At 38.5% G+C, this 72,089-nt stretch overlaps 2 protein-coding genes and 1 pseudogene across 9 annotated transcripts; 2 read left to right on the forward strand and 1 right to left on the reverse strand.

Annotated features, from left to right (window-relative positions):
• Positions 1-2,235: 2,235 nt before the first annotated feature.
• On the reverse strand, positions 2,236-46,580 carry LOC135227991 (tigger transposable element-derived protein 1-like; annotated as a pseudogene).
• Positions 26,433-42,293, forward strand: TRIM13 (tripartite motif containing 13). Of its 8 annotated transcripts, none has more exons than XM_064270167.1 (3): positions 26,433-26,541; positions 27,062-27,162; positions 39,451-42,291. In XM_064270167.1, the coding sequence occupies exon 3, from the start codon at positions 39,457-39,459 to the stop codon at positions 40,681-40,683; it is 1,227 nt and encodes a 408-aa protein (XP_064126237.1). In that variant the 5' UTR covers positions 26,433-26,541; positions 27,062-27,162; positions 39,451-39,456; the 3' UTR covers positions 40,684-42,291. The 8 variants fall into 8 exon arrangements, with proteins under 8 accessions (XP_064126237.1, XP_064126238.1, XP_064126235.1 ...); XM_064270168.1 differs by having other exon boundaries at positions 26,440-26,541; positions 27,065-27,162; XM_064270165.1 differs by having other exon boundaries at positions 26,513-26,615.
• On the forward strand, positions 42,158-50,595 carry KCNRG (potassium channel regulator). The gene is given in 3 exon segments (XM_064270172.1): positions 42,158-42,173; positions 42,176-42,734; positions 46,513-50,595. Coding segments are annotated over 3 exon segments (879 nt in total). The 3' UTR covers positions 46,817-50,595.
• The last annotated feature ends 21,494 nt before the right edge of the window (positions 50,596-72,089 follow it).

Raw genomic sequence — 72,089 nt, forward strand, 5'->3', positions numbered from 1 at the left:
CCTGGTAATCTACTTCTGAAAAATCAGCCATTGTAATCCCTATAGAGCAGTCCTACTCTGACACACATGAGGTTGCCGTGGGTTGGAGTCAACTCCACAGCAGCTGGTTTGGGTTTGGCTGGAGTGGGGGTGGGGGACCACTATAGGATGGCCAGGAAGTCCATCCCAAGAAGCTGACATTTGAGCAGAAAGTTGAAGGAGAAAATTTTCAGGCAGAGGGAACAACAAATGCAGAGGCCCTGAGGAAGAGGTGTGCTTGGTCTGTTCGAGGACCAGCAAGGAGGCTGGTGTGTCTGGGAGAGGCCAGAGGGGTCTTGGGGGTGGCGCTGGGGAGAGGGCAGTCTATGGAGTGCTGTGTGGGCTCCGCAGGGACCTGGACTTTGAGTAGGTAGGACACTGGGGGAGGAATATCAGCGGGAATGATGGGATCATGAAGAGGGCAAGAGTGGCTGCATGGAAACCAGTCAGGAGGTTTTTTGCCAAAATCAAGAGCAGGAACAATAGCGGTGGCCTGGCCAAGAAAGGTGTCAGGGGCAGTAGGGAGAAGTGCTCAAATGTTGCTTACAGGCCTGGCAAGATGAGGATAGAGATTAACCATTGATTATAGCAAGATGAAGGATTTAAGCCACGGAGGCAGCTTCGTGGAATGGTTGCACAAAGCCTGACCACAGTGGGTTCGGGAGAGGAAGTGAAGATGGTGAGAAGTGGTTGTGCTGTAAAGGAGATCAGGAAAATGGGACAGTGGCTAGAGGCAGAAGTGGGGTCAAGAGAAGGCATTTTTTAAGATGGAAGAAATTACCTATGGTAGTTTCTTATGTTGGTGGGAATGACAAAGGGGGAACAAGGGTAATTGCTGGAGAAGCTGAGAGGGAATGTAGTTTTGCCATGGGAGGAAGGCCTTCAGCCACGGTGGTGAGAGAGAAAGTGGAGATGGGGGCACCGGAGCAGCTGGGCTGCAGGATGTGGTGGTGGGAACGCGTGACAGTCTTCTTGCTTGCTTCTATTTTCTCAGTGAATTAGAAAATTCTTCAGTGAGGAGTTAGGATTGGGGAGAAAATATTGGAAGTTTGATGAAACAGAAAATAGTATGAAGCTAAAAGGAGCTGAGTGTTTTCAGGGAAGTGATTTTAATAACGGACCTTGGATCTCTGGTGATTAAGGACATGAGGGAGGTGAAGAACAATAAAAATACAGTAGAAAAATGAACTATATGATCCAATGGCGTTGGGGAGAATTGCTCAAGTTGGGGTACTAGAGGGAGTGACCCAGAAAGATAGAAGGTGCTGTTGGAAAGTGGGACGCTTCTTGCTGGCTTTCTTGCTGCTCCTCCCACACTTGGGCCACAGAGCCTTCACATGTGCTGTTCCTCCCACACTGGGGCCACAGGGCCTTCGAACGTGCTGTTCTCTTTACATCATTGCATAGCTTGCTCCCTCGCTATATTCAGCTCTCTGCTCTAATGTCCCATCCTCAGAGAGGTTTTCCCTGATCACCCAGATAAAAGGGCCACCCTTTCTCAAGGCAGTCTCTGTTCCTTGACCCTGTCTCATTTTTATTCATGGCGTATTACTATCACCTGAAATTATGCTGTATTCACTCTTATTTACTTATGTCCTGTCTCTCCCACTAGAATGAAAGTTCCATAAGGGTAAGAATATTGTCTTATACACCATTATATCCCTGGCACTTAATGGACACTCAAACATCAGCTGAATGAAAAGTAAATGAATGGACTTGCCCCAGGTCACTCAGCTAAGGAGTGAAGAGGCGGAGATTCACACCTACCAGTCTGACTCCAGGGCCCTTGTTCTCAACCAGCAGTAGGGTGAAAGAACTAGGAGGTAGGGGCTGCCACAGCCTGCTTGGCCTTCAATCCCTGAGTTTTCAGCAGCTTCCCTGTGATAGGGTTTGTGGGGGAGGAAGGAAAATAATCCTGTATTAGAAACTTTATTAAGGCAGAAGGTAGAAAAATAATTTCCTATGCAGAAAAACAGCTGCAAGAACACAAAACAAACCAGTAACAGTGTACAGGTCTGAGGTTGGGGTATCGGTCCAAGGCCACTTAAGGTTATGTGTAATTTCTCTTTTTTTCAAAGCATTCATATTAATGGAGTACTTTCTGGAAGTAAAAATAAAAATGAAAAAAAATACCTATTTTTTCTTTAAAGAAAACACTATAAAACTATGGACAAACTGGTCATGAAAGCAAAAGCTATGACTTTAAACCTCCTTTTCTAGAAGACCAACTGGTTTAGAACATTAAACTACGCAAACCCAGAGCGAAGACTTGTGCGCCATCCATTTTCTGGGTTCCGCTGAAACCCTTAGCTTCATTAGCAACGACGTGGAGCTGCTGCGCCTTGGAACTGCTGCTCCAGTCCGCGGTGTTGTTTTCCATTTGCTCATCGGTTGGATCCATCTGAGTCCAACTGTGCCTTTGTAGACTTGGTTGCTTCTTTTGGAAGTGTTTCTTCCTTCAAACTAGGTTACAGAAACAAGAGCCGAATTAGACTCACAACTGCAGGAGATTTCTACTTTCAAACTTAGGATGAAAAACATAAATAGCGAGAGTGCTCCTTTGGTGTTGAAATCCTTCAATTTCCTTGGAAAAGTTTTATTTCTTCACACAGAAATTGACGGGTGGGGCATCCCCAGGCCCCAAGGAGGTAGGGAGAGGACACTGAAAAAGCAGGATTTGGGGTCAAGCAGAGGGAAGCTTGTATACAGCTATGTATCTCTCATAGTTGGGACCCTGGACAAGTCACTTAACCCTGTTACTTTCCTCATCTGCAAAATTCATGTCACCAGAACTCACTCGTGGGATTGCTGTCAGGATGAACTGAAACGATGTGCATAATAAATGGTAGCCATTATGTAAATCTCTGGAGCTGTGTTTTTGTTTTAGGTCTGTTGTTCACAGACAAGGTGATGCTATAATTTATCATCTGAGCTGGGACAATTTCGAGAATGAAGAGAGGCACTCAGAGAGAGAGGACCGTGACAAGAGCACGTCAGGGCCCTCTCCGGGTAAACCTGGGCATATAGTTGCCCTACCCTGGGTGTTGCAGGAGACCCTGGGTCGTGCAAACGGTTAACACACTTGACTGCTGACCAAAAGGTTGGAGGTTCGAGTCCACCCAGAAGCACCTTGGAAGAAAGGCCTGGTGATCTACTTCAGAAAGATCAATCGCTGAACACCCTGTGAAGAATAGTTCTACTCTGCCATACATGGGGTCGCCATGAGTCAGGGCCGACTTGATGGTAACTGGTTTTTTACTGAGGGCTAAACCCTGGTGACACCAGGAGACCTGTCGGGGAGAGCTGCCATCATGCGTGACACCTCCTGCCAAAGGACGACGAGGAAGCATTGGACAGTGGGCAAGGCCTAATTTTGTCTGTGTTGTAGATGTCATCCAGGGCATGCTAGTTAAGAGCCGATAACCCAGTCTTAAAAAAATATTAAGAACAGAGAAGGGACATGGGGTTTGAACCAATGTCACAAAACAATTTGTGCATTAACTGTTTAATGAGAAACTAATTTGCTCTGCAAATTTTCATCTAAATCACAATTAAAAAAAAAAACGTACACTAAAGACTGCATATTATAAAAAAAAATGAAGGAGGGAGTTTTTGCTTAGAATGCATTGAACGTCTGTTAATGGTGGTGGGATAATTTGGAAAATACAGCAAGAATGGTTGCACGACTTGAAAAATGTCATCAATGTCACTGAAGTGTACATGTAGAAATTGATGAAATACTGAATTTTTATTGTATGTATGTAACTATAATAAAACAAAAAAGAATGGAAGAAGCCTTCTGCCTCTTCTCCCCTCTTCCCCTACCACTGAGCCATTTGGCAAAGGGCCTCTGTCTCTTGGGCCCAGTTTTTCTCTCAGAGATTAAAATAATCAGCATGTGCCAAGATAGCATCAAACCCCAGGGGCAGGGTGAGGACCCAGCACGGGGTTGTAGGGAAGCCTTTTCAGACTAGGTGGAGTTATGCTACTGTGTTTATTTCTCTGAGCTACTTCCAGCACAGTGATACCCCTACCCCCCAGGAATCTATGGATAGCACATTACTAAAAACACCCATCCAGAGGCCAGAGCTCTGACTGTGGCCTGCAGAGTCCGCATCTCCTGGGCTCCTGTGTATTTAAACTAGTGTCCCAGGCAATTTCTATGACTTGCCAGGTTGGGAAACACTGCCTGCAACTTTATGGGATGTGAAGAAGTGCCTTTTGGCATCTCACAATTGGGCCTAAGATATGAGAGAAAGACAGGATCTGAGGAAGCTTTGATGGAGCAAAGATAATCAGGGAGGAATTCCTGGAAGAAAGACAGATCTCCAGGGACAGGAGTCTGGCAGCCTCTCTGCTTCTGGCCTCTGCAGTTACCATGGGGCCCTTTTTCTGTGTCAATCCTGGAGGAGCTGAGCCTTATTTTTATTAAAAAGCAGTAATTCCATGTCCCTATATTTTATCTGAGTAGCACTGGTGGCGCAGTGATTAAGAGCTCAGCCGCTAACCAAAAGGTCAGCAGCTCAAATCCACCAGCCACTCCTTAGAAACCCCATAGGGTAGTTCTACCCTGTACTGTAGGGTTGCTATATATTTTATCTAGCTATCGCCCTTTCTCTTTCTTCTTGCATCTCCCCCGTGCTTCCAGAAAGAATTGTTCATACTCCATGTTTAAAACCGGTTGCCATTGAGCTGACCACCACTTGTGGCGACCCCACATGTGTCAGAGTAGGACTGTGTTCCATAAGGTTTTCAGCGGCTGATCTTTCAGAAGTAGACTGCCAGGCCTTTCTTCCAAGGTGCCTCTGGGTGGACTCAGCCCTCCAGCCTTTTGGTTAGCAGCCTAGTGCATTAACTATTTGCACCCTCCAGAGACTCGGCTCCTTGTGTCCACATAGTTCTCATTCATTCCTGGTTGCAGTGCAATGACTGACCTGAGTTTTAATCCAGGTGTTATCATGACTACCTGTGTGACCTTGGGCAGGTTAATGACCTACTCCAAGCCTCAGTTTCTCCACTGTGACTGCTGAAATGAGATAATGCAAGGAAAGCACGGAACATAGTCCCTGGCCTGTAGTGAGAACTTACCTTCGCTTCCTGTTCTTAACTCTGGCCCAGTACAGAGCAGATCTTTCTCTTCCCCGGATCATTAGTTACCTAATTGGAAGCTTCTATGGTCATTGTTCAGGGTTCAGTTTACCTTTTTTTGTCAACCTTTAGGACTATATTCAGTTCTTGAAATTCTTATTCTTTCCCTATATCTACGGCACTTTTTCCAGCTTCCCCCCGGCTCTTTTACCTTTACACACGTCCTACACTTAGGCGTCTGGTGAAAGTACTCAGTCATCTGAAAGTATCTTCGTGAAGACTGTGGAAAGATGCAGAAGTGAACACTTTAACGTCTTCAGTGGAAACAGTGCAACGTGGAGTGCTCCATGTTAAAAATCAGGTGAGACTCCATTTGTCTTAAGAAGGCATTGTGACCTTATGACTCAAAGATAACAGAATTTTACCCTGGACTGTATCAAACTCCCCCCCATACACACACTCACTCTCACACACACACACACACACACACACAGGTCCCCAAGGGAGATAAACACATAAGGAAGAATAAATAGAAAAATTAAAGCATGCTTTGCTATGAGTAAGGAGCCTTGGTGTTATAGTGGTTAAGCGCTTGGCTGCTAACTGAAAGGTCAGCAGTTCAAATCCACCAGCCACTCCTTGGAAACCCTATAGGGCAGTTCTACTCTGTCCTATAGGGTCACAGTGAGTCGGAATCAACCTGATGGCAACAAGTTTAATTTTTGGAGAGGGTGGTTTGCTGAGTACTCTGGTAAACTGGGTCTGAACACTGCTTCAGAAGTGAAGCTTCCCTGACTTTGAAGGCATAAATGGACTGTTCACATCCCACCTGCAAACCCAAATGATCCAGTAAAAACAACAAGGTCAGTGACGATGACAGCTACACCTGTTGAGCATTTCCAGAGAGAGCTGTCTCTCTTGTAAGGCCTTCACGTGCATTGCCTTAATTTATCCTCAAATGACTTTATGAAATAATAACTGTTATTATCTTCATTTTGCATAGGAGGAAACTGAGGAACAGAGCAGTCAAGTAATTTTTCTCATGTTACACTGCTGGTGAATGGAAGATTCTGGATTGCAGTCCAGGCTCTGACCTCCACAGCAACCTCTTCCTGGGGAAGGTTGGCAGAGAGAGAGGCAGAATTTCCTCCCCAACAAGCAATTGACATCATGAGCGCTATGACAGAAACACTTGTGATACATGTGTATCCTTGTGTATTATTGTTGTTGTTAGGTGTTGTCGAGTTGGTTCTAACTCATAGTGACCCTATGTACCACAGAACGAAACACTGCCTGGCCCTGCGCCATCCCTATAATCATTGTTATGCTTGAGCTCATTGTTGCAGCCACTGTGTCAGTCCATCTCATTGGGGGTCTCCCTCTTTTCTGCTGACCCTCTACTTTACCAAGCATGATGTCCTTCTCCAGGGACTGATCCCTCCTGACAACATGTCCAAAGTATGTAAGACACAGTCTCACCAAGCTTGCTTCTAAGGAGCATCTTGGTTGTACTTCTTCCAAGACAGATTTGTTCATTCTTTTGGCAGTCCATGGTATATTCAATATTCTTCACCAACGCCACAATTCAAAGGCTTTAATTCTTCTTTTGTCTTCCTAATGCACTGTCCAGCTTTCACATGCATATGATGCGATTGGAAATACCGTGGCCTGGGTCAGTTGCACCTTAGTCTTAAAGGTAACATCTTAGCTCCTCAATGCTTTAAAAAGGTCCTTTGCAGCAGATTTGTCCAATGCAACGCATCTTTTGATTTCTTGATTGCTGTTTCCATGGCTGTTGATTGTGGACTTAAGCAAAATGAAATTCTTGACAACTTCAATCTTTTCTCCTTTTATCATGGTGTTGCTCATTGGTCCAGTTGTGAGGATTTTTGTTTTCTTTATGTTGAGGCGTACTCTGTACTGAAGGCTATAGTCTTTGATCTTCATCAGTAAGTGCTTCCTCTTCACTTTTAGCAAGCAAGGTTGTGTCATCTGCGTAATGCAGGTTATTAATGAGTCTTCCTCCAATCCTGAGGCCCCGTTCTTCTTCATATAGTCCGGCTTCTCGTATTATTTGCTCAGCATACAGATTGAATAGGTGTGGTGAAAGGATACAGCCCTGACACACACCTTTTCTGATTTTAAACCACTCGGTATCCCCGTGTTCTGTCCAAACAATTGCCTCTTGATCTATGTACACGTTCCTCATGAGCACAATTAAGTGTTCTGGAATTCCCATTCTTCGCAATGTTATCCATAATTTGTTATGATCCACACAGTTGAATGCCTTTGCATCCCTGTGTGTTACGATACCATTTTTATATAAAGTTTTCAAACCTGTAAAATGATACTATGTATTTTTATAGATATTTATATATACGGTGAATATGTAAATATATGTGGGTATATTTTTTTATATATAATGACATAATATGGGTACATAGCTATTTTAATATTATCAATTCTTATATATTTATACTATAGGTATACCTCAGACATATTGCGGGTTTGTTTCCAGACCACCACAATAAAGCAAATATTGCAATAAAGTGAGTCACATGAATTTTTTGGTTTCTCAATGCATGTAAAGCTATGTTTATACTATACTGTAGCCTATTAAGTATGCAATACCATTATGTCTAAAAAATGTACATACCTTAATTAAAAAATACTTTATTGCTAAAAAATATGAACCATCATCTGAGCCTTCAGCAAGTTGTAACGTTCTTGCTGGTGAAGGGTCTTTCCTCAATGTCGACGGCTGCTGACTGATCAGGATGGTGGTTGCTGAAGGCTGGAGCGGCTGTGGCAATTTCTTAAAATAAGACAACGATGAAGTTTGCCGGATTGATTGACCCTTCCTTTCACGAAAGATTTCTCTGTAGCATGCCAGGCTGTTTGATAACATTTTACCCACAGTAGAAGGTCTTTCAAAATTGGAGTCAGTCCTCTCAAACCCTACAACTGCTTTACCAACTAAGTTTATGTAATATTCTGAATCCTTTATTGTCATTTCAACAATGTTCACAGCATTTTTACCTGGAGCAGATTCCATTTCAAGAAACCATTTTCTTTGCTCATCCATGAGAAGCAACTCCTTATCCATTAAAATTTTCTGAGATTGCAGCAGTTCAGGCGCATCTTCAGGCTCCACTTCTAATCCTAGTTTTTTTGCTATTTCTACCACATCTGAAGTTTCTTCCTCCACTGAAGTCTTTAACCTCTCAAAGTCACTCATGAGGGCTGGAATCAACTTATTTCAAACTCTTGTTAATGCTGATATTTTGACTTCTTCCCATGAATCACAAATGTTCTTAATGGCATCTAAAATGGTGAATCCTTACCAGGTTTTCAAATTACGTTGCCCAGGTCCATCAGTTATAGCCTTACAAAATGTATTTCTTAAATAATAGGACTTGAAAGTGGAAATTATGCCTTGATCCGTGGGCTGCAGAATGGCTGTTGCATTAGCAAGCGTGAAAACAACATTAACCCCCTTGTACATCTCCATCAGAGCTCTTGGGTAACCACGTGCTTTGTCAATGAGCAGAAATATTTTGAAAGGTATCTTTTTTTCTGAGCAGTAGGTCTCAACAGTGGGCTTAAAATAGTCTGTAAACCATGTTGTAAACAGATGTGCTGTCATGCAGGCTTTGTTGTTTCATTTGTAGAGCACAGGCAGCATATGTTTAGTGTAATTCTTAAAGGCCCTAGGATTTTGGGAATGGTAAGTGAGCATTAGCTTCAACTTTAAGTCACCAGCTGCATTAGCTCCTAACAAGAGAGTCAGCCTGTCCTTCGAAGCTTTGAAGCCAGGTATTGACTGCCTCTTTCTAGCTATCGAAGTCCTAGATGGCGTCTTCTTCCTATACAAGGCTGTTTCATCTACACTGAAAATCTGTTGTTTAGTGCAGCCACCGTCATCCATTACCTTAGCTGGATCTTCTGGGTAAGTTGGGGCAGCCTCTACATCACCACCTGCTGCTTCCCCTTGCACTTTTATGTTATGGGGATGGCTTCTTTCCTTAAACTTCATGAATCAACCTCTGCTAACTTCAGACTTTTCTTCTGCAGGTTCCTCACCTCTCTTAGGCTTCACAGAATTGAAGAGAGTGAGGGTTTTGCTCTGGATTAGACTTTAGCTTAAGGGTGTATTGTGGCTGGTTTGATCTTCTATACAGACCACTAAATTTCCTCCATATCAGCAATAAAGCTGTTTCACTTTCTTATCATTCGTGTGTTCACTGGAGTAGCACTTTTAATTTGCTTTAAAAACTTTTCCTTTGCATTCACAACTTGCCTAACTGTTTGGTGCAAGAGGCCTAGCTTTTGGCCTATCTGGCTTTTGACATGCCTTCCTCACTAAGCTTAATCACTTCTAGCTTTTGATTTGAAATGAGAAACGTGCAGCTCTTCCTTTCACTTGAACACTTAGGGGCCATTGTAGGGTTATTAATTGGCCTAATTTCAACATTGTCATGTCTCCAGGAATAGGGAGGCCTGAGAAGAGAGAAAGAGAGAGAGCCATCATATGGGTGAGGTTCATGGTGCCCCAAAATAATTACAATAGTAACATTAAAGATCACTGATCACAGATCATCATAACAGGTATAATAATAAAAAGTTTGAAGTATTGCAAGAATTACCAAAATATGACACAGAGACATGAAGTGAGCCCGCGCTATTTGAGAAATGGCGCCAATAGACTTGCTCAACGCAGGGCTGCCACAAACCCTCAATTTGTAAAAAATACAATACATGTGAAGCGCAGTCAAGGCAAGTGCAATAAAACAAGTATGCCTGTATTTCATAATAAAAATTTAATATATATCTGTGGAAGGTAACATGCAAAACTCAAACTGGTTTTATTGTGAGATTATAGGTAGTTCTAACTATTTAAAAAATTTGATGTTGTTATATTGTCTTTTCAATTAAAAAACAAAGAAGTAAACAAAAAGAACGTATGCAAAAATGTGAAACCTGAGAAAGGTCCGTGGTTTGTTATGCCTACTTCAGCTTCCTGGTTTTGATAATGTTCTGTAGTTATATGGCGCCATTGATGAAGCTGAGTGATGGGTTCGTGGGACCCCTCTGCTATTTTTGCAATTTCTTGCAACCTATAATTAGTTCAGAATAAAAGTTAAAAAATTAAACAGGTTGGTATTTTCAGGCATTCTATCCCAGGCTCTTGTTTTCATCTTATTTGTTGTCTCTTTATGAGCTCATGCACTTTAGAACTACACTCGCATGTACACACACGTATTTCATACCACAGTAGTTTATGCACTTGGTGACAAATCAGAGTTTAGAAGAGTTTATGAGGAAAAGTGGTAGTTTTCCAGCCACTCTTCCCACTCCACACTGCATCTCCCACCCGGTCCCACTTACCAGAGGCCCCTCTGGAGTTCTCTCGATGGTTCTAATCCAGCGCTCCTCCAACTTCCTTGTGAACACAAATCACCTGGGATATTTTTTGAAAGGCAGGTGCTGACTCATTAGGTCTGGGGCAGCAAGATTCTGCGTTTTTAACACTGCTCCCAGGTTCTGCGGATGTAGCTTGCTGGCAGATCATGCTTTGAGCACGGATTCTGTAGTCTAGATCATATGCTTACCAGTGTAAAGTCAATTCTCACTCATGATGACCCCATGTGTGCAGAGGAGAGCTGCTCCATAGGGTTTTCAGTGGCTGTGAACTCTCAGAAGCAGATCCACAGGACTTTTTTCCGAGATGCCTCTGGGTGTGTTGGAGCCAACAATCTTTTGGTTAGCAGCTGAGTACTTAACTGTTTGTGCCACCCAGGGACTTCATCATCTTTAGTCAAATCTGCTCACTTTCCAGTACTCAAGATGAAGATTTAAGTCACTTGTGTAGTCCCCCTTCTCCTCTCAATGTTTGATATTTAAATTTATTTATATTGAGGGTATTACATAATATAATTAATTCTTGTTTTATTAAATTTCCCACAGCATGTCTTGAGTTCCACTTTGTAAAAGAAGACTGTCAAGTACCACTTCTCTTCCAACAGAGCTCTGGTGGTGTAGTGGTTAAGTGCTTGGCTACTAACCAAAAGGTCAGCAGTTTGAATCCATCAGCTGCTCCTTGGAAACTCTATGGGGCAGTTGTATTCTGTCCTACAGGGTCACTGTGAGTCAGAATTGACTGGATGGCAACAGGTTTGGTTTTCAGATTTCTCCTCCAGTGTTGACAGAATCTATAACTCTGGTAGGTACCTTTCAACTCCAGTCCCTAAATGTAGTTATAATTGCTTATTGGAAATTTTCACCTTAATATCTTGTAAATGCCTCAAACTTTATGTATCTTAAATCAAACTAATTCTTTGCTCACTGAAACCTCCATCCCTTTCTGTACTCCTAACATCATCGATGGCACTGCTGTCCACCGCTCAGCTTAGAAACGTGGAGTGAACCTTTCCTTCCTTCTCCCTCTTCTCAGTCTGTTTCCAATGAGAGCTACTCCTGCAGCTCTTTAACATCCAGCTCAAACCTCATTTTCTTAATGCAGCAGTTCTAACCCTGAATCTCTCCCGAGCGTACAGTGGAGTTTTCCAGAAGCTACACGACTGTGATAATGCCGCATATTGAATGTAGAAGCCATCTGAATAGCATGAGAATCTACATACCTACTCTTACACCAGGGACTAAAGAAATTTGCAAAAATGTAAAACGATGCCACTTTTTTAACTATTTTGTTTTGGGAAATAACATTTTTCATGAAAACCTTATTTATGTTACCATGCAATGGGTTGTTATTGTTATTTTCAGTGAATTAATAAAGTTTTAAAAATTTTCTGTTTCAATTTCAAATACAAGAAATACCAATGAATAAAACTCACACAAGCAAGTCCTGAGGTTAAAAAGTTTGAGATCCTCTGCCTTACTTAATGGAACCTTCTCTCACTCCAGGCACTGTTAGATGTTTTCCTTTTACGCTCTCCTATTATAGCACTTAACCGCATTGTAGGTTGTGTTTGTAAAGTACTATATGCTTTAAAACTGCTATTATTCTTTTCCAGGAAACTTTAATAGGCCACCAGGTTTTTTTTCCACTTAAGAAAAAAATCGAGATATAATCTTCATATCCCACTATTAACCCTTTTAAAGTATACACTTGGGTGGTTTTTGGTATATCACAGAGTTGTGCAACCAGCGCCATTGTCTAATTTCAGAATGTATTCATCATCCCAAAAGGAAACCCCTTACTCTTTTGCAATCACTCACCATTTTCCCCTACCCTCAGCCCTGGCAACCACAAATCTACTTTCTGTCTCTATGGGTTTGCCTATTCTGGACATTTCATATGAATGGAGTCATACATGTGGCCTTTTGTTTCTGGCTTCTTTCACTTAGCCTGTTTTCAAAATTCATCCATGTTGTAGCATGTATCAGTATGTCATTCCTTTTTATGGCTGAATAATATTCCATTGTTTGTATATAAAAAACCACATTCCCCTGACATTCATGGTCCCCAGACCCTTTGTTAGCCCTAGATTGGAAACATTCCTGCAACCAACTCTACAGACAGGGACTGGCTTGGACTATAAGATAGACAATGATGCTGGTGAGGAATGAACTTCATAGCTCAAGTAGACACCTGAGACTATGTGGGCGACTCCTGTCTGGGGGTGAGATGCGAAGAAAGAGGGGGAAAGGAGCTGGTTGAACGGACAAAGGGAATACAGGAAGGAGAGGAGAAGTGTGTTGTCTCATTAAGGGGAGAGCCACTGGGAGTGCATGGCAGGGTGTATATGGCTTTTTATATGAGAGAATGATTTGATTTTTAAACTTTCACCTAAAGCACAATAAATAATTAAAAAGAAAAAAATTAAGAGAATTAAAAATAAAATAATAATAAAAAAAAAAACCACATCCACTGCCATCGAGTCGATTCTGACTCATAGCGACCCTATAGGACAGAGTAGAGCTGCCCCGTAGAGTTTCCAAGGAGTGCCTGGAGGATTTGAACTACCGACCTTTTGGTTAACAGCTGTAGCACTTACCCACTACGCCACCAGGGTTTCCCATTTGTATATACTACATTTTATTTATCCATTCATTGGTTGATGGACATTTGGGCTGTTTCCACTTGTTGGTTATTATGAATAATGCTGTTATGAACATTCATGTACAAGCTATTATGTGCTTTCAAGTCTTGGGTATATACCTAGGAGTAGAATTGCTGGATCACCTGGTAACTCTGTGTTTGACTTTTCAAGAACTGCCAAACTTTTTCCAAAGAGTAATCCATCAACTTTTTTTACATATATAAGTTTATTTTTTTTTTTGTTGAGAATACACACAGCAAAACACACACCAATTCAACTGTTTCTACATGTACATTTAGTGACATTGATTACATTCTTTGAGCTGTGCAACCATTCTCACCTCCTTCTCTGAGTTGTTCCTCCCCCATTAACATAAATTCACTGCCCCCTAAGGTTCCTATCTAATCTTTTGAGTTGCTGTGGTCAATTTGATCCCATATAAATAGTTCTTAAAGAACATAATGCTCAAGGGAGACATTTTTTTACTAGTTAAGTTAAACTATCGTTTGGTTTTAAGAAGGCTTCAGGGGATATTTTTGGTTTAAGGTTTATAAAGATTACCTCAGGACAATAGTTTCAGGGGTCCATCCAACCTTCATGGCTCCAAGAAGTGTGGAGTCCATAAGAATCTGAAATTCTTTTCTGCATTTTACCCCTTTTGATCAGGATTCTTCTATGGAATCTTTGATCAAAATGTTCAGTAATGGTAGCCAGGCACCATCTGGTTCTTCTGGTCTTGTGGTAAAAGAGGTAGTTGTTCATGGAGGCAATTAACCACACATGTCATACACCTCCTCCTATTCCTAACTTTCCTTCTTCCTGTAGGCTGTCGACTTTTAAAATAACTTTTTCAACGATTAAAAAAACAAAAACAAAAAACCTGTTGCCATCAAATCGATTCCAACTCATAGCGTCCCTATAGGACAGAGTAGAACTGCCCCATAGAGTTTCCAAGAAGCACCTGGTGGATTTGAACTGCTGACCTTTTGATTGGCAGCTGTAGCTCTTAACCACTACACCACCACGGTTTCCAGCTTTTTTGTTGATAGTACATTACAAAACCATTATAGAAACTCTGAAAAATTCAGAAAAGAATGAGTACTACCTATGGGTAACCACTGTTAACATTTTGACTAGTTTTTAATACGTGCACACACACAAATAATTGACATCATGCTCTATATAATGTTCTGAAACTTGCTTTTTCTTTTTTCACTTAATAAAAAATCATGAATATTTTCCAAGTTGTTAAATATTCTAAAACATGTTTTTAAAAAGGCTACACACTATTGTTTTCTATGCAAGCACCAGGATTCATTTAACCTATATCCTTTTGATGATAATTAGGATAAATCTAATTTTTCTCTGACAGCTCTTTAACAAATACACTTGGTATACAAAACGTGGCGTTTATGATTATTTTTCTAGGATGAATTCCTAGAAATTGAATTAAGTGTGAATGTTTTGAATGATTTTGATGCAGATTACCAAACTGTACTCCCAGAGGTGGTGTCCATCTGTATTTGTCTCCTGCAGCAGATGAGGTGGCCTGCGTCACTAAATGCTGACCAACCGGTTGTTAATGTTTGAAATCTTTGCCAACTTAATGAACTAAGAAATGGTGTATTGTTGTTTGGCTTGGTGTTTATTAGTGAGAATGAATGTTCTTACACTGATCATTTGCATTTTTGTGAACTGTTTATTCATATATTTAGCCTATTTTTCCATCTTGTCATTTGGAAGCATTTGTAATATATCTTTTGTTTGTAAATTTTTGTTCCAGTTGAGTTTGTCTTTTCCTCTTTACACATTTCTTTATAGTGCTTTTTGTTATATAACATTACATTACAAAAGTAGTAGATGCTCAATGTAAAAATTCAAACATTATAAAAATACAAATGTAGATAGATACTAACAACAGTTTTCCAAATTCCATCCTTTCAAATTGAGTTTGTTGTATATTCTTCCAAATGCCTTTCCCTATTCATATTTTACCAATTACATTTCTTTTCAAAATTGGAATCGTACTATACATACTGTTTTTAACTTGATTCTTCACTTGCTATATCTTCTACATGTCTCAATACTAGTAATGCAACTTTATCTTATTTTTAATAGGTGTGTACAATTTGGGAAATTGTTAGTATCTGTCTTTTATATTTTTATAGTGTTTCAATTTTCAACTGATTATCTATTATTTTAATAGGTGCACAGTATGCCATTATTCCTGGGTAGTGCAAACAATTAAGCACTCCACTACTAGCCGAAATCTTAGCCTTTTGAACCCACCCAGAGGCACCTCGGAAGACAGACGTGGTGCTCTGCTTCAGAAAGGTCACAGCCTTGAAAACCCTGTGAAGCAGTTCTACTCTGCACACACAGGGTCGCCAGGGGTCAGAAAAGACTTGACAGCGACTGACGACAACCAATGCCGTTTTATGACTATGTCATGTTTTTTAACATAAAAAGGTTTCACATTTTCATTTGGTCATATCATCCAGTTTTTCCTTTATATAGTATCTTCCTTAGTTTTTACTCTTAGGAAGGAGACTCTCAATATTGTATAACGAGTCTCTGAGGTCACATTAGAGATGAGCGGTGCTGTGGAAGCGTGAAGACTGCTGGGACATCTGTGTGAACTATAGGAGTCTGAAACCTGTGCCTGCCAATGAAAGAGAGAAAGATTTCATTTTGATAAAGTAAAATATACTGAAATGCTTATTTCCAGTGAATTAAAATTCAGGGTATGTTACCATGTCAGCTAGTCTCAACGGCTAACTTTTTCAGAAGTTTGAAATAAATCAAGAATCTTCAAAAGACAGAACTTTTACTTCCCTAAAACGTTTGTAAAAAACCCCCTCTAGGCTAGGAGCAAGGCACCTGGTGATGAGAAAACCCACCCACACTGCCCTGGCTCTACCAAGTTTACAGTCAGGGTTGGCGGGAACACTGCTCAAATAATTACACAGATAAATACGTGACAACTGCAGTGTGTGCAATGAAGGCAGAGTGTAAGGTGCTATAAGATGATACAGAGGAATCTGCCCTGGGTCTGGAAGAAATTAGAAAGCTAAGCTGCTGTGGTTGGATGACAGGGCTGGGAGATGGTGTCATAGCTAGAGGGCAGGGACCCTGAAGCCAGAAGGAGCATGAGCCTTAGGTAACACGAGGGTTAACTCACAAGGCTGTCAGAGGCCAAGGAGGAGGGAGAAATAGGAGAAGGAGCAGCCCTCTCTTAAAACATTAGAATTCCAACAGTTTTCTTCATTTTAAAATGGTGTGACTATAGGAGACAAATGGTTAAATACTGGGCTACGATAGCACTTTTTTTTTTTTTTTTAACCAAAAGGTTGGCCATTCACATCCACCCAGAGGTACCTCGGAAGAAAGGCCTGATGATCTACTTCCAAAAGATCTACTTCCAAAAGTTTTCACAGCCATGAAAACTCTATGGAGTACAGTTCTCCTCTGAAACCCACCGAGTCACCATGAGTCGGAATCAACTCAACAACGACGGTTTGATTTTTTGGTTTTACAAGCTGCCAGTTTGTGATCCCTGCTTTAAAGGGAATGCGACAGTCATTATATGATAATTAAGGTTTGGGATGAAGGCCTGTTCCTTTGACAGCCTGGAGCTGCTTAGACTTATCAAGAAAGACCTGCTCCTCCTGTCCATTAGCAAGCAAAACCTTAAGTGGTGGCGCTGGATGTGGCTCAGGCCAGTTTACTAACCTACATGCCAAAGAAAAAAACACAGTTTGCCTTACTGCGCGGATGTAGCCCATAATGTTTGTGTGCACTGCCTTGTGAGAGAAGGTATAAAAGGTTCTGCCTCCCTTTGTCCAGTGAGCTTGATTTGAGGTGTACACGTCCTTGCTCCTTTCCTGCACCTTGCAGTAAATACCGTTCCTCCCTCCTCACTTCCGTGTGTCTTTATTGACGAGAAGCCGCACAGAGCAGGACCTGCTTTGGGTAACACAATGGCTCTGAGGGAGAAAGACCTGGCAATCTGTTTCTGTAAAGATTAACCAAAAAAACCAAACCCATTGCCGTCGAGTCCATTCTGACTCATAGCGACCCTATAGGACATAGTAGAACTGCCCCATAGAGGTTCCAAGGAGCGCCTCGCCCACGGCTCTTGGTGGATTCAATCTGCCGACCTCTTGGTTAGCAGCCATAGCAGTTAACCGCTACACCACCAGGGTTTCCTCCATAAAGATTAAAAAAAAAAAAATTTTTTTTTTTTTTTTTTTTACAGCCTAGAAATCCCTATGTGGCAGTTCTACTCTGTCACATTGGGTCACTATGAGTCAGAATCCACTCAACAGCACCTAACAACAAGAGAAGTCCTCAAAATGTTCTGAAATTGAGTGTTCGAGGACTTCGGGATTTCCACGATGGGTGGATGAGGCTACCCCAGCAAACGTTCTGGAGTGCGAAGGAGAACCAGGAGTGAATGTGTGTTACTAAACCCCAGGAAAAGAGGCAGTGGTACTCAGAGCCAAAAGCTGCTAAGAGATCAAAGAAAAAAAGGAATGAAAAATGACCAGTGGATTTCACAATACGGAGGTCAATGACCTCCACAAAACGCCTCAAGTGTGTTGATATTGCAGGATTAATCTTGTGCATTTTCTGAATTGTCTGTGTCTTTTGCATGACCGTGAGGGGTGTTGGCTGCTGTAGACCCACCCATCACAAGCTGCTGGAGATCTGGGCTCTTCTGACAACAACCAGTATGGTATTATAAACAAAGGCAGTGTGAGAGAAACACATTTTTTTATAAGACATTTATTACCAAATATTTTTATATCAGAGACACATCACCCTTCATGTTAAAAAATAGGAAGCATGTGCAATGCCTGCATGGGGTCCTCAGAACCAAAGGTGTATGAGATGTATTGTTGCTTTTATTTAATATAAAGAGCATGTTTAAAGGACAGGAATCTGCCAGCCGCTGAAAACTGCAGGACCCCGCCCATGTTGCACATTTATTCGCAGAAGAAATGACCTAAAAAATGTCCCATAGGACTGGATGAAAACAGTTTTCTAAAGCAAAATTATAAGGCTTTATCATCATAACTGACATTTCGCAAGATGAAAACAGAGCACATAATGATTAGTGAGCCCAACGGGAAGATTCAAAATAAACCGTTTACACAAATCAAGTTCTCTCAAACAAGTGCAAACATACACTCTTAATATACAAATAAAATACACAGCGTTTATGCCATAAATATACAATATTTCTTAGAATTTACCTAAATGAATCATTTTTTAAGGACTCAAAATTAGTCTTGGTCAAGAATAAATTTTTACATACATAGTAACTAAATTTAGAAAAAACATAACTGGCATATTTGAATGTAACCAATCATTGTTAAAATTTAAAACAGAGCACTATATTTGAGTATATATATATGGAATGTTTTTTAAAGCTCTAGTGAGGTTAGGGTTACCTTAAAACTTAGCTAAGCAACATATTAACTTTAGTCACTTATGCAATGTAGTTAAGATCCTTACAGTAAGATAAATGATACATAAATTATAGAGATAGGTATCGATTATATGTTTATATGTCCATCATATATATATATATATATAATTTATACACAGAGACACACATATATAATTTCATCCTGGAGAAGAATATTTGCCGTAGTTAATTTTTTCTGTGTTAAATTTTATTTACAAACTGAGAACTTTAACAATATATTTTGGTATGGAATTGTTCAAAAGTACTTAACCATCTACATTGTGATTTTATATACATTATTACATTTAAAAGATCTATAATTTTCAAAAACAAACCTCAAAAGTATTAAAGGATATTTCTTCTCCCTTAAACCCTGTTACCAGATTAACCAAAACCAAACCAAACTGTGGAGTCGCTTTGGGCTCATAGCAATCCTATAGAACAGAGTAGAACTGCCCATAGGGTTTTCAAGGCTGTAATCTTTACAGAAGCAGACTGCCACATCATTCTCCTGCAGAGTAACTAGTGGGTTTGTTCTACTGACCCTTAGGTTAGCAGCCAAGAGTTTAACCACTGTACCACCAGGGTTCCTTGTTACGAGATTAACCTTCCTAAAATTCTGCTTCCATCTTGTCATGCTTCATACATAATTTTTCAATACCTTCTATTTTCTGGAGCCCTGGTGGCAGTTAGAATCCACCAGCTGCTCCTTGGAAACCCTATGGGGCAGTTCTACTTTGTCCCATAGAGCCGCTATGAGTCCAAATTGACTCAACGGCAATGTTTTTTTTTTTTTTCTATTTCCTACAAAAATTCAACTCTTTATTCTGACATTCAAAACATTCCATAACTTGACTTCAAACTTTTATTTCCAAACCAGGCCATGCTCTTTACTGACCCAATACCAGTGAAGCTCATTCCCCCCAGAGCTTGTGCTCTGTTCCTCAACTCAAATATCCTTTCTCTTTCTCGTCCTCAAATCTTATGATCTTTAAAGGTTCAATTCAACTCCCACCCCCACCCTCACCCACCGTGAAATCTCCCTGATAGCTCTGGTGTCTTCCTTTGACCTAGTCTTCATACTCACTTTGGCTCTTGAATATACACATTTAGGGTCCCTGGGTGGCCCAAACAGTTTGCGCTACTCTACTAACCCAGAGGTTGATGGTTCGAACCCATCCAGCAGTGCCATGAAAGAAGGGCCTGGCGATCCGTTTCCGTAAGATTACAGCCAAGAAAACTCTATGGAACAGTTCTATTCTGCAACACGTGGGGTTGCCATGAGTACTGTTACTGAACTAGGTTGTGTTTTTTAAGGTTTGTCTCTTCAACCAAATGGGAAATTCCTTGAAGTTCTGTATCTCCTTTGTTGTCTAGCACAATCCTGAGAATTATAAAATTTGAATGAGTGTATGGTTGCTGGAAACCCTGGTGGCATACTGATTAAGAGCTACAGCTGCTAACCAAAAGGTTGGCAGTTCGAATTCACCAGGTGCCCTTCAAAACCCTATGGGGTAGCTCTACTCTGTCCTATAGAGTTGCTATGAGTCGGAGTGGACCCCGAGGCAGTGGGTTTGGTTTTGGTTTTTGGTATGGTTCCTATGAGTTGGAATCAACTTGACCGCAACGGGTTTGGTTTTATAAATATTATCCCAGTGCCATTGATATATATTATAAACACATGCTAATATCATCTTAATTGCCAATGACTTATTTTACTTCATTCTTGAAAATTTTCTTTGCATCTACGGAAATAGCATAACTAAAGGCCAAGTTTTTTGTTGCTTAAGTGTTTCTCCTCTTCCAGTGTTAACTGATCTTGCTCTCTGCTCTGTTTAATGCCCGGTCCTCATTGTGCAACTGAAATATATGTGCTCTGGAAGTTTTCTTCAAACCAAACTAATTTCCTTTCATTTCATCAAGCCTTATGTAAGTTTCTGTCTTTTGTCATGAGTGTATTTGTACAGGTAGAATTTTTTTCCTTTTAAGTGAATATTTTGGATGTTAAATCCATTTCTCTGAAAATACAGCTTTTAAAAAACTAACATCTTCTTTTCACTGAGTTTGATCTTTTTTTTTTTGTTTTCCTTTCCCTAAGCACAGAGGAATGGCCGCAGATGTGGAAGGATATGTTTTTTAAAAGGCTACCCTGGGCTAGTTGTAGAAAAGCAGGCATTACAGTGGGAACTTCCTCTACTGCACAGGCAGTTCAGCTCCGCTTAACGTTATATCAAGTGCAATAACATAAATCCAAGGTAAATGAAATCCAAAACCTCATGGTTTTCTTCTATATTAACAGTAGCTGGAATGTGAGCAAGCGAGCGCTTCTCCCTGCTGTGTGTCTATCAGTGGAGAGGATGAGAAAGAAGAGGTTTGTTACAAGCTGTGTGTTTATATTTGTCTGTTCTTTAACTTGAGATTGTATGAGATTTGAGAACAAGTGATCAGTCATTCTCATGGATCTCATTACCAGTTGCTGTCAAGTCTGTTCCAACTCATGGTGACCCCATGTGTGTCAGAACAAAGCTGTGCTCCCTAAGTGTTTTCAGTGGCTGATTTTTTGGAAATAGATTACAAAACCTTTCTTCTGAGGCATATCTGGGTGGACACGAACCTCCAACCTTTCAGTTCGCAGCCGAGTGTGTTAACCATTTACATCACCCAGGACTCCATGGATCTCAGGTTTCAGATTCTGGAGGTGAAGCTTATGGAGTTCTATTTACCCCAACACAGGACACCTGTGAGTTTTCCTCAGCTGTTTTAAGCTGTAATCAGACCACATGCAAAGTTTTTTTATTTTATTTTGTTGTTGAGCCTATACATAGCAAAACCTACACCAATTCATTTCTATATGCACCATTTGGTGACATTGATTACGTTGAGTTGTGCAGCCATTCTCACCCTCCTTTTCTCAGTTGTTCCTCCGCCATTAACATAAATTTACTGACCCCTAAGTCTTTTTTTTTTAAGTTTAAACATCTAAAGTTTTTCTTGGTTGAGAGGTCACATCTAAAGTTTTAACACTTCTATTATCAAAAAGGAGTCCCTGTGTGGTGAAAATGGATAAGCACTGGATTACTAACAGAAAGGCTGGAAGTTCAAACCCACCCAGTGGCATCTTGAAAGTAAGGCCTGGTGATCTACTTCCAAAAGGTCGGCTATCGAAACCCTATGGAGCGCAGTTCTACTCTGACACATATGGGGTCCCTATGAGTCAGAACCACGTCTTTGGCAACTGGTTTATATATGTCAAACACAATGTTGGTTGCTTTATTCATTTATTATCTAAGAAAATGTTCCAATGTATCTGGGGAGGCCCACTGACACCTCGCCCCTGCACATACTCTTCCAGGCCTATGGGTGTCAGTCCCACAATTTACATTTCAGTGTACAACAAATTTGTCCCTTTTGATACAGAACGTCTAATCCCTTACGTCTTGGTAGGTGGGGAGGAGAGCTGGGCAGTTTTTACCTTTGTCTAGGTTCAGGACAAAAATACCATGAAATTGACACAGCAATAAGACAGTATATATATATATTTCATATATATAATCTTATTGCAATAAGACTGTATATATATATTGCATAGGGTCACCATGGTTTCGAATAGACTACACTGCAACCAGTTTGTTCTAAACTGCAAAAAGACAATTGCTGGACAAAGAACTGGATTTGGCCTTTTGTCTCTGGTTTCTGAATATGGAGCCCTGGTGGAGCAGTAGTTAAGAGCTCGGCTGCTAATCAAAAGGTCAGCAGTTTGAATCCACCAGCCCCTCCTTGGAAACCCTACGGGGCAGTTCTACTTTGTCCTATAGGGTCTCTATGAGTAAGTTAGAATGGACTCAGTGGCAAGGACATTTCTGAAAACAGCCCTTGGAATTCTCCAGCAATCAAGGTGCCCTGTGTTTTCTAAAATAGCCAGGCTACAGTTAAACCAAAACCAAACCCCCTGCCGTGGAGTTGACTCACAGCGACCCTATACAATAGAATAGAACTGCCCGATAGAGTTATCCAAAGAGTGCCTGGCGGATTCAAACTGCGGACCTCTTGGTTAGCAGCCATAGCACTTAACTACTAGCCACCAGGGTTTCCAGGGTCCAGCTGGAAACCCTGGTGGTGTAGTGGTTAAGTGCTATGGCTGCTAACCTAAGAGGTTGACAGTTCAAATCCCCATCGTATAGGGTCAACTGGACAGCAGGGGATTTGGTTTTGTTTTTGGTATCCTGGCCTCATTCTGGCAGCAAAACTCAGGAAGGGAGGAGTCATGATGCAGTTAATCATGCATATTCACTGGGTCATGCGTATGCATTAGGCCCTGCTGACTAAGAGGCCCGGGACCTGGAATCTTCTCTATGGGCTTCCTGGAGTGGTGGTGGTATCTATATGCAGGAGAGCATGCAACGTCCCTGGGGACAGTGGAAGTCTCCTGCTGGACCCTTCCCAAACCTTGCCTAATGTGTCTCTGCTTGCATCCTTTCTGGCTATAAGAAATGGGTAACTGTAAGTATAGATATCAGTTGCCATGAACTTTGTGAGTTATAGAGAATTAACAAATCCACAGGAGCAGTGAGACCCTGATTTAGTTTGGAATGGCTAACTCAGAGAAAGGCTGCTCCAGCAGTCAGTGAAGAAGGATAGAGTCCTTATGGCTTGTGACCTAGCCCCAAGGGGTTAGAGAAAGAGGGGCTGGCTGGTCTGAAGTGAGGGGAGTTGTGCAGACTCCTGAGTTTGTGGCTGGTACCTTATGTTTTAGGGATGTTTTGACCTGGCTCTGGGCAGACAAGGATGAAGTCTGACCTAGTTCTGGGTTGTTAAGGTCAGGAAATAATTGCTACAGAAGTGGTTGGTGACAAGGATCATAGAGATGTGGGAATGTGAACACTGGGTCCATTTTCAGATGGGAATTGGATTTATGGTGATCGGTATTGTACAGTTAGTGATAATGGTGGGGCTGCCCACCTTGCCCAGTGCTTAGTGCACTTTGCGCAGGCAGCACAACTATACATATATAGTCTTACTGCTGTGTATCATAGCTTCAGCTCTTAGTTTACCTATTAGAAGAATGGCCAATAGAACGAAATTGCAGTGTGACAAGAATTTTTACAATCCTTCAGTGTTATCTCTCACAGGATCTAGTTACATTGTGATCTTCCAGGAAGGGTGTAGCTGTGTACATAAACTTTAATTCAGCAGTTAGTTTTTTAGTCACACTACATATGGCAGTTCCCTGGTTGCTGTTTTATCAGGACCATGGGAGGAGAGAGAGGTTATTTCTTCCTTCTGTTTTTCTAGACTTATGAGGGTTTAATAAACTGTTCTTTATTTCATGGTGAATTTTGTTTAACAATCAAAGTATTCCTATGCAGATTTAACCTGAGTGTTTTACATGTAAGTGGGCAGGAGTTTATTCATTAGTACCTACCAGCAACCAGATGTAAACCATATAGAAGTGTATTATATAATTATATTAAGGATTATTTGTGGCGTATGAGTTAATAACCTAGCTTTCATGCTTGTATAATTTTAATGTTATGATATTTAAAATATTTTTATAAATCTGTTCTTTTTAATAATACTAATTTAATAGGGGCCTGGGGTGTTGTTTTCATTGCCACCGACAGTTAAGGGGCTGTAGAAAGAACATGCACCTGGAATCTGAAGAGTCAACTCTGCCTCTTCTTAATTTTTACCTTAAAGAAGTCATTTCGTTCATTTCCTCATTTGTAGGATGTGGATCATAATTTCTGTCCCACAGGGTTCTCACAAAGACATAAACAAAAATCAAACCAAACCCACTGCCGTGGAGTCAGTTCCAACTCAAGCTACCCTATAGGTCTGCCCCATAGGGTTTCCAAGGCTGTAAATCTTTTCAGAAGCAGACTGCCACATCTTTCTCCCCGGGACTGGCCGGTGGGTTCTAACCAGCAACCTTTTGGTTAGCAGTCAAGCACCTTAACCACTGCACCACCAGGATTCCTCTATGAAGATTTATGTGGCATAAATTACGGGAACTGCTCCGTGAATGGAAACCCTTGTCCTTTAGTGGTTAAGCGCTACGGCTGCTAACCAAGAGGTCGGCAGTTCAAATCCGCCAGGCGCTCCTTGGAAACTCTATGGGGCAGTTCTACTCTGTCCTACACGGTCGCTATGAGTCAGAATCGACTCGATGGCAGTGGGTTTAGTTTTTTTTTGGGGGGGGGGGCTCTGTGCATGCAAAGTTAGGTTTACTAACTCGTTGCAGCGTGGGATATGCCCACTAGAACAGGGGTATCTGGGTCAGACGGGATGAAACCAAACCCATTGCCGTCTGGTGGATTCCGAGTCAGGACTCAGTCACCCCGTTGGGCAGAGTAGAACTGTCCCACAGGGTTTCCAAGGAGCGGCTGGTGGGTTCCAGCTGCTGACATTCTGGTTAGCAGCCAGCTCTTAATCACTGTGCCACGACGGTTCCCGGAGGGGGTGGGGAGGGACTTTTATGGGGTTTGGGCTGATCATTCTCAGTCAAGGAGCACAAGTAGTATTTGTGGTGGGCCTCGAACATCTTTTCTCCAAACCCTACTTCTCTTCCACAGCCCAGATTTCCCCGACAAGGGGTGAATTTAACCCCAAGACATATTCCGGGATTTTGTACTTGTCTTACTTCCCCAAAACTGTAAACTTTGGAGAGGAGCCATTCATTTATTACTCATCTTTGTATCCTTCGCTGGACCGCTCACTGATTAAGCGCTTAATGCGTTTGGTATTTATTAGACAAGGTTCCTATACAGGGGGCTGGACGTCAAAATAGATCAACGACTTAACAGTTGGCGGTGGACAACTAGTCAATTTTAAGTCCTTCCTTCCCTCCAAAAGAAAAAGCAGTTAGCTTGATGATCTTTTCTCTCAAACGAAATTTTAAATTGCACTGTGTCGTTAGCGTCCGGCCTAAAGCCTCAAAATAGGTGCAAGGCTGGCTGGAACAATAAATACCCCATTGCCATCGAGTGGATTCCGACCGATAGTGACCCTATTTCTCCCCGAGAGCGCCTGGTGGGTTCGATGGGTAGCTGAGCACTTAATCACTGCGCCACCAGGGCTCCCCTGGGTGGAACAGTAGTTAACGTTATTTCGGTTACGCTTTCACCCAGCCCTTGGCTCAGTCACAGCGCGGGTTCGAACCTAAGTCCCTGACCCCGCAGGGGTGCAGCGCGAGAAGCCCGTCCCTGTCCCCGCGCCAGGGGAGGCGGGCTGACTGAATCCTCCGTCCCCAAGCCGCTGTGGCCAGGCTTCTGGTCCTGAGAGATGCAGATGAAGTGGTGTGAAGGGTTGGGCTTTTTTTTTTGTTCCTAAAAATTAAACGAACAAAAAAAAAAGTACAACAATCCAAACCCAACTATCTCATTGCGCGTCGTTTACACTCTGGGAGGCGTTTCTCCCGCGTGGCTCCGCTGGGGACGAGCCGCCTCCTGACGCCGGCGCTCCCTCCAGGCCGAACCCGTTCTTCCGCGGCGGGCACCTAGCTCCGAGGCGCGCAGGCGGCCTTGCTCCGGGCACCACCGTGGCGACCTCAGCGCCCCTTGCGGGCGCGCGCACCCTTGGGAGGGGAAGCAGAGCCCGGCACCGCCCACCGCTCGCGGGTGGGCGGGGCGGGCGGCGCGGGCGGCGGCGGTTGGAGGCACCGGAAGGACGCTCGCCTCTCCTCACCCACCCCTTCCCAGGGGAGAGGCGGAACAAAGGCCGAGCCAAGCCGGGGAGGCGGAGAGCGGTGGTGCGGGAGGGGAGGGCGGCGCGGCGCGGCGGGACCGCCTCGGCGCCGCGAGTCCATTTTGTCGCCGTGCCGGGCGTTCGCCTGGGCGGTCCCGGCGGCTGCTGGACCGGCGGCCGCGAGGCATCAGGCGGGCCCCTCCCACGTCGCCGGAGGTCCGAGATAAGTCCCGGCCGCGGGGCTCCTCTGCGGAGAGACGGGGCTGGGGTCCCTCGGACCTGCCGCGAGGGTGGGGAGTCGCCCCGGCCGGGCAGGGGCCTGCGTGGGCGGGGGCTGGCGGAGGGCGCGCTCTGAGGTCGGGCGCCGGCGGCAGCGCGGAAAGCAGCGGGCGGCGGCGGCGGCGGGCGGCGTGGTGTGCCGGTGCTCCGGGAGAGCTGCCGCTGCCGGCGCCTCGGCGTCGCCTCGAAGAGAAGCGGCGACCGGGAGCCGGCGGGCTGAGCACGCGCCGCCCGCCGCGCACTGAGCCCGGGAGGCCTGCCTGCGCCGGGGGAGGGCGCCAACGACGAGACCGTCGGTACAAAGAGCGCCAGCCTCGCCCACGGCTCCCGGCTCCTTCTCCAGGTGCTAGCGGGCTGGTTTTATTTGTCGGGGACGATTGAAAAAAATGAGGATGGAGACTGCGGACCCTCTGCCAATAAATGGGTAATGCCATCTTTTTTCCCCTTTTTTTTGCAGTAGACTGTAGTTTGACTGTCGGTTACAACGTGAAAAAACCTGGTTGTCTTGGCCTGGAAAATAGTAACCCTGCGGAATATACCTGCTTACAGGGAACAGAGGTAAATCACAATACTTTTCCCTATGTCATCTTCACATAAAAAAATGAATAAATAAATAAAGCACCCATTTGCTTTAGGCCCAGAACCTTTTATGAACTGTGTGCGGGTGGTCTTTTTATATTTTGTCAAAACTCGAAAATAGAATCCATACTTGGAAATTCTTTCTTATTATTACATGTAAGGAGCTCTGATGGCAAATGGTTAAGGGTTTGGCTGGTAACCAAAAGGTTAGCAAGTTTGAACCCACCCAGTACCTCCAAGGGAGAAAAGATCTGGCTATCTGCTCCTGTAAAGATTACAGCCTAGAAAACCCTATGGGGCAGTTCTAGTCTGTCACACGGGGTACCTGTGAGTTGAAGTATACATTTGACATGTACTATATCCAAAGGTAAGGAGCCCTGGTCACTCCGTGGTTAAAGTGCACGGCTGCTAACCAAGAAAGGTCTCAGTTCAAACCCACCAGTCACTCTGAGGGAGAAGGATGTGGCAGTCTGCTTCTGTAAAGATTAGAGCCTTGGAAATCCTATGGGGCAGTTCTGCTTTGTCCTGTAGGGTTGCTGTGAGTCGAAATCCGCTAGACTGGCAACTGGCTTGGTTATATCCAATGATGGTTTACACTTCAAAGGAAGAAAGGCCTCAGCACAATTTCTTTCCTTCTCCTGAGCCTTGTAAAGGCTACTAGGTCTTAACAGAAAGGAGCTGGACTCTAGAGACCTTTATGTAATATCCATCTAAAGCAGAATTTCATTTATGTAGGCACTCCCGCTAGTAGAGCTGGATGGAGCTGCTGATTTAAATGGTTAATACTGCTTTGTTGCACAATGAGAAGATAAATTTCCTCAGGGTCCCTCTTTCCCTAAAAATCCTGCATTTTCGCACCACCTGACTTAACCTCCTCCCGTGGTCCATCCATAACACTGGGCTGTTCCTTTCATTCTGTACCTGGCCCTACTTGTGCCAGACCTGTTTTGTTCAGATATGTCCATTTTCCTGGAAGTGCTTTGTACGTGCTACCCTATGTAATACTTGTTTTGCTTTGCCTTCCCTTAACATCACTTTTCAGGATCCAACTCTCTGAAGACTTCATCTAGGTTAATACGCTCGTGTTCTAAGGTTTTCAAGTGTGTGTTTACAGTGCACAGTAATTATAAAATCCATTGATGTTGGGTCAGTTCCGACTCTCAGTGACCCTACAGGACAGAGTAGAACTGTCCCATAGAGTTTCCAAGGCACGCCTGGTGAATTTGAACTACCAACCTTTTAGTTAGCAGCCATAGCAGTTAACCGCTATGCCACCAGGGTTTCCATGGTATTTACACATATACGTAATTAAGCCACCTTAACATTTATATCGCTTAACAGCTTACAAAATGGTCACACGTTACTTAATTTCAGCACCACTATGAGTTAAGTACTATAAAATCTGCATTTAATGAAAGATAAAACTGGTACTTGAATAAGTCTTCAAAGGCAAGTTCAGTGCTCTTTCCCTTCCCTGAAGAGCTTTAATTTGTTTAAAAAAAAAAAAAAAGAATTTTAGAAGGGATTTGAGAGAGCCCATGATTAAATTTGATTTTACAGATGAGGATACTAAATTCTTGACCCACTTTCCAGATCATGCTGAGGTCTAAAAATTGGGATACCCAGGTTCTGTGACCACACAATTGAGAAGTCTCAGTCTTTTTTCAGGCCTTAGTTTTTTCACTTACAAAGTTAGGTGTAGCTAGGTGTTTTTAAGCCTGGTACTTCTGTTTTATTCCTGCCTTACAACTTTTATCCGGTTTCAGTAAATATATTGATAATATAGATAAGCACACTAAGGTTAATGGCCTTAAACTTGTGAACTCCTGTAGGAGTGGTAACAGGTGGGACTTGTTGCTTGTTTTCACTAAGTTCTCTAAAAGTGGTTCTGTTCTAAGGTCAAGAGCTGCATGGGGAGGTGGGACACGCATATATCATAGGTTAGAGGTAATAAAGTGACATACCCTTTCTAAAGAGAAACTTAGCAGGCTTTTCTAGAGCCTTAAAAATGTTCCTACCCTTTGACCGCCTTATTTCCTAAGACAGGGATGCCTGAGGAAATAATCAGAGCCCTGGTTCAAAACTTGTACAGGAGGTTCATTTAAATGTTATAATACCAAAATAAACAAATGATCGATAAGAGAGCACACCCATAAGGTGGGCTATCATCTTTTTGAAGAACATATAAGGATAGGGGAATGTATGCACTCCCATAAGTCAAAAAAAGTGGATACAAAATTGTATGTACTGTACATTCCCAATTTTGATTGAAGTATATGCATGTGCACACACATACAGAAGAGATTAAATATACCAAGATAATAATGAGTACAAATTTTATAATTTAAGAAAAGCATTAAAAAAAACTAATTGCATAGATACCATCTCCAAGTTTAGTATGGTATCAGCTTTGTTTTTAATAAGGAGTTTATCATACGTTATACCTTTGTAGGAGTCTTGGTGGTGCAGTGGTTAAGAGCTTGGCTGCTAACTGAAAGGTCCAAAAAACCCGTTGCCGTCGAGTCGATTCCGACTCATAGCGACCCTATAGAACAGGGTAGAACTGCCCCATATGGTTTCCAAGGAGCGCCTGGTAGATTCGAACTGCCAACCTTTTGGTTAGCAGCCGTAGCTCTTAACCATTATGCTGCCAGGGCTTCCAGCTGAAAGGTAGGCAGTTCGAATTCACCAGCTGCTCCTCGAAAACCGTGGGGCAGTTCTACTGTGTCCTACAGGGTTGCTGTGAGTTGGAATTCATGCGATGGCAGTGGGTTTGAATTTTTTTGTTTTGGTATACCTGTATAAATGCTGTACGTTTCTGAGTTTAGCAACTGCCTTTTGGTTTATATCTTACCTTTTTAAATATCATTAGATCATTGGATTATCCATTTCTGTTATTCATGAAAGACACTGCCATTGTCATTACCTTGGCCTGGGACTCTTCGATACTAGACTGGTACTAGAAAAATAGAGTGCTATGCCTACCTCTCAAAACAGTTAACCAAATACAGGTGTCCCTTGACATACAGAGGAGTTACATTCTAATCAAGCCTCTTATAAAGCAAATTTCCATAATATGAAATCTATTTTTAATTCATTTCTGTTTAGATCTAGGTATGTTTCTAAGGAGAAGCTGAATGTATTAGTAATTTAAATTACTGTCTTTGTGGAATGAGTGCCATGTATACCTAACTTGGCAATAGCCTGGCTGCCCATATTTGCAGTTGTGGATAAGAGCTAGGTGGTGCCAACACAGCAGCAGCATATAATATGGCCAACCTAAAAACTGCGTAAGGTCAAGTATAATTAACCTTCTACTTGATCTGTCTGTAGGTCAGGTTTATTTAGACTAAACAACAACAAAAAAAAACCAAACCCAGTGCCATCGAGTTGATTCCGACTCACAGCGACCCTATAGAACAGAGTAGAACTGCCCCATAGAGTTTCCAAGAAGCGCCTGGCGTATTCGAACTGCTGACCCTTTGGTTAGCAGCCGTAGCACTTAACCAGTACCCCACCAGGGTGTCCTTATTTAGACTAAGAAGTATGTATATGGAACAACTTTTTGTTCTATTATAACTAAGGTCACCATCGGTCGGAGCAGACTAAATGGCACCTAACAGCAACTATTCTATACTGAGCAGAAGGAGCTTTTTTGATACCAGTTACACTTCCAGTAGTCATCTCAGAAGTAAGCTATTAGTTGGTAGGTACTTACCAGATACCTACTAAATGCCGACTTTCACTTGACTCGGTATTAGATACTATGTAAATAATCTTACTTCTGTAGATAAACCTAGAGTGCTTGACTTTGACTACTTTTTGAAAGCTGGGATTAACCTCACATACAGAGTTAGGTGATGGATACTTTTAATAGGTACCAACCTATTTGGGATAGTAATAGGTCCATGTTTGCTGAGTTTATGGTTGTAAAAGAAAACGATTTGTTTGAGAGATAAAATCTGCCACCTTCATTTAAACCCATTTACATTTATTTGGAAGCAAAGAAACTGGGCATTTCTGGTCCGTAAAACTGGCAGAAATCAGTAATTCCAACTTAATGAACTTAATTCCAAATCTTAACAGGTAAAGATATATGTAATATATGGGTTTGGTTGGTACTGACTATGGGAATGCAAGATGTTAAAATAGCTGTCTCATAGGCTGTAGTTCATGGGAATGTTTCCCTCAAATTCAGACACTCATTTTATTCAGATTGATGCCATCTGGGTGGGGAAGAATGGGAGTTATATCTGGTCTAGCTGGTATCTTGAAGCCCTATTGATTTAATGCTGTGAAATTACAGGAATTACACACTAATATCTTGGGTGATTATCAAGTGACACAGGAAATGGGAAAAATATAAGATGAAAAGGAGGATGGTGGAATAAGGAAAGAATGGGAGGAAATCAAAAGATTGTCCTCAGTGAAACAGCACAGGCAAGACAAGTTAAAACAACAGTTAATGAAGGAAAGATTCAAGGCTGAATGGTGGTACAGAGAAGAGAATAAAAGAAAACATTTTTTTCTGGAGTGGTCTGAACTAATCAGATGATAAAGTGGTTTTTTTTATTTTTGAGGATGGGTTACCTTAGAGCAACAACCTTTTATGAACTTTCATATCAGTTGTACAAATGAGAGAAACTGTAATATGTATAAATGATTTGTCAGAAGTCACAGACTGGAGAGCCAGACAAGTATGTCAGTCTCCTCACAGGTCTGCATCCAGAGATTTCCAGTACTACATTTATTTTATAAAAGCTAAAACAGTACTGTAGCAGATTAAGCTCTTTGCTAAGGTTTCTGAAATTTTACTTTTTTACCTCAATATGGTTTTCTTATAGCTGACCTTCCATTTTAGTTTTTCCCCCAAATTTTTATTGTGAAAACTTTCAAACATACAGAAAATTCAAAAGAATACTACATATACAGTAAGTTTCTTTATATCTTTCACCTAGATTCGGTAGTTGTTAACTAAACCCTTGGTAAGTTTAAAGAAGGCGTTACTAGTGGATCTCAGACTAAAATAGAATACTGTACACTACCTGAAAATAACTATTTTGCTGAGAGGAAGTGATTTAAAAAAGGTGAGCCTTTTTTCTTTGTTCCCAAGATAAGATTGGTAGCTCTCAGTTCAGTAGAGTTCAGCGTCATTTCCTTTGTTCCTTGGTCAAGTGACAGTGTTTGCTATCTCGTTACCTGATGTTTAGGTATTGCTTCGATATTCCCAAATCCAAACTGCCTCACAGAACAGGGTGGAAGTTTGGTTTAAATATTAGTACAATTTGGCTCTGTAAGATACAAAGTGTAATATATTGATTTTTCCTTTTGTTCCCTAATGTGAATTGAAATAAAAAAAATCATAGGTAACATTTTGAACAACTTCATATTGCTACCAGCCAATGGAATTTAATGGTGAATTTTAATGGGAAAGTTTCTTTTTCTAATAGGTTTTATAAGGAGAAAGTTAACTTTTGTTTGAATGAATGAGCACCTTTTGCAGTGTAATCATTATGGATTGTTCGTTTGAAAACACAAATTCTAGGAGGAGGAAGTCTCATACAGAGGTATAGCTTTTCTATTTTATATGGCTCCTTTGTAAGCATTGGCTTTTCCATTTCTAGTATTCTGGTGTTTTATATTTTTCATTTGTAGAGACAGTTGTTGCTATATAGCCATTCAAGATAGGATTTATAAAGCACTTTTCATGGTCTTTCTTGAGGGCAGCAGGTATCTTAACAATTTGTTTAAAAACAAACCTGGTGGTAGTTATACTATCGAAACTCACAACTGTACATCAAAAAGTGAATTTTATTGTATGTAAATTTTAAAATATATTTTAACATATAAGTACTGCTGGAAAAAAGGTTGCCCGTTTTCCAGAGTGGTGGTAGAGAAGAAAGTACATATTCAGCTATTTTTATTCATTGGTATAAAACACTTAGGAAATTTTTAATTGGTGAGAAAATAGATTTCTGTGCTTTGAAATTAAAAATTTTTTGGTGTTCAAAAAAATTAAAGATCTCACTTACATGAGATACCTATAATAGGCATATGTGTAGAGACCAAAGTGTTTTAATGGTTACCAGAGTTGGGACGGGGGAGGGAATGAGAGCTGTGCTGACAGGGTACTGAGTTTCTGTTTGGGGTGATGTAAAACTTTGGGAAATGAACTGTGGTGATGGTAGCATAATATGATGAATGTTATTAATGTCACTGAATTCTATACTTAAAAATGGCTAAAATTGGAAACTTTTTATAATATATATTTTACCATAATAAAATTTTTTAAAAAATTCAGAGGAAGACATGAATGTTGGAAAACTCATTTGCCTTTATATGCTTAACATTGGTTAAGTTGAAACGTTTGAAACATTGAACTACAATTTTTTTCATAAATCTTTTATATTGGGAACAAATTAGCTAAAAAAAGCAGTAAAGGGATGTAAGCTCTATTGATTTCTTCTAGAGAGAGCTTGAGTATAAAGAGGAGGCATAAAACTAAGGCAAGAAGAAAACAGTGTTTAGCTTTTAAGATTAATTTGAAATAAAGCTTTAATCAGTATCGTTAAAAATGGAACAACAGGATCTACAGTATTTTTGATGCAGTTTTTGAAAAGGGGGCTTTCCAAATAGTATTTTCCCTGTGGTTCATTTTAAGTTAAGAGCTGTAAGTCGATCGTAGCTTTGGCATAGCTGTTTACTCAGAATTTCTCTATGACATTTTTCTTCTGTATAGCAGAATGTCTTCACTTTTGGTCATACTCGATTGCCTTAAAATTCGTGGCTCCTTTTGGAGTATCCTGTTTTCTTGACGGTTTCTCTTTGCCTTGGGTGCCTTTTTTCCTTCCCCTCATCCCTACCTCTTGCTGTCTTTTGATTTTCCTGTTGTTTAACATGTTGGACAGGATTTTCTGGAATTATCAACTATATAAGGATGAGTAAATTAGATTTATTTTGAGTGCTGATGCCACTACTTTGCCATTTCTTCTGGATAAAGGGTAGAATTTCTAGATGAAAGATGACAGCAGTGGAGGTAATACAGTTTGACAGGGTTGGGTTTGGAGAACCATCAAAAGTTTACCTTTTCTGTTCTGAAGAGTCAGGATATTTTACTTGATAACCTAGAGAGCGTGCTCTCCTTAGTTTTTATAGCTGTTCTCTTCCCAATGCATTTTCAGAGGGTATATGATTTCTCATGTCACAAAGATCTTTCAGAAAAATCACCTAATCACACATTTTTTACACTTTCAGAAAAATCACCTAATCACACATTTTTTACATATGGCACTAAATTTGAGACAAAAGAATCCTTTAAATACATATATGTACATACATATATGTGTAAAATACATACATATAATTAATGTAATATAAAACCATAAACTAGCCCTACAAGCTCAGTTTATCTTTTAAATATTGTTTGTCTTATACTAGATAATAACTCTGACTTTTGAAATTACTGCTGAAGTATTTACTTGTTTTTGATTATAAGATGGCCTATAGATGATTAAGATTCTGTTTATCTTGGTGCTGATGTGATTATCTAACCAGTTGTTAGTCAGGTCAGTTCCAACTCATGGTGTGTCAGAGTAGAACTCCACAGGGTTGTTTTTTTTTTTTTGGTATTTATTTTGTTGCTGCTGTTCAGAATATACACAACAAAACATAGACCAGTTTAAAAGTTTCTACATGTACAGTTCAGTGACATTGAGTACTTTCTTCCAGTTGTGCAACCATTCTCACTCTCCTTCTGAGGTGTTCCTCTGCCATTAACATAAACTCACTGTACCCTAAGGTTCCTATTTAATCTTGCCAGTTGCACTTGTCAGTTTGATCCCATATAGATAGATCTTAAAAGAGCGTAATGTTAAAGACAGACATTTTTGACTAAAGCTAAACTATTTGGTTTTGTGGAGACTTGAGGGGATATTTTTGGTTTAAGGTTTAAAGATTATTTAAGGGCAGTCGTTTTAGGAGTTCATTCAAGCTCCGTAGCTCCAGGAAGTGTGGACTCCATGAAAATTATAATTTCTGTTTTACATTTTCCCCCTTTTGATCAGGATTCTCCAATAGATCAAATGTTCTGTAATGGTAGCCAGGCACCATCCTGTTCTCCTGGTCTCATGGCAAAGGAGGCAATTAGCTACACATTCCGTTTTCTCCTATTCCTTACTCTTCTCTTTATGTTGCTCCGCGTGAACAGAGACCAATTGTTGTGCCTTGGATGGCCGTTTATAAGCTTTTAAGACCCCTTTTTACATAAGGAACTAGGAGTAGAACAGAAGCACAAAACACATTGTTAGGCCACGTAACTGGGATGTCCCATGAAACCATGACCCTAAACCTCCAAACCAAGGAACCAAATCCCATGAAGTGTTTGGTGTACATAAGCAGTCTCAGCAGCTACTTTTTTTTTGGTCATTGTTATAAATATATACCACAAATTTTGCCAATCCAGCTTTTTATAGGTGAACAACTTATTGACAGTAATTGCAGTAATTTGCTCTGCATTCCTACACTTAATGTGAATTTTCCATGACAGTAAACAGACTTTGTACTCCGTAGCAATACCCCCCCTCCCTTTTTTCCCCCTCCATCCCACCCCTGGTAACCATTAATTAACCTTGGTCTCTATACATTTGCCTGTTCCTGTCTTTTTATATAAGTGAAGTCATACAATATTTGTCTTCTTGTGATTGACTTATTACACTCAGTATAATATCTTTAAGCTTTATGCGTACTGGATGAGTAGTATTCCATTGTATGTATGTACCACATTCTGTTTATCCATTCATCTGTTGATAGTCATTTAGGTTGTTTCTACTTTTTGGCTATTGTGAATAGTGCTGCAAAGAACATTGGTGAACAAGTCTTTATGTCTCTGCTTTCACGCCTTTTGGGTATATATCTAGGGGTGGAATAGCTAATTTTTTGGAAGTAGATCACTAGGCCTTTCTTCCGAGGCATCTCTGGGTGGACTTGAACCTCCAACATTTCAGTTAGCAGTGAAGTGTTTTACCACTTGTAGCCACCTAGGGTCCTATATATATATATATCCCTCAGTAAACTGAATAAGGAAATATTTGGCACTGTAAAGTCTTAAAACTTTAGGGGATGAATGCTATGCGTTTTAAAATTGCATTGAGAAATGGTATTTCCTAGATCAGGGTTAAGAGTCTCAAAATTTTTGGTCTCAGGACCCCATTGTTGTTGTTAGGTGCCGTTGAGTCAGTTCGAGCTCATAGCGACCCCTATGTACAACAGAACGAAAACACCTCCCTGTCCTTCTCTATCCTCACAATCATTGTTATGCTTGAGCCCCTTGTTGCAGCCAGTGTCTCAATCCATCTTGTTGAGGGTCTTCGTCTTTTCACTGACCCTCTACTTTACTGAGGATGAGGTCCTTCTCCAGGGACTGAACTGATCCCTCCTGATAACATTTCTAAAGTATGTGAGATGAAGTCTAGCCAGCCTTTCTTCCAAGACAGATTTGTTTGTTCTTCTGGCAGCCCATGGTATATATTCAGTATTCTTCGCCAACACCCTAATTCAAAGGCATCATCAATTCTTCTTTGGTCTTTTTTATTTGTTGTGCAGCTTTCACATGCATATGAGGTGATTGAAAATACTGTGGCTTGGGTGAGGTGTACCTTAGTCCTTAAAGTGACATCTTTGTTTTTCAACACTTAAAAGAGGTCTTTTGCAGCAGACTTGACCAAACACAGTGTGTCATTTGATTTCTTGACTACTGCTTGCATGGGTGTTGATTGTGGATCCAAGTAAATACCATCCTTGACAACTTCAGTCTTTTCTCTGTTTATCATGATGGTGCGTACTGGTCCTGTTGTGAGGATTATTGTTTTATATTAAGGTGTAATCCATACCCCATTACACTTAAAAATTGAGGATTCCAAGAGCTTTTCCTTCTGTAGATTCTGTCTATGGATATTTACTGTATTAGAAATTAAAACTAAGAAGTTAAAAAAATTAATTAAAAATGTTAATAAACCCACTACATGTTAACATAAATAATTTATGAAATATATATTTCCAAAACAAAAATTGAGTGGCATTGCTTTGCATATTTATAGATTTCTTAAGTGAATGTCAGCTTAATAGAAGACAACTTGAGTTTTATCTGCTTCTGCATTCAGCTTACTGCAATAAAATATTGTGGTTGCAAAACAAAACCAAAGGGGCATACCAGCCCCCGGGGTAAGGACTAGAAGACAGGAGAGAACAGGAAAGTTGGTAATAGGGAACCCAGGGTTGAGAAGGGAGAGTGTTGGCATGTCGTGGGGTTGTTAACCAATGTCATAAAGCAGTATGCATACTAATTGTTCAATGAGAACCTAGCTTGTGCTGTAAACCTTCATTTAAATGGAGGAAAAAAAAAAACAACAACTGATTGAAATATACAGTGAAACCTGTGAGAGCTGGAACTCAATGGGACTGCCTTATTTTTCTGGGTCTTGCAAGTTTTCTGCCATTGGTAGGGTATAGTCTTTTTTTTTTTTTTAACCATTTTTGTATCACTTGTTTTAATGGAAAATATTTGAGTTTTCCTTCTCTGACAGGTTTCCTCCTTAAACAGGTTCTGGCTTTCATAGGTTTTACTGTATAAAGAAAATACAGCCTCACACAAATATGTAGTTGGTAAAGGGAGGGATATTCTTTTAGCTTTCTCAGATAATTACGGATCTCGTCTGATACTATACCAAAACTGAAACAACTTGTGGTCTGTTATTGGTTAGTTAACAATATAGAATCTGAAATCATAATGTTGAGCATTTCGGTGTTTGTTGTATTTTGAATTTTTTACCCATATAAGATTTGTAACATTGTGCATTGATGATTTGAAAAAATATTGGTTAACTGGGTTATGCAGATCTCTAAATTAGGTATTTCATTATACAGTATGCCCCCAAGAAAACACATTTGTTAATAATCACCATCTATTTCATCAGAAAAGCCTTTAATTAATCGGAAACCGTCAAGCTCACAGTGGCAAATACAAATTCTCCAAAATTCTAATTAAAAAAAAAAAAGTCAGTTTTTATCATTGGCAAGAAATAAGGTCATTTGTTTTCCTTGCCATGAGGGCTCATTTTGTTCATTTTCGAGAAACTATCTGCAAGATACCTAATTCTGAATAGCCATAGTTTCTTATTTTTTCTTGAAAGTAAAAATGGTGTTCCCATGAAGAAGTGGCTGGTTCTTCTTGCAGCTCAGTCATATAAATATTTTCCTCCAGTCAGTATCTGCTAGTATGCAACAGAAATGCTTTAAGTTTAGTTCCTATTTTATCACATAAAATATTAAAAAGTACTCAAGCGTCGAGATTTAGTATTAATTTTTACTGCATCGCCTCACGCCTATCTCATCAGGAGTGTGTGGTGAGAGAATACAATGACTGCTAGTCCGTTTTGGTGCTATTTACTGCCTTACTTGATTCCTGCTAAGGCTCTGGCAATTGTTTACCTGTCATTGCTTTTGTATTATGACTGTAAAAGTCAACATGGTACAAAAGCAAATAACATCTTAACATCTTGAAAATAGTTTTGACCTCATGAATGTTCTGAAGGAGTCTTAGGGGCACCTAGGTTTCTGCAGATCACAATATGAGAACAGATGCTCTAGATTGTACAAGATGGCTTTTGATAACTTTTCTGGACTTAAAAAAATTTAATCCTTTAGGGAAGAGTGAGCTGCAACTCTCTTCATCTTGTGTCTTTACTTGCGATGTTAGTAATTGTAACCTTGCCTTTGAAATAGAAAAACATGCCAGTTCCTGAGTACGTGCTTGCATCTATATTTCTGTGCTCCTTTCTTTTAAATAGCATACCATTTTATATTTGTGGGCCCAGAGTAAAGAGCTCATTCTATTCAGACACTGAGTAGCTTTGTTTCTGATAGCTAGTAGTCAGCTCTCTGTTTTAAAACAATCAGTTGGGTCCTGCTGGCTCAACTTGCCGTTGTCCTTGTCCTAACCCTGTCTTAGCCAAAGACTGTTGTTGGGGAGTCCACACAAAGGCCTTGTGTACAGGGTTCCCTACTAATAAGGAGTGCGTTCTAGTCCCAGTGGATTAAATCTGCTTTGGTTTATGTTCCCTTCCTAAATTTCTCACTTACTTGCTTTATTTGGCTGGCTATTTCAGTGAAGGATCTTTTTTAATGCCTGTGAAGATAGCTTTTTCTAATTATTACATAGGTCCTAGTAGAGGGGATTACTGGAGTAAAATAAACTTTCTTTTTCTATGGTAGGATGTAATGGAGCTGCTTGAAGAAGATCTCACGTGCCCGATTTGTTGCAGTCTGTTTGATGATCCTCGAGTTTTGCCCTGCTCGCACAACTTCTGCAAAAAATGTTTAGAAGGGCTCTTAGAGGGAAATGTGCGGAATTCCTTGTGGAGACCGTCTCCGTTCAAGTGTCCCACCTGCCGTAAGGAAACATCAGCTACTGGAGTCAATAGCCTGCAGGTCAATTACTCCCTGAAGGGTATTGTGGAAAAGTATAACAAAATCAAGATCTCTCCTAAAATGCCGGTGTGCAAAGGACACTTGGGGCAGCCTCTCAATATTTTCTGCCTGACTGACATGCAGCTGATCTGTGGGATCTGTGCTACTCGCGGCGACCATACCAAGCATGTCTTCTGTTCTATTGAAGATGCCTATGCTCAGGAAAGGAATGCCTTTGAGTCTCTCTTTCAGAGCTTTGAGACTTGGCGTCGGGGAGATGCCCTTTCTCGCTTGGATACCTTGGAAACTAGCAAAAGGAAATCCCTACAGTTACTAACTAAAGATTCAGATAAAGTGAAGGAGTTTTTTGAGAAGTTACAACACACATTGGATCAGAAGAAGAATGAAATTTTGTCTGACTTTGAGACCATGAAACTTGCAGTTATGCAGGCCTATGACCCCGAGATCAACAAACTCAACACCATCCTGCAGGAGCAACGAATGGCCTTTAACATTGCAGAGGCTTTCAAAGACGTGTCAGAACCCATTATATTTCTGCAACAGATGCAGGAGTTCAGGGAGAAAATCAAAGTAATCAAGGAAACTCCTTTACCTCCCTCTAATTTGCCCACAAACCCTTTAATGAAGAACTTTGATACCAGTCAGTGGGAAGAGATAAAACTAGTAGATGTGGATAAACTTTCTTTGCCTCAAGACACTGGCACGTTCATAAGCAAGATTCCCTGGAGCTTTTATCAGTTGTCTGTGGTGCTCCTCCTGCTTGGCCTTCTCATTTCCCTTGGGCCTGCCATGTCCTTGGAATGGTCTTTATTTGATGAATTTGCAGCTTGGAAAGAACATCTTTCAAACTTCAGTTCCTCCTATCTAACTAAATCAGCTGATTTTTTAGAACAGTCAGTTTTTTACTGGGAACAGGTAACAGATGGGATTTTCATTTTCAGTGAAAAATTCAAGAATTATACTTTAATGGTACTGAACACTGTGGCAGAATTTGTGTGCAAATATAAACTATTATAAAACCTGTTCAAGTAAATAGTTCTCTGTCCTTTGTTGTTAGAAATTTGTTAGAGAACAGAGTAGTAGTTCAGATTCAGTAACAATTCTAGTCAGATATTGCATTCAAAAGTATACCTTTCAAAAATAATGCCCTGTATATATTTTTCAAGTTAGATAGCATAAAGATAAAAGTGAAATTAATAGTACAGTCCTGAACCTCCTTCCTTCTTTTAAAGAGTACTTTTGAAATTTTTTTTTTTTAAATTAGCACCCCCCGCCCCACCCCAATGTTTTGTGTTTAAATTGTGATAAAACTAGGAGGTGAAAGAGAACATGTGATCTAATAGTGTAGTGATGAGGTGGTCTAATAGTGATCATGAAGCATAAAGACTAGTAAAGTAGTTTTTGATGGTGAACATTCTTTAAAAAAGGAAAGAATTTGAAGATACTAGTGGATTTCTTTTTTAAGAGAGGGTTGATCCCATTATTGCCAAAATATAAATCTAATATAAACAAAGTAGTATTTTCTTGCAAAAAGTTTACATTTTTAGGAGGGGTGGAGATTTCAGCCTTCCCCTTGAAGTTATCACCAGAGGAATAAACAGCAGCGTTAGATGGGCTCTGCAAGCGAAGGCAAAAGGCCTAATACATGCCAAGAGCAGAAAATGGGAAAGCCACCTTTCTACTGACTGCTAAGTGTTGTGTTGTTGCAGTGGTTGTACAGTTAAACCAATATACTTGCTTAAGAATTTTTTTAAGAGTAGTAAGAAAGACTAATTTGACAACAGATGAAGCAGCTATTTATTATAAAATACAAAGTAATCTGCTAAACACTAATGCTGTCCTGTCTGCTCCCATGAGATAGATACCCTAGCTACCACAGAATAAAAATACTTAATTTTCTCACCTTGCTTAGAATTCAGAAGAGAACAAAGAAGCAACCTTATCTTAACTGCTCTCTAGTCTGCCTTATTTCTTTTATGGAACAAGATATTCCTTTGAAAGTCTATTACATGGGATAGAATTTCAGAGAATAGACCTACACTCTATAAATCTATGAGTTTGCTTACCTGACATGAGGATTCACAGTAGATATGGGGCCTGGGGTGAGGGGCTGCTTTTCTGCTCCCAGTATTTTTGAAATGTAGATTTATCATTTTCATGATTTTTTTTTTTTAATGGAGTAAAGAAAAGGGATCTATTCGATCTCTGTTTTCAGATACATTGGCAGTTTTCCTTATACTACTATTGAGTTTCTCCTCTATTGCTCCTTTCATTTTGTGTACTACAAGTTCCCAAGCAACTCTTTGGGAACACAGTTATGGATACACTGTTTGCTTTATAAGTTACCTGGAAATCTAGGTCTGTTTTTTGTTACTTTCCACTCCCCTCTGTTTCTTAATCACATATGACTAACACCATTTATGGTTACAGGTTGATTTACAAGTTCATAAGGCTGTGGCTGATGGTTTGTAGCCTCTAAGCAAGGGAAGAAATGAGTAGTCAGGAACTGGCACTTTGAACGTGGGAGCGAAGATGTTCACAACAAGGTTTTCTACTATAAAGGAGTTTCCTGCATCTCGGTTAGCACAAATGTTAGAAGGCAGAGACCAAGAATTCAGGATGGTTGGTGGCCAGATTTTTGTGGACAGAGATGGTGTTTCATTTAGTTTTATCTTAGATTTTTTGAGAACTCACCAGCTTTTATTACCTACAGACTTTTCAGACTATCTTAGGCATCAGAGGGAGGCTGTTTTGTATGAACTTGATTCTCTCGTAGATCTCTTAAACCAAGAACTTCTGCTACAGCCAAAACCTGTGCTCTTGGAGATGCATTTCTCACTCCGAAACACTCAAGCTTTTTTCAGAGTATTTGGCTGTTGCAGCAAAACAATTGAGATGCTAACCGAGAAGATTACAGTGTTTGTAGAGCAACCTTCAGCACCTACCTGGAGTACTAATCCTTTCCCTCAGATGACCTTACTTCTACTGCCTCCACAGAGACCATCTTACTATGACCTGGTTTTCCAGTGTGGCTCATGCCGCACAACTGATAATCAAACTGGAATCAGGTATTTTGTACTTTGAAGCATCTCTCCTCTAGAACCAGTTCCTTATGTTTCCCCTCAAAACAGAAAGTTCCTCATGCTTGCAACTTCTTGGAAAAATGACGATTCAAAACAATGTTTTGGGGTAACCAGTGGATTTGGGTTATAAGTAGAATGACAAAATTATTGTCCAAACTGGGAGATTTTTCAGAGTGAAAGGGAGTGCTTTATGTGGGACAACCAGGAATAAACAGACTGTCCCAAGAAAACTAACAAGTCGTAGCAGGAAATAATTTTATACATTATTGTTCCATTGCTGATGAATTTGTCTTAGGAATGAAACACTCCCCCTTTTTTCCCCCAAGAGTTTCTTAGTGTCTGGCATACAGTAAAGGCTCAGTAGTTTAGCCTCTGTGATTTCCTTTCACAGTATGTATATTTATTCTTTCAGTCCTTACGATTTACCTCTTGACTATTTTTCTTCATCCCCTCTTTTAAACACTTTTATGGGCAAATACATCCCATGGCAAATTTGGTATCCTGTGATAATCCTTGGAAACCCTGGCAGTGCAGTGGTTAAGAGTTACAGCTGCTGACCAAAAGGTCAGCAGTTCAAATCCACCGCATGTTCCTTGGAAACCCTATGGGACAGTTTTACTCTGTCCTGTAGGTCGCTATGAATCGGAATCTACTCGACAGCACTGGGGTTTTTTTTGGGGGGGTATTATATCCTTAACAGGAGCCCTGGTGGTGCAGTGGTTAAGCACATGGCTGCTAACTGAAAGGTCAACAGTTTGAGCCCACCAGCCACTCTGCGGCAGATATGGCAGTCTGCTTCTGTAAAGATTACAGGTTTGGAAACCCTATAGGGCAGTTCTGTTCTGTCCTATATGGTTGCTATGAATTGGAATCAACTTGGTGGCAGTGCGTTTTTATTATATCTTTGGCATTCTTTAGACAACTCAAGATATTGGGATAGGCTCACTATATGTTGGCATTGAATCGATGGCAACAGGTTTGCTTTCTGGTTTTTGTCAGTGTGTTAAAGAGAGTTGCTCCTGAGTCAATTATTCACCCCTGCCCCCCTCTCTTCCATCCCCATTCTGCTCTGATGGACACATTTTTCTTACCTTAAAATGTCTTAATGCTGTCCTATCAATACTTCACTGTGAAAGCCAGCTTCTATTTTTAGGAGGAAAAAAAAAAAGTCTGCATGGGTTTTTTACTGATAGCATTTAAAGTACACTTTATTACTTTGGCAACGGTAGACAGGTTTTGGGATACTTCTAAACATCAGCAATAACCATCAGGAAGGATATTAGCCTGCCTCTCCCACAACACACCCCTTGGTCCTGCTTAATAACTAGAGAACACTGGGTGGCATAACCCAGTATGACGGTTTTTACACTTTACAATTTGCTGCCCTTCCAAACAAAAAGGATGAAATACCATTCTGGGAAAAAAGAGCCAGTCAGACAGACTGATTATAAAGAAAACCAAAGATTCCATCTTTATCTCACTGTTTTAAGATAGCTCTGTGTATAGCTTTCTTTTCATTGGTGGGGCATTAACAAGCAAAATTACTAGTTTTTTGCTTTCTTCAAAATGTATTGTGATAAGATCTCTTGAAGACCCTTTTTCAAAAATGTAAAAATCTAAAGAAAAATGATGTCAGTGATGTTAAGAAGAAACATGCTAGGTAAAAAGATGTCGTGGAAACGTTGAATGTTCTCTAAAAACTATGCCTTCAGAGGAAGTAATTGTAATCTTGAAAAACAAGATTCCTGTGTATATACCACAGTGCCAAGTGGTTTCCCTTTTGTTTGTTGTAAAGTGTTTGTTTTTTAGAAATGGGGCAGGTTTTTCCCTTCCATCTTAATGTGAGAATGGCATTATATTTAAACTTTGAAGATAGATAATGTCAAAACCAGAAGCTATAACTGCCTAGCTAGCATTTATTTTTATATATTGCTCGCTTCCTGGTCTGAATCTATTTAGATGTTTTCTGAAGGTAGAAAGTGGAGGAGTAATCCTGAATGGCTCCTAACAGTCTGGTGTATCATCCAGCTATTCCGTGTAACTCACCAATATGATTTACCACTCTAAGGTGTCTGGTTAGCCTAGCAGGTTGCTCAGTTACTATCTCTGAAGGTCATAGTACTAGAAATAACCTGGCATGCATCTTGCAGATGGTCATTCATGTGACCCCATGTTATCAAGCTCAAGTAATGACCACAAGATTTTAGAGTTTGTGGTAGTATTTAATGTATTCCATCTGACCTCTCCTTTTTAAATTGGTTCAAGTGAAAAAGTGTAGTTGCCTTGTAAATTTTTAAAACAGGTTTCGCTTATGTGTTTCCCACTGGTTTCTTCTATGCTTTTCTTGTGCCTTGAAGTCTTTACTTGTAATTCTTAATCTGGCCTCACAGGGAATCAAGTACTTTGTTCTCTATGATTTCTTGCAAGTATATACCACTTTGTTACTACCGTTTGTATCTTAATTCTTTTGTGAGATATTCTGGTAACATTTTTTCCTCTTTGACAAATGTGTTTAGGCTATACAATCAAGATCTGGGGTTTGAGGTAAATGGAATGATTTACTAATGTTAAAAATTTGCTGTATCAAACATAATAAACTTTTTTTTTTTTGAGATGTGCTTTGTAGATAATTCTTAGATCTTACTATTGATTTCTTTGCCTAGAGTGAGTTTCTAAATGTGAGCTACACTCATCACTATTTCAATCATGGTACTTAAAAGGAGGCTTGGGATGTCCCCAAGGGGTCTTTTTACTCCCTAAAAGTACATATAGTTTAGGTTGCTGCCTCGAAGTAATTTTAGTCAGTCTTCACATTTCATAAACAAATGGTGGGAGGATTCAGATACATAAGGATATATAACTATAAAAACAGAAAAAAACAAACCTGCCATTGAGTCAATTCCAACTCGTAGTGACCCTGTAAGACATAGTAGAACTGCCCTATAGGATTTCTAAGAAGTGGCTGTTGGATTCGAACTGCGGACCTTTTGGTTAGCAGCCATACCACTTAACCACTTAACCACCGCGCCACCAGGGCTCCAGTATGTTATGATGACATTATTAAAGGCAACTATATATAGCAATCTGAAAAGTTCACATACATTTTTCTTGAATTGTGTGTATTGGTTCTGGGGAGTTTTCCCAGAGAATAGGTTTTGCCATTTTGACTCCATAGGTCTAAACACCCCTTGTTTTGCTCTTCAATGATGGATAGTTATTGACTAAAAATTGCTAAGATCTTTGTGACATTTTCATATCTGCAAAGTTTTCACCCTCCCAAAAATGGATCTGAATAAGTTAAAAGAGAAAATCTATAATATCAGGGGCTTAATTGGTAAATTTAGATCTGGTAAAAACTGTAAGTGTATGAAATCTTTATTATAAAAGTTACAGTAAAAATAATCCTTGTTTAAAACAATATTTAGTAAATGGGAAACGAAAATTGGAAATAAATTGTGCTAAATAAAAAATTTATCCAATTTGTTTGATCGAAATGTTTGCTCAAGAAAATTTCTCAATGAAAATTCATCAATGTTCGTTATATTCCTAAATATGGAATTAAAAAATGACTTTGGAGATCAACAGGTTTCTATTTTCAGTGCCCTGAAATTATGATTTGGATTTGTAAATAAAGTCTGAAAAAAACAAAATCGGATAAAAAATAGTCTATTCATATATTTGAGGTTATAAGTCAAATTTACATATGTACTTCAATAGTCACTAAAGGCATGTTTTGTAATTAATTTTTGTGTGTGTGTCCTAGGTATGTTTCTGTAAAACCTGATAACCGAAAATTGGCCAGTGGAACTAATGTCCTTGGCCTACTGATTGACATTTTACTGAAGGAAGGCTTTCGTCTGGTTGGCACTAGAACAGTATCCTCTGAAGACAAAACTGAATGCTATAGCTTTGAAAGAATAAAAAGGCCTCAAGCCCTCGCTGTGAACAAAACACTGAAACCAGAGACTACCGTCATGCCAGAGCACGCTCAGAAAAAGTTGTTGTCTATTCTTTTAGAGTTAGTAATTTCTTGTTTGGAAATTCCATGTTTGGGGCATGTGTGTTAGTGAAACCTATACTCAGCTGAATTTTTCAGCCTCATCTCCTATCATGCATCTCTATGGAACCACCCCCCAACAGTGCCTAAGCCACGCTGAACTGCTTGCTGCTCTCGAAGCAACACCGTGTACTTGGTACTTTGGCACACATTGTACCTTCAGTACTTCTTTCCACTTCTCTTCTACATGAACATTAACACAGCTTCTAAGAATGGGTTTTGGAATCCGAGTGCTTGGTTTCTAATCTCAGCTGTGTGACTTGGGCAAGTCATTAAACCTCTTTGCGCCTCAACTTCTTCATCTTTCAAATGAAGATTATTAAAGGTATCTCCCTCATAGGATATGTGAGGACTAAAGGAGATAACGTAAAGTACTGATTTGATATTGGTGATGATGACGATGGATGGTTCACTTTTAATTACATCTCTTCTGTGAGGCCTTCCTCCTTCCCAAGCATATTAATCAACCCTTTCTTTATATCTGTGTAGACTTACATGCAATCATAAAAACGAACTTTTCTGATTTGAGTATGAGCTCCTTGATCCACTCCACAGTTCACTCTCTGTAAAAGCACTATGCTAAACACTTGGTGGAAACCCTGGTGGCGCAGTGGTCAAGCACTACGGCTGCTAACAAAAAGGTTGGCAGTTCAAATGCACCAGGAGCTACTTGGAAACTCTGGGGCAGTTCTCGTTTGGTTTTGGTTTTAAACATTTGGTGAGAGCAGTAATACCCTTGCTGCCCTGGCAGCATGATATTTCCAGTGATAAGCTGCTAACCTAAAGGTTTTGGTGATTCGAACCCACCCACCGACTCCACGGGAGAAAGCCATAGCAATCCATTCTGTATAACGATTATAGCCTAGAAAACCCTATGGGGCAGTTCTGTAACATGGGGTCACTATGAGAGCACCTAACAACAATCTGTAAAAGAACTATGCCAAACACTCCAGAAAAGGAATAATACCTTTATTACTAATCAGCACCTAAATTCGGTGAAAAGCTTTGGAATACCCTCACCAACATTTAAAATACACATATACTTTGACTTAGTGATTCCTCTTCTAGATGTTGTGTATGTGTCATCTTAAACACTTGGATAACACCTAGAAGAGGAATCGTTAAGTTATAGTACACCATGTACTTTTCACACAGTAGGGCTAAAACTTGCTGAAGGAAGCAATTGAACACTTTTTAAAAGTACAATTTGTTCATTCCTTGGACATTATACTAAGTTTCAGCATTAAAAAATGACTAAAGACAAAAATCCTTATTCTCAAGGAGGAGTTCACATTCAAGTGAGAAAATGTATCATAACAAAAGATTAGGAAAAAACTCAAAGTTCACCAATGGGAAACTGGTAAATTATGGTTCATACAATGAAATAACGATGTAGCCCTTAAAAAGAATCACGCAGTGGTTTAAAAGCTGATACTGTCCGAATGTTATTAAGTGGGAAAAAAAGCAAGGTGCAGAACAATGTGAAACATTTGTAGGAAATGATACACTTTCTCATATATGCATAGAGTTTTCATCAAAGATACAGGTCACCTGTGGAGAGGGAACTGGTGAGTGGGGTTTAGGGGTAAGAGGAAGATTTACTTTTCCCCAGGCCACGCCACGTAGATACATCATCTACTGTAAGAGGTGGGGATGGCAGGGTGGGGAAGGGCAGCAACAGCCATACCTGAAAGATTTTCTGTGTATGAGTGTGTGTCAGAATGGGAAGGGTATGACATAGTTTATTATCCCTCATACCAACAGAAATTTTATTCTACCATAATTCTTATAAAACCTCTCCACTTCGTAAAGAAGTTGCATTTCAGAAATTTCCAGTAGTTACTTATACGTTTGTGTACTAGGTTGAGGGGAAGAAAGACTTTTTTAAAGAAATCAAGAGTGCCACAAAAGGTTATATATAAAGTACAGAACACTTCAAGATTTGTAATGTTGAGGTTAGGAATTGAAAATAATGATCCAACTAAGAAAAAAAGCTCTAATTTTTTTTTTTTTCTGTGCTACCCATCCTCTCTTTTCTGCAGAAATGCCAACTTAGTTGTTTTAGTGTGTTGTCTTATCTTGGGGTTGGCCTGGCTCCCTGCTAGCATTATACTCTTGAGCATAATATTTTTTTTGCTAAGTTTTTGGTATCCATGTGATTTAACTAGTTACAACTGGCATGGTTATACATGTAACACTGTCTAATTCTGTACAGTGCTGATAAGATTATTAAAAACTGCTAACTAGTAAACACTGAAGAAAAAATTTAAGTACAGGTTAGCAAATAATAGGAAATTTTTAAATTGTTATTAATGTGTTCTTAGTCATTCACATTTGGAGGAAGCTTTTGAGATAATACAATGTTCTTTTTAATGTGCTAATAGAAACATATTACCTATGGAGACATAACATTCATTAATTCAATCAATATTTATTGACACCTGTCATGCGCCAAATACTATCATAAACACTGGAGATCCTGCAAGGAACAAAAATTCCTGCCCTTCTGGAGCTTTCTGCAAGCACAGTTCCTAAGATTGACAATAAGTTTAAATTAAAATAACTTAAGCCTTTTAAATAGTTTCTCACAAGAGATCACAATGAAGATGTTTTTAGAAGGAGATAGGTTGCCACAATTTAAAAAATATGTATTAGGAAAAGCATACTTTCAGAGTGGGTTGAGTTTCTTATTTTAGTAAATATTTCAGAGATTGTCATCTAGAGATGCACCTGTCAATATCATCTCAGCCTCTTGTGTTCATTCCAAAATTGAGCGGACACTGTAACTGGGATGCCAAGACATGCAAATAAAGTTGAGTCATTTTAGAAAGGGAGGGAGCCAAATGTAGTTTGAAGAAAACAGGTAAAGTCAGATGCGCCACGGGCAAGTTAAAAACTCTTGCCTGCTTTAGGGGGGAAAAAAAAAGCCAAACTTCAACATTTCCCTATAGCACCACTTAACTTCCTAACTGGATTGAATTTTAAATTGTGCTAATGGCAGCAGCTTGTCCCCAGCCAACCGTAATGAAGCCTTGTTCTGTCACCATATACACCTATTATCTCATACACAGAAGGATGAGTCATTACAATGGCATGTTCAAGTTTATCAGACTTAATGGTACTATGAAAAGTATAAATTTCATCACAAAAATCGTCTTCTCATAATTTTTAAGCTTAGAAAATGCCTTAATATGTATATGAACAATCTAGATTCACCCACAAAAATCTTTTAATGGATAAAAGCTAACACCTTAATGAATGAATGGGAAATGAATATGAAGCATAGCATAAAAAAAAAAAGGCAGCAAAATAGGACCTTGCTCCCAAAACTTAAATGTTAACCTATGCCTAAGCCTGTCTAATCATATAAGGCCTTCTTCACCTTCAGATTTCATTCCAACACTCAAATCCAGAAATCATTAAAACAAGTGGTTTTTTACCCATAAGCTATAAAACACACCAAATACCAAGTGTTTTTATTTCATGTTATGCTCAACGTTTCACAATACTTTTGGTAATTTCAATTTTTGGGGGCTCCCAATTGGAAAGTCAAATACAGGAAGTCTGTCCCAAGAAGTCTGGCTGCAACGTCTGAGGTTGCATGAGTCCTTTTAAGATGAGGACTAGGACTGTGCCTTATACATATTTATATTCCCCTCCAGTGTTGGGCATCCAATAGACTAAACTGAACTGAAAAATTTGGAAAGCTATCGTCTCAGTGAACAGGCACATATAAAAACAAGAATTATAGTAGATTCAAAGATGGACTAGGATAGTTCATATAATACAATCTGAAAGAGTTGATTTAAGTTCAAGACTATAGGAAAAACAAACATGGCATTTTCTATTAGACGTTTACGTGGATAATCCCATACAAAATTATGTAAAAATATAGACATGTAGTTAAAAGTTACACAAAATTATACTTTTAATCAAAGTAACCCAACCAAAACTGGGATATACATAATTTGCTAATGCAATGCTATACCAAAAACCAAACCCGTGGAGTCGATTCTGACTCATAGTGACCCTATAGGACAGGGTAGAACTGCCTCATAAGGTTTCCAAGGAGCGCCTGGTGGATTTAACTGCTGACCTTTTGCTTAGCAGCCGTGGCTCTTAACCACTACGCCACCAGGGTTTCCAAAGCTATACTAGTGCTTGGTAATTAAAGAAACATTAAGAGAATACAAGTTCAGAATTAATACCACTTAACTATAATCAATATTAAATCTTGACCTACCTCCATAATTTAGGAGTCATGAAAAAAAATAGAAGTCAGCAGACCAGGCATGTAGGTTAGATGTAACTAGACTGAAAACACAGAAAATGCTTCCAGTTGTGGATAACATGACTTGAAGTTGTAGGTTCACCAAATGACTCAAGGTTTGAGGTAAAATCGTCCAAAAGATCCAGAGGACGTATTACTGAGTTTTTTAAAGGCTATTTTGGAAGTGCAGAGTAACATTTCAGGTTTCCTTACATGTCATTACAGCAAAACCGAAACCAAACCCATTGCCATTGAGTTGATTCTGACTCATAGTGACCCTTTAGGACAGAGCAGATTCGCTCCATTGGGTTTCCAAGGCTGTAATCTTTATGGAAGTAGACTGCCACATTTTTCCCCTGTAGAGCAGCTGGTGAGTTTGAACCACTGACCTTTCGGTTCGCAGCCCAGCACTTTATCCATTGTGCCACCAGGGCTCCTTTTATCATTACAGTAGAACATTTAAAAAATCAATCAAAGATGTAATTTGGTATTTCTATCTAATGATGGGGAGCTACTTCTCATGGCAAGTACTAACTAGGTAAACAGCAGATACGTTAACTTTCTAAGTAGGAATTCTACTAAACAAGGTTTAGCTCCTAGAAAACAAAAAATATTATTTGCCTTTTTTTTTTTAATTTTTGTTTTGGTCATTTTGCAACTCCTTGACTACAGTTTAAGCAGTACTGAATTCCTATTTGATCTTTTTTGGGGGGGGAGAGGGAGGGGTTTTAAAGCCTTTCTTCAGAAGCAAATCAGATTTACGGTGAGAAAGAAAAAAATTTCAGACCTCTAAGAACCTTCATTTCCTCTTTAGTGTGTTTCTCCATCAAAAACAAGTGTTCAAATAAGGAATCTCAATTATCTAAACCTATTTTTGGCCGTCTTCCTGAATTTTTTGTTAAACCTCCTTTGAAATGCCACAGTGCACTCTTGGAAAACTTATCTTCCTGGTTTTCAAATTTCTGTTTATTATTATAGCTCGTTAGCCAGAAGGCCAGGTCTTTGTGCTGTACTGTTTCTTGAAACTGGAGACCAGCACATTTCCCCCAATTCAATTACTTGCCTTTCCATTTTAGAAATAAAGCTATGTCAATTTTACAAGTTTTAACTGACTGGATTATTTGTATTTTAAGTTCTCTATATTGGAAAAGATCTTTGTTTCATTAATGCAAGAGAAGATAAGGTTAAAAAGTATTAACACATTTCAGTCACTGACCCTCATAACTGATACACAAGTGTAGAGATTTTCTTACAGGCACAAGCTTAAGATGTGCCACTCTAAAGGGGAGAGTTTTAATTCAATTATGGAAATGCTTTATTTAAGATGACATATTTAATCGAATAGTTTATTTACATAAATTTGTGTGTGGGCATGCATTCATAACACATATTCAAAGGAGTCCTGGTGGTGCGATGGCTAAAGCACTCAGTAGCTCACTGAAAGGTTTGTGGTTAGAATCCACCAGCCACTCTGAAGAAGAAAAGACCTGGCAATCTGCTCCCATAAAAATTTACAGCCTAGGAAACCCTGTGGGGCAGTCCTACTCTGTCCTACACAACTACAACATATACAATTTAAGAAAGGGATCCACTGTTCTTGGTAAAGAGCTTCAGTTAGCTGTCCTCTCTTACCAGCTCTATGTGGATCACTGCCAAATTTACCTCTTCAGCCCTGACTTTTACACAGAATGACAGGTCTGTATATCCAGCGACTTTTAATCAAGGCATTTCAGATTGAATGCCTGGACAGCATCTTAAGCACAATATTACAAGAGTGGGACTGAACATCTTTCCCTCTCAAACTAGTTTCTTTTACCGGTTCACTTTTTTTCAGTTATACTACCACTGTCTTCCAGATAAAAAACATATAATTTTTGACACCTCTCTTACCCAACACTCCCTTTTATCATGATATTCTACAACTTTTTCCATTGAAGTATCTCAAATTTATTCTTTCATCTTCATTCTCATTGCCAGTATTCTGTTTAGATTTTCTTCACTCCTAGATTACAATAGTCACATGCTCATTTTCTTTGCCACAAGACAATTTTTTAGTATCTTTTTATGTATAGTATTGGCACATACAACCTCCAAAACTCAGCTTTCATCATTTTGTTTCAAAAGGCTATAATGCCTTCCTATTCCTTGATATATCAAGACTAAGATTCTCTAACTGGTTTCCAGGCAAAGGCCCAATAACTGGTCCCAATCTAGTTATCCAGATTCACATAAACTTTGCCTCAGGTCTTACGGCAAAGATCACAGGTTCCTTTTTGGCCTAAGTTCTCACCCACAAACCAGGAAAGCCTAGTTCTTGACAACTCAGTGGATCTTAATTTACAAGCATGCAGGCCACAAATTACAAAATGAACACATTTTTTATTGCATCAATAGTGACAACTGTTCAATCCCCCTTTAAGTCCCCAAAGTTACTCACGGTTTTGTGCTGAGGGGATCTTCTCATGTGCCATTTATCGCCCTCTACTTTTTTTTTTTTTACTAGAGCGAGATGTTGTCAGGTACTCTGCTCTGTACAGACAATGCCTGTTGTCTGCTTCCAGTCTCAGTCCTTTCTCCACATGCTCTAGGTACCTCGTGGTATAGTCAGCTTTCGTCTTTTTTAGGGGGGCAGTAGTGGTGTCAAAATTCATGCCTGGAAACCTGGTCATAGGGCAAATCAATATAGAGGGGAAACTGCTTCACCATAAGAACCATTTTTAATTACTGTTTGAATTCCTGACTTTGGCTAAATGTTAAGTATAATGAATATATCCACCACCCTCAAAGCCAAACTAAAACCCAACAGTAACAGATGTTAGAAAAAAAGTTATGTATCAGGTTTTTGAAAACATATATATATGTATAAATGTCCTATACATTTTATATAAAAGCTCTAAAAGTACATAAAAATAATTTTTTTTACATTCTAAGTGTGACTTAAAACAAATGTCCTAGCAGTCAACAAATGCTTTACATTTGATCCACAATTTTCTTTGCCTTCTTAGATTTCTGAAAGCTTTTTTGAAGTGATTTGGATGGTCTCTTATAAAATTGTCCAAGGAAGTTTATGAGAAAGCCTATTTTACTTAATAACATGGCTCCAGGAAGCAAAGGCATTCAGAAGCATTCCATTAACTTTAAAGTCACTTTTAAAGTTCGCAACAGATGCTCAGTACATTTGTTTTGTGATTATTGTAATGGTGTTTCTTGAAGAGTATTTTTTAATGTAATGACTTTCATTCTATTACCATCTCCTATCTCCTCAGAGACACACAAATAAAGGCCAGCAAAAAACAGTAAAGTTACATGCCTCAGAATGTTTCACTTCATTGGAAAGGTTGGAAATCATCAGAATTAAGAGAAAGACAAAAGAACATAATGGCCAGTACATGTTGTGCTAACATAGTGTCTTCCTGAATAAAAGACAAAATCAATCTATGAACATAAGCTTTTGAAAACGGATTAGCACAGGGTTAGACCCACTTTTCAAAGTCATGTAAAAACAGTGCTATTTTTAAAGACATATCTATTAAACACTTTTCAACTCTGGCTAAAAAAAAAAAGAATTAGATGACTCAAGGACCTCAAGAAGGGGTATCAAAATTCCGTAGTCCTTCTGACAATTCATACACCCACCCACAGGTTTCTGGCTTTGGTTTAGGGAAAAAACAAAGGACGCTTTAAGCTAGCTAAGACTTCACGCATATAAGGTAGTATGATAGGGGAGCCAAGGTAGCACAGTCGTTAAGAAGTTGGCTGCTAACCAAAAAGTTGGCAGTTCGAATCCACCAGCCGCTCCTTGGAAACTCTATGGGATAGTTCTATTCTGTCCTTATAGGGTCACTATGAGTAGGAATCGACTTGATGGCGATGAATTTGGTTTGGTTTGGTTTTGGTAATAAGTCAGGAGCACTCATAAGTGAAATAGTAAAATGTGGAGAATTCCTAAACAGGAAAGAGCCTGGGCATTTCTATATTTACCTAGCTGATACTCAGGTTTTCCAGAACATATTATCATAAAGCTATTACTGCTGAGTTTCAGCAATTGCCACTTAAACAGTGTTCCCACTATGTTTAAGACAATATGTTAGTCTTGCAAAGTATACAATAAAGAATAAGACAGCCCCTGCCCACAAGGCAGAATACATTAAATGTAATTCAGATATGGGAGCACAAAAGAGAAATGATATTTCTGGTCAAGCTAAAAAGCGATCTTGTAAAGTTTCATGCATAATAAGTAAGATTTAGAAAAGTTAAAGATTTAGACAGGGAAGGGCTTTCTAGGTGTAAACAACATGAGCTTGGATAAGCTCATCAGAAGGTTTGGAAGAGGAGTATTTCCATTTGGCTTAATGGTACTGTGGTATGAACTCACAATCATTCATAGTGGGGTGAAGTCAATCTTACCTAGGGTAAAAAACATCCCTGATAGAATTTTGGCTATGCAACCTTTCCCTCTTAAAATTTCTCACCTGATTTGCTGAGTTAAGAGCCAGAGACCCCCTCATGGTTTATGGTAAATTTGTCTTATTTATGCCTAGATTTCTTTCCAATATTTCTTACAAGTTGTGGTTTGATCTTCAAAGCATCACACCTTGGCTCTCCAAGGGTTGCAGGCAATCCAAATACTCTTGTTTTCTTCAATTAGGGAGGGCACCTTACATAAAGGAAGGAAAACAATCTCAAACATGGTTATACTTATTTCCCTCCCTATTCCTTAATAGTCACTCAGTCTATTTTATCTACTTCACTGATTTCTATCTGGTTACTCCTTGGTTCATCTTTTCTGCACTTGAAAGTCTCATTCCTTCCTTTCACCTAATCAGTCTTTTCCATCCTTTCGGCCCAGCTCATCTTCCACCTCCTCTAAGCCTTCTCTGACTAATCCAAACCCACATTTCCTTTGAGCTTCTACTGCACTTCAAGTCAGCAAGACAAGGGTTTCTACTCCATTATTCCTTAGTTGTTTCTTGTATGTTAGTCTGATATTCCCACCTAGGCTAAACGTTGTTTGCCAGCAGGGACTATCTTTTTTAAGAGTATAGCGAAGTACTAGACATAAAATAAACCCTTAATAAAAAAATACATGAAAAATGCAGACAGAAACAAAGCATTTAAAAATATTTGCCTATTTTTGATGAAACTGAATTGTATTGTCATTTATAGAATTTGAAACCTCAAATTATCACCTCAGTTTATCACATGCTTTGAAAACAGATTTTTAAAAATAAAGCTGCCCTACTGTATATGTATATAACATAGCCATGATCAAAACAAGTAGTCATTCTTTATATACAATTTTATTGTTATTATTGAGAATATGCACAGCAAAACATACACCAATTCAACACTTTCTACACGTACCATTTAGCGACACGGACTACATTCTTCAAGTGTATAACCATTCTCACCCTCCTTTTCTGAGCTGTTCCTTTTCCATTAACATGTATCGACTGCCCTGAAGTTTCCTACCTTTTGAGTTGCTGTCGTCAATTTGATCCCATATAGTTCTTAAAAGAGCATAATGGTCAAGGCAGACTTTTTTTTTTTTTTCACTAGTTAAGCTGAACTATTGTTTGGTTTTAAGAAAACTTCAGGGGGTATGTTTTGGTTTAAGGTTTAATCTCAGAGCTATAGTTTGAGGGGTTCACAACATCTTCATGGCTCCAAGAAGTCTAGTGTCCACAAGAATTTGAAATTCTATTCTACATTTTCTCTTTTTGATCGGGATTCTCATATAGAATCTTTGATCAAAATGTTCAGTAATGGTAGTCAGGCACAATCCAATTCTTCTAGTCTCATGGCAAAGGAGGCAGTTGTTCATGGAGGCAAGTAGCCACATATTCCATATCCTCCTCCTATTCCTCTTTCCTCTCTTGTTCAAGGCAAATACAGATCAATTATTGTGCTTTTGATGGCCGCCTCACAAGCTTTTAAGACCCCAGATGCTATGCAACAAACTAGGAGGTAGGACAGAGGCATTAAACATGTTATTAGGCCAATTAACTAGGATGTTCCATGAAACCATGACGCTAAATCTCCAAACCAAGAAACCAAATCCTGTGCGGTTTTTGCTTGTGCATAATCAGCCTCAAGTTTTTTTGTCATCATCATAAATGTATCACACAATTTTTGTCAATTCAATTTTTTTAACAGGTGTACAGCTTACTGACAGCAATTACAAAATTATTGTACAGGACAAAAAGTGTAACTGTACCCTTAATGAGATTTTTTCTATCACTGTCAGCCCCCCTTTCTCCTTCCCTTCTGCCCCTGGTAACCACTAATAAACTTTGTTTTCTATACATTTGCCTTTTCTTTTTTAAAAATGAGGTCATACAATTTGTCCTTTTGTGATTGACTTATTTCAATTGGCATAATGTCTTCCAGTTCCATCCATATTGTAGCATATATCAAAACTTCACTTTTCCTCCTGGCTGAGTAGTATTCCACTGTATGTATGCATCACATTTTCTTTATCCATTCATCTGTTGATGGGTATTTCAGTTGTTTCTGTCTTTTGGTTATTGTGAATAGTGCTGCAATAAACATTGCTGTACAAGTAAGTAGTTATTCTTGAGAACTCCCTCCCCTCTGACCCAAATTATTTCTGGCAGTAGGAGAGATTGCCTTGTTTACAGCCAAGAGATTACAACTGAAAAAGTTTGTAATTTGATCTTTTAGGGTATATATAAGGAGCCCTGGTGGCGCAGTGGTTAAAGCGCTTGGCTGCTAATCGAAAGGTCGGAGGTTCAATCCACTAGCCACTCCGTGGGAGAAAGATGCACCAGTCTGCTTCCATTAAGATTTACAGCCTTGGAAATCCTATGGGGGTAGTTCTACTCTGTCCTATAGGGTTGCTATGCACTGGAATTGACTCAGCAACGGGTTTTGTTTTTTTTTTTTTTTTAATCTTTCAAATGTGCTGTCAAATCATGAATATAATGTAATATTTAGTTTCAAATAGAGTGAAATTTACCTTAAATGAAACTGGAATTCTTCAGATTGAATCCTTATTTAACCTGAAATAGTCACGTGCGCTCTACTTTGAGAACAAAGTCAATCTTAAGAAAGCAAACAGCCTCTAGGTGACAGGGCTTAAAACACACTTCAGCACAATTCTTAAAGCTCCTATACCTGTAGTATACTACATAATACTCTATTAGACTTGGTAATAAGATCTTTACTCATAAAATTGTTAAGGCAATAGAAAATATACTAAAATATAATTTTTACGTTTTAGAAAAGTCAAAAAGATTTAAGATCATTATAGACTTCAGTTAACTAAATCATTTAGTACTCCAGAATGCCCCATGAATTTAATGTCTGTCTGATAAAACTTAAAATGTTACTTCTTGTGTTTCTCATTTACTCTTCTTCTCCAAGTTCCAGTGGTTTTTTTTTTCGTCCTTTTTGTTAACCATTTCTCACAGTCAAGGTGCCTGTCTGACAAAGGGTAGGAGAATCAAATCCCCAATTTTTTTTTCTATAATAACAAACTTAAACATATAATTTCAGTAATTCTAAGGTGCTACTGAGGTCTCTACACTGGTATACAAGAAAAGTAACCTTTTTCTGTTTTCATAAGTAATATGATGTCAGTGTATCAAATTACTCGTAAAATGGATACATTGGAAGCTGACTTTCTTCTGGCATAAAAATTGGGACCAGACAGGACCAAGTTACAACTATTACACCCACCCCTCACTTAACATGGTTAGGTTCCAAAGACCAGATCGTCATGCAAAATCAGCATTATGTGAAAATGGAAGTTGACCACATCTAACTGCCGAAATTACATTATTACTTAACTGCCAAATCACATCATTATTTAACTGCCAAACCAGTGAGGATCATGGCCCAGCCAAGTTGACACATAACCTTAACAATCACAGCCAATGTTACTCTTGCCTCACATCTTGGCATTCGTCATGGCCAGGTGTACACTGTCAATGTGCAAAATAATGTTGGATAATGAGATAGTTGATAACTGAGGAGTAGGTGTACTCACAATTGAAGAAAGAGAGGCTTGGAGAGAGATAGAACTTACTTACAGCCACACTACTAACCGATGCTGAGATAATTTTCAAGTATTTAAACACAATTACACTTCTCTTCTATAGGAACAGTTTAAGCTTCTGTTTACATTGTCATTCCTCTGGGAAAATTACAAGCTACCTAAATACTTCTTTAGTGTAATATTCAGAAATATGACTTTAGTATGCCACAATCTTTTGTTCTGCTTCATTTCATGGCCTTTTACCCCAGTGGGAAAGCTTTAGCTTCTCATACATGCTCAATTGTTACCTTAATAAATTGCATCTTGATGCCATCATAGAGACCAGCACCTGAGACAAGTGCCTCTGAACAAAGTGACTTGTTGGGGGAATGAACAGCTGTATACACATCACTGAATGAGCATTAAGTGATGGAAGTTTCACTGTCTGAGACTTTAAAAATGAGGACAAAGTGGTAAAAAATAACATAGCTTCTGATGTCTAGAGTTATCAAATTAATGTAATAGACATTATCACTTCTAGTTTACAAATATTTACTTATTTTGCATGTTGCTCTTAATTCTTGTATGAGTCCTGAATTCCTTCTTCAGACATGCCTATATTAGGCAAAATTTTCATAGGACTGAGAAACAATCAAAAGTACAGTATAAAAAGAATTATTCAATCTAAAACATTGATTTTACTATCTCTCTGAGAACTTCCATGTTTTCAACTAAGAAACACTAATTATAAAATTACGGAATATTAAAAGTAAACACTTTGAAAACACAGACAAGGCTCTAGAATTATAAGATTATTTGCATGTTGGTAACAGAATTTCAAAAACCCTGATTTACCTTTTAAAACCACCATGTTAAATAAATCAGACTTATTAATTCATTATTTCAAATATTTATTGGATATTGACTATGTATCAGATCTGTTTTCAGCTTAGTTTCAGTATTGTTCTTATACATGAAAGAAAATTATATTAACTTGGAAAAAACATCAGTTATCATGAATTTTAAAATTACAAATGGTACACATGCATTAGTTATATTAAAATTTAAACAGCAAAATTTCCTACAAAACAGATTATAACACTACCATAAGAAATTAAATATAATGAAAAGTAAACTTAGCAAAGAAATTTGCAGCCTAAGATTTCACTTTAGACCTTTCCATGGCTAATACTTATGCAGGTCAGACCGAGATGATTTCATCAGCTATTCTCATGCTTCCTATGATATGTCTCAGGGTAAATCCTATCAAGGAATTATCTACCTAAAGTTTCCTAAATATTGGCACTATGCTATGTGTTGTTTTTACAATTTTGATGTTAAAGTCCTATTCTAAAGCAACAATTATCTTAGGCTTTTTCTTTGCCTAAAAATAAGGAAGGTAATGAGTATTGTCTGGCATTCAGCAGTTAAGTTTTAGAAAACTGCTTACGATTAATTTTAGAGTCACACATGTAAGGAAAATTGTAAAGGGATACATTTGTTAATTATTCGGCGCCAAAATACTTCACTAACAGGTCTAGTTTGTGAGGAATTAGCTATGAAGAGCAAGAGTTATCTGTGTAAGACTTCTAGACAAAGCGAGTTATCAAAGCTCCAAACTCCTTGAATTGTGGAAGTATCTGAACACATCAAAGACACACTGATTAAAAAAAAATGGTCTGATAGCTTAACTACATAGACCTGAAGCTTTACTTTTGAGTCTTTTTCCTGTTATTTCAAAGGATGCAACAGACACAGGTGGCATAAAAAGGAGTCTTATTATCTCGGTGACAAGTACCCCCACTCCAGATAAAGAATCAGATTTTTAGACACCCTCCCCTCAATATACCATTAGCCTATTTGTTTTTCAGATTCTAAAACTTCTCTTTCTAAATTAACTACTATTGGTCTTAAGTGTTTTAGTTAAATTATAGAATATTAGCATGGGGAAAATGGGTCGAGACTATGATTTTAGCTTGCATTATAATGAGTAAAATTCTGAGAAAAATATATTCACTATAGTAAGTAGACCAAACATTTACTATTAGTTCATTTATTACTGTCATATTTACATTTTGATTGATAACCATAACCATGTGCCTGAACTGAAATATTCATAATTATTGTTAAAAAGAAATGTTTTTGAATAACAACTGTGAATTCTACAATTTTAGAACTCAACTTCTTGACAAATTTGACGTGATTATTGAAGCAGAAAGGAATAAACAAACCCATAATTTAATTAGTATGCTGGTCTTAGATTTCTCTCTCAGAAAATCTGCCCAGTACACCTATTTCACTAGCTGTTTTCCTTATTCTGCTTAAACCCTTCAGTGACCTCCCTTGTTCCACAGGCTGTTCACACTCTGGAAAGGCACCTCTGGGGAGAATGTGCAGGTGTGGTAGAGGAAGACGCAGGATAAACAAGACGCATCTTCCTGTATCCTCGAACTCACTGAAATACTGAGAAAAAATTACTAATGAATTCTAGTTTTGTACATTTTTTTAACAGTATTATAGAATGGATTAAAAAACTAATTTTTTAGATGAAACTCAAATTTAAAGAAAAATAAATTCTAAGCCAGAAGCATCTCTTGCGGTGTCTCTTCTCTACTAGAGGTGCTCTTTCTCATCTGTGGACACTAACTAATGGAACTAAGAAATAAGTTCTCTAATGCAAACTAGAAGGGGATAATTAATACAAGGCTAGCAATAGTAGTTATCTTTGGGTGGTAAAAATACGTGATTTTTAAATAGTTTTTGCCTTTTACAAGGTTTCTATGCCTATGTATTTCATGCTAGGAAAAATTTAAAAACATTCATTTTTAAGTTGAAAAAAATGCTTAAGTTTTTAGATCTAGAAGTCAGTTTCACTGCATTATTATTTATAATTATAAATAAATCAGGTTCGTTTTTTCTTACATAATTTATCAGTACACTTTAAAAATTATTTCATCAACCCACTTTTCTTATACTTACTTTTTGAGGTTTTTGGGGCTGGGAGGGTGGGGAAATGACAGTGAAACGATTCTTGCTGAATTCCCTTTCAACACTGCTTGAACGAGTTAAAGCAAATTGCTCATCTGAAGCTGATTTTGAAGTTCTTCCCATGTTAGTTAATTTTTCATGATCATTTCTAAAGTTCCTGAACCCGGTAAGGCTGCTTGAAATAGTCACTTTTATTTTTTTCAAGTATTTCTCTCTCTCCTTTTTAAAAACAAAAATTCCCCCAGTCACAGAAATAGTACATGCTTATTTTTATGGTCTTAAGAAACAAGGATATAATTCTCTGCCCCATAGTAAGATTTATCTCACACCCAGAGTAAACCAGTGAAACAGTTTAGTATATGTATTCTAGTGAGTCTGCACATATTATTTGATAACTTTTTATATTTAATCATGAATAACTTTATATCTCATTAAACATCCATCTACATTTTTTTTATAATTGCAGTTATTACACTGAGCATGTTATTTAATCAGCCTTTTGTTATTGGACACTTTAGAATTTCTCTTAATCTTTTAATATAATAAGCAATTTCTTTTAAATAATAAACACAGATTACTTCTTTATATTAATTGCTTTTGGAATATCAGAACACCAAAATATGTAATTCATTATACTTTTAATGTGCCTACAATCTTAAAAAATATACTACGGTTGGTTTACACATACCTGAGAAGAAAAGTATCAACTATATCACTTATTAGCAGAAAATTAACATTTGAACTTTGTGACCTGATATTTAGGCTGGTGTTTTGAGATTCTGGATATCTTAGTCCACCGGCTCGTCTTCATTTTTTTCCTTAAAATTTTAATCATAATGCTAATAAATTTAAAAAGACTAATATTCATGTATAAATGAGGCACAATTAATGAGTTTTATATCCTTCAGGCGTGTTAGGGCAGAGACAAATGAATAATGCCAGGCTGCTAAAGCTGTGAAACAGTATACAGGACAGGTTTGGTTTTAAAAACGTACAGGAATTAGGTGGGGGAGGAGAATTGGAGGTGATGAAGAAACAGAGGTACAAAAAACCCAATCCATCAGGACTAGTTCATTTTGAAAAACTTAAAAGGCTGGGACAAGATCATGGGGTGCTAAGCTAAGTAGTGCCAAGCTAAGAAATTTGAATTTTGTTATAGGGCAAAAAAAAAGTGTTTTAGGAAGATTAAAGGAGGCAATGGGGGTTTAGAGGCAGAATTCTTGCCTTCCACGTGGGAAGGTCCAGGCTTCATTCCAGGCCGATGCATCTCATGCACAGATAGCACTCGTGTGGCAGTGGAGGCCTGTGTGTGGCTATGGTGCTGAACGTGTTTCACTGGCGCTTCTAGACTAAGGCTGACCAGGGGGAAAGGCATGGCAATCTATCCTGAAAACCAACCAGGGAAAACCCTGTGGATCGCGATGATTCTGGCAGTTTGGTTCCATTATGCATGAGGTCACCATGAGTCAGGGGCTGACTCCACAGCAGCTAACTATAAGAAATAAGATTAAACTAGTGGTATATACTAAATTAAAAAAAAACAAAAAACCAAACCCGTTGCTGTTGAGTCGATTCTGACTTATACTGACCTTATAAGGCAGAGCAGAACTGCCCAACAGGGTTTCCAAGGAGCAACTGGTGGATTTGAACCGCTGACCTTTTGGTTAGCAGCCAAGCTCTTAACCACTGAGCTACCTAGGCTCCAGGTATTTACTATAGGCAATGAAATTATAAGAATAGAACAATTCTAATAATTATAGGCAAAGAACTCAGCTAAGATGCTGTGGAACAGAATGAGAAATAATGAGGTTCTTAATTATGGCAACGATTGCGAGGATGGAGGCAATCAAAGACGACTGTGGTTTATTTGCAGAAATGACAAACACCAATAAGCTGAAGCAGAGGGCCTGTTATTTATTATGCCTTTTTAAATGGCCTGTCCAGGTTTATAGTTCGAGTCATTAGCTTTGACTCCAGATGATCAAGTAAAAAATAATTTCACAGTCATCAAAGCATGATTCTTAAAAACTTGATTATCACACACATTCCTATTAACAATCCATTTAAAAATATTGTTTGAAGTCTAAATGGTCTCAGATGAAGGTTCTAACCTTGAGTCAGATTCATACACAACATTCTGTCCTATCTGTAAAGGTCAAGTAGGCTGAGGCACACACAAGTGTCATGGTACACTTAAAGAAGTGTGGAAAATTAAATCTGTAGATAAAGCTGAAACCTGAAACAGCCGTAAGATCTGGTCCCTATAAGCTCTTTGATCCTCTTAGCTACTGTTCTCTCTCACATACATTTGATCACAACCACAGATTTTGTTGTTCCCTATACACGTCAGAAGTATTCCTGCCACAGTATTTGCTATCTCCTCTGCCTGAAAGGCTCTTCCCATAGACATCGACATGGTTACTCCCTCATTGTTTTTAGGTTTTTGTTCAAATGTCATCTTCTCTGAGGCATTTCCTAGCCACATCATTTAAAAATGTACCTTCTCTGCTATCCCATCCCTGCTTTTATTTGTTTTCCATAGCACTTTTCACCATTTGATATACTACATATGGTACCTGTTATGGATTGAATTTTGTTCCCTCAAAATATATCTTATAAATCCTAACCACTACTCCCCAAAAAACCAAGCCCGTTGCTGTCGAGTCGTTTCAGACTCATAGCGACCCTGTTGGACAGAGCAGAACTGTCCCATAGGGTTTCCAAAGAGCGGCTGGTGGATTTGAACTGCCAACCGTCTGGTTAGCAGTAGCTCTCTTAACCACGGCGCCACTAGGGCTCCCTAACTCCTACACCCACGGTTATAATTCCATTTGGGAATGGTTTCCTTTGTATGTTAAGAAGCTGTATCTATATACAGGATGTGTTTTAAGCCAATCTCCTTGGAGATTTTAAAAAAGCAGATTGGGCACAGAGAATCATAAGGGAAGACAGATACCATGCCATATGAAGATCACCTGATTTCAGACTAATCGCCTCCTAAACTGTGAGAAAATAAATTTGTTCCTTAAAGCCACCAACTTGTGATATTTCTATTCTATCAGGACTATACAACTAAGATAGTACCTAACAGTTTTTTGTCCCCTTCCCCTTCACCCCTCAGAATACAAGCTCTGTTCAGTCCTTTTCCTCAGTTCCTAAATAAATAAATATGTAGCAATAAATATGTTTCAAATCTACTTTTAATGCTGCTTGTCAAACATCAACATTTTCACACTGCCAGAAAAGACATTAAAGAAAATGCAAACAAAATAATATAAAAATCTGTGTAGACCAAGTTAAAATTAACAAATTATCTTAAGAAATTATGCACTTAACCTTTTTCGACTTATACTATGGAACAGCAAGTACTGAACATTATTGCTTCATGCTAAAACGATATTTTTAACTAACTGCATGCAAACTTTAAAGTACATTAAGTGCAAAAACAAAAGTCTTAGTGGTATTGTAAGAACTTATATTGCTGAAAATGTTAGATCTATTAGTACACACATTCCCCAAAATTATAAAATAATGAGATGTGGAAATAAGCAGACTAAGTTTTTACATTTCTAAATGATTTACAATTTCTACCACTCTATTCTTTTAATAATTGGTGATAAGTGGTTAAGGTATAAAGAAAAGTATACAGAGTATCTTTGATAAAAAGTTAATCAAACTAAGGAACATTAGTTTAAAAAGTGGTTTAGAATTTTCTTTTTCCTTAGAATTTCTCAAACAGAATTTAGCGCTACAGCATAAAGTAGTTATAAACAATAACAAAATTCTTCAATTTACATTTCTTCAAAACACAAAGGTCAAACCATAGGAATATAATCTGGTACAGATATAATCAGATTATTCAAGTCCTACAGAATCAAGGGAGAAGGAAACCTGTACTTTTCAAATGCTAATCAAAGTCGAAGTGCATTTACTCATGAAGTTTCTGCATTAATACAAGAATTATATTAATAATTAATCCATTGAATTAAATTTCCATATAATAAACACACAAAAAAACAGCAACTGACTTGTCACCTAGCACAGTATATTTTGACACAAAAAGTTCAAACTTATTTGCTAATCTTTTTTCATTGCATATAGCAAAAAAACATTAGAAATACCTGGGATATATTTTATAAACAAAAAAGGTTAAGAAAATACTCAATTTCTGGTGGAGGAGTTATTTCTGTATTAAAGTGGTTCAAGATATTAGGCATAAAACAGTTATAAGAAATCTATTGACAAGAATAAGAAAATAAAAAGGCTTTTTGTAGGTGAAAAGGCATTGATGATGGTCTCCTATTTCAACTCCCAGTTAAGCAAGTGATCTGTCTAAATATTTAGTAGATTCAAATCTATCTTAGAAGTTTAGGACATTAATTTTTCTCCTTTTTGTTAATATTAAATGAGTAATATTGCTTAGAATAAAACTTTTTTCATGACGAAGGGATGGCAACATCTACCTGTAAAAGGAAAGAAACAAAATTTCAATTTAGGATGTCAGCTTTTAAATGACTAAACACATCAACTCAGAGATCAATTTATGGGAAGCATAATCTTGCTAATCCAATTATGGATAACCTGCACATATATCAGTAATGATATCTAGTGCCATAAAAGCACTTTAATTCTATAACAACCAAAAGGGTATATTACCGATTGAAGGAAATATTTAGTGTTAAATATGGAATTTAGTCTATGGTCAAGTTTTTAAGTATCTTTTACATAATTTATTGATAGGCTGTTTTCTCCTCTGTAATAAAGAGACTGGAATGAGGATGCATGCTATTATAATAAAATTCAGTGCAACAGTTTTTCTATATCTTACTCCCCAAATATTTCAATTTTTCTTTAATCTATTTTCAGGGTTTTAAAAAAAGAGACATTTTCGTTTAGCTATTGTAATAGCACAATATGGTCCTCTTTCACATCTGAAGTCCGTAGATATAAAGATTCACCTGGTAAATGTAAAATCCTGACATTTAGAAGACAGATAAGACTAATATTCTCAAACTTTACTTAAAATACATTTAGGGAGAAAACAAAAGCAAAAACAAAAAACCACACTGATGGGTTAATTTTCAAATTCTAGAAAAACTTACTGGCAATAAAAGAATGATGGCACATTAGACAAGCTTTGTAATTTATTCAAGTAAATATTTCTATGTATCTGTATGCTTAATCCTGGAGTATTTTTAGTTGAACAAAAATTATCATTTATAAGTATCATATTTGTTATAGTTGAAATAAGACAAACAGGTTAAGAACTTGTTGGGTAATTTTTAAGAGCACCAAGGCACTATTATTTCCATGTAATAATCAGCATTTAATTCTAGCCTCCATATATATGCTATGTTGCTCCTTTAGGAAAAATATTTTGCTGGGGAAAGAGGGAGTGAGATTATTCTTAAAAAGTGAGAGCTCTGTTACCTGCCTTCTAGAACACTCTCCTGATTCTCTACTTGATCATATAAGTATGCACAGTAGTAGTTTCACAGGAGCAGTATTGAGGAAGATTCCCTGTTTTCTATGCCTAGCCACGGGATCGATGTCCTAAGAGAACTGTATAAATGATGCTATAAAAGGTAATGTTAAATAAAGGAAAACAACAAATCTTTTTGGGAAGAGTATGTTATAAAGCTGCCTTTAATAAAAATTATCTATAAAGACTTTTATGAAATCATGGGAAAACATATCTAAAATATAATGTGTCCTATGAACACATAAATTCACAACCTTAGAAGCAGGCTCCTATCTATTTGCAAATGCAAGCCTAAATCATAAACTATATTTTTAGATAAAATTAGAAAGATAATTTATAGTCAATAATAGAAAAATTCCATTTCTCTGGGTAATTATATTCACGATCTTTATAAAATTAACAAGAAAAATTTGAAAAAGAGAGCTTTGTCTTATATACATTTTTTACCTTCAAATCAGAATTTAAACAGAAGATTCTTTACCCCTTGAATATAATTACTTAAATTATATCTGAAATACTTTCAGGTTCCCAAAATAGATCATCATCCTGATTGGAAATAATTCTTTAAAAACTGCTTTTATTTTGTAGATTTTCTGCTTTGTTATAGAGAAAAGGGTAAGATACTCATAGAAAATAAGACCAGAGGTTATGAGATACACTACACAAACACTCCTTTTATCCTGAACATCGATTTTTAGCTAATGACATGGGAAAACACCAACAAATAAGGTATAGAAAGTTAAAAAAAAAAATTCCTTCAGATTTTAATTAAAACAGTTTAACTTTAATTTGTACCTATAAAATTTATAGCTATAATAATAATTTTTAGTCTTACTGTGAAGTTGAATACTGGATATAAAAAAGCAAACAAAGCCTCTATATTTTCAAGAAGGCCCGAATCAAAAGAAACCTAAATAAAAAAGATTAGGATTGTCAAACAAGAATCTGCTAAAGGTTAAAGAAAACATAAAAAGAAAAGGAAGGGAGGGAGGGAGAAAAGAAATCATGAAATATGTTAGAAGACCTAGGAGTAAAATCATCTCATCTGTAGCAAATTACTTGTCTGTTACTTAGCTGTCCAATGAATAAGGTCAGTTATCTGTAAGGCTTTTCTTACCTTTAAAGTTGTATGATTAAGTGCATTTTTAAAACCAGAATTTCGGGAATATAATTCACATGTACTGACACTTTTCTCCCTTCCCTTATAAAATATTTAAAGAAATATTTAGAACCATTACTAAAAATTATCTTCTCAGTTCTGTTCAAAACGCATAACATTTTATAACATACATTTATTTGTAAGATAAGCAAATATCCTCAAAGTGCTTTTATTTTACTAAAGAAATGAAAGGGAGAATTAATATTTCTGTTATAGCTGAAGTAAAAATCTGAATTAATACACTAAATATAAGTGTACATTAAAATAAACTTCTTTGATGCTGTAAGTATAATAAAGTCTTGATGACATTTAACACAATTATTAAATTGTACCTAGACCATCGTAATAGACACAACGTATCTGAAAAATATTAGTACTACCTTATTTTTAACAAACCATACAAAACACGCGATTATAAATAATACTAGTAATACATTATCAATAAAACTGAAAACACATCAAGTTAACCTCAAAAAAAAAATCAAGTTACATTAATATACATTAAAATGCTATGTAGAATGTGGCCAACCTTACTTCAGCAGCACAGTTAATACTGGAGACAATTTTAGAACCTTAACTCCAATATTTACGTGCTGCTAAGGCACTGCTGACTTTGATATCGTAAGACCTTTGGATAAAAACAAACACATTCTCTTCAGAAGATCAGACCCTTGTATTTCTGAGGCAGCACAACATGGCCTGCACCTTTTCAAAAATCCACAAACCATTATGTGCTGCTACTTTACTCCAAGGTTTTGGTTTTTAGAAACCACACATTAGCACCTAAAGAATACAAAAAACATTTTCTTTTAGAAAAAAGAGGATAAATTTGAACTGACTCGAAAGCAACTGGTTTATTTAAAAAAAAAAAAAAAAAAAAAAAAAAACCATCCTGGAAGATTCTAACGTTGACATAGTATGTATAGTTACTTTTTAAAACCTTTTAGTAACATAAGGAAATTTATTTCTACAGCAAAAACTTAATGAAAGCCTACTCTGCGCCAAGTCCAGTGCTGTAGGTTAGGAACACAAAGATATGAGGAAAAGAAAAGCATTATTTCTTCTCAATTTAGTATGTCAACACAGGTAAATGCTTATTCAAACGTTTGAATGTAGTATATATTAGCTTATTTTTTCCTTTTAGAAACAAAAAAGTTAAATAAAATTTGGCCTTTACCTTGGTAAAAGAATTCACAAACTGCAGTTTGTTCCTTGTAGTGCATCTTTCAAAAGAAATCTTCATCTAGTAGGTAAGACTTCATGTCAAGGGGGGAAAAAAAGCCCACAACAGTATGAAATGACAGACAGCTCAGTTTCAATAAATTTAAGCTAGCAAGATTCATAATGAATAAAGAAGACCGAAGAACTGACGCCTTTGAATTGTGATGTTGGCGAAGAATACTGAATATACCATGGACTGCCAAAAGAGCGAACAAATCTGTCTTGGAAGAAGTACAACCAGAATGCTCCTTAGAGGCAAGGATGGCGAGACTGTGTCTTACATACTTTGGACATGTTGTCAGGAGGGATCAGTCCCTGGAGAAGGACATCATGCTTGGCAGAGTACAGGGTCAGCGGAAAAGAGGAAGACCCTCAACGAGGTGGACTGAGACAGTGGCTGCAACAATGAGCTCAAGCGTAACGACTGTAAGATGGCGCAGGACCGGGCAGTGTTTCGTTCTGTCGTGCATAGGGTCACTATGAGTCGGAACCGACTCGACGGCACCTAACAACAACAACAAGCAAGATTCAAATACAGTTTTAAAGGAAAAGACCAGAAGTCATTTGAAATATTTCAATACTAAATACAATAAAAATATACAAATGATCCCAAACCAACCGTCCATTAGATAATCTGTTAAAAAATTCAAATACTTTATCCTCAACATTTATCTCCACATTAGAATAGTTATTTTCCTAGAGTTGGATGTCACTTACCATAAAAAGTAATTACAAAACTATAAAGCCTTGGAAGGATGAGTTAACTTGGTACCCTTAGATGTGAAATAAAACAGGAATCCGTGGCTCTGAAATTTCCTCTTCTCTTTCTCCACTCCCATCTACCAGGCAAGAAAGTACACCCCTAAACAGTTTCCACTAGGCAGATGAGGAATAAAATTACCTCTCTTTAAAAGGTACCAGCACACAGCTACAACTCTAGCTCAAGCCTTGATAGCCTCTTTGGGCCTCAGTTTTCTCAGCAGTAAAATGGTCATGCTGTAACTACAATACTTCTATTAAAAAATAAGGTGATATCTACCACCAAAGCACTGCAATCTGCCCCATTTTAATAGCTAATTGTTTATACAAAGGACAAAATCATCTATTTTTAAAATACATAAAATTTTTGCCATTATTAAAAAGTCTATATGCCATTATTAAAAAGTCTATATTCCCTAATCTGAGCAACCCATGTTTCATATATTACTCTATGGTATTACTACCTTAAGTTTCTATACAATTTTTAACATGTAATCAAGATTAAAAAAAAAAAAAAAAACCCCAGTCCACCCAGAGGTACCTTCAAAGGCCTGGCAATCTCCTTCCAAAAAATCAGCCATTGAAAAAACTATGTAGTGCAGTTCTACTCTGACACCCATGGGGTCACCATGAGTCAAAATCAACTCAACAGCAAATGTTTTTTTTATTGGATCATTTCCATCAGCAAACATGTTGTAATTCCTCTCATCTTAATTTCATCTCCAACAGGCTGTTACTTTACATGACAATATTGCAATTTTAATCACCAATGTTTTAATAAACACTCTTGGGGAAGACTGTTTTCTATTTTTAACTAAAACTGCTTTCTATTTGAAAGCCTGATAAATTTTAACTATTAGAAAAAAAATTTATTCCCATACTCCAGAAGATATGGAAATTCTTGATTCAAATGAACTGACATATCAAAAGGTTCCAGTTGAGCAATTCCAGCCAGAGGGACTAGAGATATCACTTTCTTGTATTCAAGGTCAAGGGGGTTCTATTTTAAATTCAAAATTCCCTTGTATCTATATGTTCGAACTATTCCCACAACTACATGATAGGATATTCGAATGCTAATCGTGGCATGAAAATGTTTCTGCTAGTTTGTTTTTTAGATTTATCTTTATGTATCACTACATTATATTAGGCTTTCGAACACTTGATTTTACTTTTAATCCAGCATGAACACAACTTGTACTGTTAGTTACTTTCTCCAAATATGCTTCAAATTCTGTATATAGCAACTGGTTCTATAGAGCCCCTGGGCCACAAAATGACTATCCTAGCTCAAGGACAGTTTGAATACTATACAAGTGGTTTGATATGCTACTATACCTTGAGGAAAATTATAAAATAGCTCTTTTTAATCCTAAATTATGAGGTTTAACTAAACTGCATGACA

The sequence above is a fragment of the Loxodonta africana genome, chromosome 17 (assembly GCF_030014295.1).
Source record: "Loxodonta africana isolate mLoxAfr1 chromosome 17, mLoxAfr1.hap2, whole genome shotgun sequence".
NCBI classification, from domain to species: Eukaryota; Metazoa; Chordata; class Mammalia; order Proboscidea; family Elephantidae; genus Loxodonta; species Loxodonta africana.

What these genes read in the sequence shown, in the direction of transcription:
- TRIM13 (XM_064270164.1), top strand. Translation starts at nt 32,670, where the DNA reads ATGAGCACCTTTTGCAGTGTAATCATTATGGATTGTTCGTTTGAAAAC. An exon ending in GGAGGAAGTCTCATACAGAG is followed by an intron (nt 32,751 to 39,450) that starts GTATAGCTTTTC and finishes TTTCTATGGTAG; the next exon opens with GATGTAATGGAGCTGCTTGA.